Genomic DNA, 60,948 nt, shown 5'->3' on the forward strand with positions numbered 1-60,948 from the left:
AGAAGGCCCCAGCTAAGCCTTACAGTGCTTGGACATGCTGCCCTGCAAATAGGTCCTGATGATAGGACATCATTTGCATTAGGGCATTTTGATTTGTACAGCTCTTCATCACAAGAAGTTGAAGATGGCAGAAAAGACCACTGACCATTACAGACTACAGACTTTAAATACACCATCCCCTGATCTAAAACGAACATGAGGGCAAGGAAAAACTCAAAACCTCAACATGAATAAAATGAAGAAACCTTGAGAGAGTGACTGCACATAAGGTAACCAAGCTTCCAAGGGGACCAGGCTGCAATGGATATTGCAATACACAGACATCGTCATACATAAGCTTTAGACCAGGGGTCGGCAACCTATGACGCGCGTGCCAGCAGTGGCACGCAAGGGGTTAACCAGTGGCACGCGAGCGCACGGCAAAATAACAATGATTATTTTTCTAAAATGCTTATTTTTACCTGAAATTTAGACATTTTCAGTTGCACGCCGTGTTTAGGGTAGCGCCCCTTCTCCTCTGCTTCGTGTGTGAGTGTGTGTTTGTGCGGCACCTTGCAGAGGAGAGATCCGTGTTTTAACCAAGCCAACGAAACACACACAACGAATCATGACGGCTCCTCTAGCAAAAACATCTTGTTCTTTCCAGCCAGCGTGGACAGACGAATGGGGCTTTGTGCAAAAAATGACCGTGCTGTTTGTGCATTATGCCTCGAGTGTTGTTCATATAAAAACGGTACATTTTATTATATACTCTGTTTTTACCCGCATCTGTCACCAGAATATCCCAAAAACAAAAACTAAGAGAAAAAAAAATATGCTTGTTTAAAACAGGAAGCAACAAACCTTTACCATATGGTAGTCTTATATGATAGTTTATTAACTCACAAAGACTTAAACCGGCTTTAAAATAAAGAAGCCCTGTACCAAAAGACTAGTTTTGAGTCAAAAAATGTTTGTATTCAAATTTGAAAAATTAGTCGATTTTCTTTTTAAATTGGTCGGCGTTTTTAAGAGGGAAAATGCAGTAGTGTAACGCTTAAAGTGGTAGTGTTGGTATGAAGCCAATTATAAAAGCAGCTATAGTAAGCATCTGCAAAGACACTCAGGTGCTATTTGTTTTTTTTGGGTGTTTTTTCGTATTGCCTTGCAGTATGTAGCGCGTCTGTGGCTTTTATTTTAATAAAATATCAACGGGGTGAGTTTCTTCAATCTTCTCTGGTTGATTAATGGGCGTCTGGCTTTGGCGACATCCAGTGGTTATATTTAAAACTGTAAATCACTGTTTGAGGCGATATAAGTTTTTTGTGAGATTATGGCAGAGGAGGCCAACCAGGTGAGTAGCAAGACACATCTGAGCCCAATCTCCAAACACCCAAGACTTTAAATTGACTGCTCGGACAGCACACAACATGGGGTCATTCATTACGGTTTCAGGTGGACCCAAATGCAGGGAAGCAAGAGCAGAGATTGAGATGCTCGAAAAGAAAGGATGATGTTAAATAACGAAACACAGGAACAAACAAAAAACAACTAATAGTCAAAAACCACAATAAAACTGTCTCAACCCAAATCCTGATTACCCCTTCATTGTTTTCAGTTTCATCAAGGTTGCCACTGCTATGTGATGTTTGTTTTTTGTTTCTAGGGTTTTATTGTTGTTTTTGACCATTTTTTGTTACTTTGTACCTGTGTGTTTGTTATTAAAACTCATCCCTTTTTCAAATACACCAGCCTCTGCTCATGGTTCCCTGCATTTCGGTGTACCCCAAATTGTAACATTTCTGTTTTGCATTGTCTCGTGGCGCACATTAAATTATATGGCAGGCCACATTTGGCCTGCAGGCCATGACAGAAGAAAATGGGTGGTGCTGGCATCTGACCTTAGTTAGTCGCAATAGCAAAAAAAATTATTATTCCAAACGGCAGTAAAAGCTATTGTTATTCTACTCAACAGCATGTCAGGAAAAGGGATTAAATATGATCGGGTGAATTTGAATACTGTCTAGAACGAAATCTTACCAGTTAAATTTCAACACGTGTTTTTAAAATATTATATCTTGGGGATTTAATGATTTCAGTGGTGGAAAACTGGTTGTAAATTCACTCACGGGACAAGATAAGGAAGTCCTTGCTACATTCCCTTTTGAAAAGCTTTTCTGTGATTCGCAAAGAAACACCTTGTCGTGTGGACACCGACACCAAAGTCGTAAACCGTCGTCTGAAATGACGAGCAGAGCTTGTGTCTGTACTGCGTTCAAACCGAATGGGGTGCCAACAGCCGACCACATTGACAATGGCTCGGTCTTCCTGCTGCGGCGGTTGCCAAAACCACTTCAAACTCACCCGCCCCAAAACCCAACCCCACCCCTCACTTACACCACTCGAAGGCTCCCCGGAGTAGCATTGAGAGCTATTACGAGGCAGATAGCTTAACAACAGCTTGCAGGATTACAAGCCTCGTCCACTTGACTCTGAAAAACACAGGACTCATCCCAGCTGCTATCGTAAATAAGGTTTTGTTCCACTGGAAGATCATTTTTTTTCATTCTAAGAATATGTCTTTCAAAAACAAGATAAATATATAGTAAGACTCTAGAAAACAAGTCAGAAATAAAGTAAAATAATAGATTGAAGCAAAATTGCAAAACGAATAATTTATATTACCTGGGCCTTGGTAACCGCAGAAAATAAGAAAAACTTTATTCTCTTAATTGAGTCGACAAAATTATTTAAGCCAGGAGCAATTTTAGATTTAGAACTTTAGAGTTTCTGGCTAATTAAAAAAATAATTTCACCTAAAGTGATTAAGGATCATTTAACATTGTTCAGGACAGTCACATCCCATTTGTGAACATCACATTAGACTTTGTGGTTACCAGAAACACTATTACTAAGCTATGCCCAGTTTTACTAATTTATTTTTTACAAAGCACATACAAATTTACACATACAGAAGAGAAAGCATGGAACTTGTTAGAAAATGATGCATTCTATTTAACACTTTATAATTCCACCCCAACACTTTTACGGATTATGCTGTGTCGCCTGACATTGAGGGTTGCAAACCTGTCAATAACTTTTTAGCGTTGCACTTGGTCAAGCACATCTTTTTCAATTGCCAACAAAGCCAGGTCGCTGGACAATATTTTAACAGGCATGTCATCCAAGCCAGGTATGAAGCCATGGACTGAAAGACATTTCGCAGCGACAGCTGCTTATTGGAATTGTTGGGCAAACCTAAATAACTGGCTTCAAAGTTGGAAACATTGTAATATCCACGAGAATGTACACAGATGTGTCTTCAATGGCACCAGACTTCCTCTTGCTCTTCAGAATGTTATTTGCAACAAAACTTCTGCCAACTAAAATTCAATGCCGTAACGCACTTCCAGTGTTGACAACTGAGGCACGGACAAAAAAATGTCAGAAGTAGGACTGCATACATGAATAACATAAAGCAAGTTGTAATTCACACCAGAAAACCGCGTATGTGTTCCTAAATGTAAGGGAAATTATAGTTTGTTTATAATTTGAATGTGCCTTTGTATGATGTTATCCTCAAAAGTGGGTTAACGAAGCCAAATATTATATCCAGGTGCTGTTTGTATTCTTGCAGCAATTGTATCCTCTTGGGGTGTGCTAACTATTAATCAAGATGGCCTTCGTTTTTAGGGCCGAGAAGACCGCTTGAGAGGTTGCCTCCCGACACTCCGAGCCCACTTGAGAGCTTGCCTCCCTATATTTACAGAGACACATTGTGTTAAAAAGTTTCACTATCCTTATTGCTGATATATGATAATCGCGCGCCATCTAGCGACCACACTGCTTTTAAACATGAGATTTCTGTCTAAACCAATCAGATTTGTTTCCTGTGTTCCTATAAACTCATTTAAACCAATCAGATGTGTTTCAATCTTGTGTTTTCCAATAAATGAGCCTCAAGAAATGGGCAGAGCGTGATTCCTTCCTGGAAGCCCGCACCTTTGATGGAAGGGCTATCAAAAACCTAAATATTCGACTCAAGAGTGTGTTCTTTTCTTCATCCTACTACAATCTCATGTTTTAACCTTGACACCAAACACAAACTGTTTTATTAGCCAACAAGATAAGAATGCAGTATCATTATCATATAATAAGAAATAATAATAATCATTAGCAATATCATTTTTTTTTAAATAGTAAATGTTTTATAGATGATCCATCAAAATATGATGACAATGTGGTTAAGTGATGAGGAAAAAATACATAATTATTGAAATACATCTTAAATGTTTTTAACCTCGGCCCCTGATTATATGTTGCTTCTCCGTGATTGTATGTGTAAGGAACTCTCACTTTAACATGTTTTTTTTTTTCTCAGATAAAATTGCAGATGTCCATGCTGGTTCTGGGAGAATGACCACATCCAACAATTAAGCTAGGCTGATCATTGTTTTATTCGATTCAATGCAGTTAAAATGAGGACTAATATCTGTTGATGATAACAAAATCCGTATATGGACGGTGAAATAGTTATTCAAAATAACTACTGTATAACATACTCTCAACATTACACAGCGGAGGTATGCCGCTATGCTGCAAGTGACAGTAGCCGAGAGAAAGGGTAGCAGGCTAAAGCACCCCCAGAAACGAGCTAGTACCGCCCATTATGTAAGGTTTTTTCTAAACTGGTTTTGGGAATTAATTTTGAAACAGTTTCCAGAAACAGAGTGCCTAAAGATTGTTGAATGCAAAAACATAGTCTGTCGTTGCTCAAAGAGAAAGTAAAAAACACTGCCTTAGATGATTGCATATACACAGTACATGTGAAAAGAGTGTAGTAAGAAAAAAACTGGGAAGTAACATCCGCTGACTGAGTGGTACTGTCACAGTCTGGCTGTCAGGTTTGGTTTTCGCTCGCTCTCCCCCTTGCCTTTTTTTGGTCACTTCCTCTTTGGCTCTGATTTCAACTCACACTTGGTGTCACCTGCCCTCATTGCACCCCAATCAAGTTCCCTGCTCACTATTTGAGCACTCCTGTTTTTTGCTAGTTCGTTGCAATCTTTGTCTCATTCTAGCGTTGTCTCAGCCTTGTCTTGTCTTCAGTGTAGCGAAACCTTGCCTCCTTTCCCAACCACGAATTCTGCCTGGACTGTCGCTTTCCCCAATGGGTGTTTACCGGATCACCGACACCCTGTCTACCCCTGGACCATGACAACTGCCTCCGGTGATCAAGATACTGTTGCCTCGATTTTTTTTTTTGGGCTCACCTGTGTACCAAGCCATTGTAAATAACCCATTCTTGCCTTAATCTAGGGGGTCAGGAACCTGTTTTACTCAAAGAGCACCCGGAGCCACAACCCATTTTGACATCATTATATATATAATGCATGTATACATTATGTTATGTACAAAAAACTATTGCATTTATGAAAATGAAATCAACAAACTGTTGCAGAGAACACAGAATTTTGTTTCTGCTTGTAACAAAAAGCATTTTACACTTGGTTGATGCCTAATTTCAAACACAATATCCAGTGCCTATTTTTGTCCTTGTATTTAAGAAAAAAATATCCAAACTTACCCAACCCACTGAACAAAAAATACAAACAGCCTGCAGTCACCTGTCCTCTTATTTATGATATAAAAATCCAAATATTATCCACCAGGACTGAACAAACAATGCAAACCAAGAGTTTGCTGCCAGTTGTCCTTCTGAATTAAAAAAAAGGACTAATTCACAAAGGCATAGTGTTTGTTCTCAAAATGTCTCGCAACATTTGACTTCTTGTTGTTGGCTAATTTTTCACCACAGACCAAGCAGACTGGTAAACCAGTTTAATCAGCAGTGAAAGCAAAATAATATACCCACGTACCATTAAAGGTTCTGTTATCTTCAGAAATTTGGATGTATCCATCATTTACTTCCCAAGCAGGGGTAAAATAAATCACGCTTGTGGTGTGCTAGAAAAACGCCGGCCGCCAGACGTGGGGATGCTAAAAATTCAATTGTCCACATCGGCCGATGTGACGCTAATTTTGGGCGGTAAAAATATTAAAAACCTTTAATTTTAATGTTGAAAGTTTACCATAATCTTCAAATTCAGAATTATATTTCAAAATGAACAAACTAAAATACAATTAAATTTTTATAGAATATTCACTATTTTAAAAAGACAGGGGACCCACAACAGAAGGGTTAATCCATAATCCTTGCTTCTGCATTGTTCTTCAGAACCACCCGGATTGGGACAGGTACTTGTTTGTCCTACCATGGGGTTTTATTTAATTTCTACGTATGCTGTATTTTTAAGGAGTGCTGCATGCCTAAGGTTTGACTTAAAAAATGTTCATGGTGGAGGTAAAATTCAAGTAAAAGACTTATTTAAGCATCAAAGCCTGTCTTTCACTTTTGTTTGACATTTATTATCTCAACACAACTGAAAAGAAGTATGAAGATACTGTGGAAACGACATTTCCAGTGGGCTGAGACGTAACTCTGCTATGGTGATTTCCTGCCCCCTACTGAAAGGCAGAGCAAAATACTTCCTTTACATTTTAAAGCAGAAGCTGCGTTTATATGCATTCACGAACTGCATTTTTTTTTGTTAATCCCCTGTGCAAAGATTAGTTGAGCCATGTGCCTCACGCAGGAAGATTCAACCCCTGAACCTTTGCAACGTGGGTGAGAACACCTCGACGGGAACTCATTGAGCTTGCGTCCTGAGAGGCTCCTAATTATCAATTGTTGGTTATGTATTACAATAACCTGCCTGCCCCTTAATTAGAAACGCAGTAATCAGAGTGGGGTTAATTCCAACTCGGGATCAATTGGGCCCACTCTTTTTCGCTTCTCCCACGAGGGACTCAATCATCAAGCCCGGAAACCCACAATCCATTAGCCCTGCTTTGAAAATGTAGAGCGAAGAGTGTTATAAAGTGTTTGGTGCAGCTCATCAGGAAGTATCAAGACTCTGGGAATTATTTCAGTATGAAAAATCTCGTGTCCACACATGGAAGAAGCCAGAATTTTCTAGTTTTGCTTCCGGTATCTAGCAGTTGAAGTAGGTACACGGCCCCTTATGGCAAGTATAGGCGTCGTGAAGCAGTGTGGTTAGAGAAGCAAATATATGGATAAGTGCAGACTGTTAATTCTTTAAAGTTTTTTTCTTTCTAAAAGATGACCGAATCATTTTGTCATCGTCTGGACACGGAGGCATGATGTTTTGTGCGTTGCCGTGGTGACCGCATTTGTGTGTTCACGTTATTGGAAACATCGGGCGCTGAAAAGTTCTTGCAAAGTTCATGCATCAATCATACATAAGTTCAGTGTTCTTGCCATAAAATGTTTGTTTTCTTAAGCAATGTGACTTTTGTGTTAATGGAAAGTATTGTTTTGCAATTGGGGGTATCATAAAATCAAAAAGCAAAAAAAAAAAACACCAACATGAAAGTTCTGCTCGAAATACATCCTTTCACAAAAAGCCGTTTTACGCAAAAGTTTTTTTGCAATATTAAACAATGGTAAAAACTCGAAACGTAGTTTTTTCTAATGAAAGAAGAGGGTTGAAACTTTTGATATTTCTTAAGCTTATATAGAACTAAATTGTCTGTAGGCCTTTAAAAATTGGTCAAAATGGCAAAAAAAATAAGTTCTTCCTATTTAAGGGAAACCTCTGGTATTGAATGTGTTAACGTGTGGGATTGATGGACGTGGTAAAATTTGCCTGTTGAAAATGTGTCGGGATTCGAGCCTAAAACAAGAATTCTCGCCAGTGGCACATTTCTAAAACACTTTAATGATACTTATGAGAAGCAAACCCAATCAGAAAGTTGCCTTCATTCACCCTCGTTAAGAAATTGAATGCAAGAAAATTGGGCATTTGGCCAAATCAGGCCCTAACGCTCCCCTAAAATACAATGTTTTCTAATTTTCACAAATAAGCTTTACCGCCTTACTTGTGGCAACACACTGGAAATTATGTTGCTCTCAAATGCACAATTGTCCGATTCAAGTATGTCAAAATCCATATAATTTACTGAAAGTCAGTAGTCATAGTTACTGAATACTGAATACTGACACCTAAAAGTAGCATTTTACACTGAAAAACACTGTCTAGTGTAAAGTTGACTGTTTTTGGTTGTGTATTTCTCAGACTTCCATGCTATGAAATTAACCTGTTTTTATATTCCTAATATAAAAACAATCATCACACACATACACATAGTCACGTTTCAAAGATCAGTCTAATACCATTATTTGTAAATGCGTTTCTCAATTTTATTTCATTTTATTGTGAAGTCGCGCTTATGTGTGACTTGATTTCCTGTTTATGTGTGAAATTAATAAACCATGCCTTCTGACTGAATGTAGACAGCACACCCGGGGAACCTGGGAAGATGGCCGCTCGGCCCGCTGGCTCCATTTTGCGAGGGAGGTTAAAACTTCAATAAGTGTTTTTATCTGAATAATTCTGCCAACAGATAGTTTACATCTTGTATATCTATCACACTAGTTACAAATTACCGATTATACAGTACTCACTTCAAAGCCACCCCCCTAAAATGCTTTAAATTAGCCACATAATTGTCACAGTTGCACATTGCCCTCACCTGGGCCCGCCCGTTTGGCACCAGCTGCCACTTGTTGCCTGATTGGCTTCCCTCCTATTCAAAGTCAGTGCTCTCATTTACTCCTTGTCAGTCCATCAACGAGCCTCTGCACTTGCAAGACTTGTTTTTTGACCCTGTCCGGTATCCTGATTGTGTATCCAGTATCCAGTATCGATCCCGCTTGTCTCGTCCTGTCCGGTATCTTGCCCGTGTATCCATTATCAGGTATCAATCTCGTCTGTTCCGCCCTGTCAGGTATCTGCTCGTGTATCTTGTATCTGGTATCGATCCCATCTGTCCTGTCCGATTTCGATCTCGTCTGGCTCTGGCTTTCTGTTTTCCCGCGCCTGACTTCTCTGTCTCACTTCTACCGCCCAGCGATCGCAGAATCACTGGCGTTTGTGGCGCATGACTGCCCCATTCCCGTACAATAAAGCTTGTGTGAAAACGTTACGCGTCTGGGTCCTCCGTCTGTTCGGGTTCTGACAATAATAAAGGAAATAGAAGAAATTGTTAAAAAAAAAAAAAAAAAAAAAAACTGCGGAAGCAGTGAACCCTACTATTTCTTGGCTTGTCAAATCTTGACAAACAAACACATAGCTGAAACACTCCGTATCAATTTCATGGTACTGTCCAAGACGTTTTCCTTTTTTTCCTCTCGGAATGGTATATTGCAAACATAATTTTACAAATAAAAAGGCAAAAAAACAGCAGACCATGAGTATAAATTCTGTGCTCACGTTTGCCCCATGTGATGTTCCTGTAAAAGCCACTACCCCACTCCACATGCTGCCTACCATTTGCTACAGGTTGTACACCAATAATTCACAAATAAATAGGCCCCCTGATTTCAGTATTTTATTTATAGTTTTAAATAGATGCAATTACATACGGCAAATTCAACAACTCCTAAAAGAGAAATTCAGCATATCCATACTCTGCTTGAGACAGCATTCCTTTGTAATGTATCAGCCCAAAACCATATCCATTTCTGCCATTCAGTAATAGTTAGCAAATGATTGGCAGGATGGCAGGCATCTTGTATGAAGAGCTTTTTGGCTCATCTGAATGAAATCATGTTTGATAGAGACCAGTGATCAAACGGTAATAGCTTATTACTTATAAACAGGATTTAGATAATGAATCGATGAAAAAAAAATCATCTTTAGTCGGATTTAAAATATTCCACTCATTGGTTGGCGTATGTGCTTTTAACTCCAGTGAGATTTCAACAAAATAATACTCAAAACAGTCAGGGAACGGAACAGTTCAACATCATATGTGGAAATATAAAACCAGTAACAAGGGCTATGGTGGAATGCACTGCAAATACAGAGGCGTTACAGTTTCAGGTTTAGATGAACAGTTACCGAAGTCATCTCATTGCTCATTATTTACATTCTACCCGTTAGATCTCCCCAGCATTTTTTCACAACCTATAACATCCATGATCAGTGTTTTCCAAACATTTATGGGCTTCCAGTGTCTCAAATTTATATCATGAGTCCAGTCTTTTAAAAGCAGATGGCTCTAAGTGGGCTTCCAGCCATACTACCATTAGATCACCAGATCTTGTCCGATCTCAGAACCTGAACAGGGTCGGGACTGGTTAGTAATTGGATGGGTGCAGCGACCACAGCCTTCATGTGCAGGGTTTGCAGCTTCTCCCGAGCCTACGTGGGTTTCCCTCCGGGGACTCCGGTTTCCTCAACAAAAAAACCCATGCATGTAACGTTAATTGTCGGCCCAAATTGTCCCTATGGGTGAATGAGCAAGTGAGTTGTCTGTCCCTGTGTGCCCTGCGACTAGCTGGCAACCAGTTTGAGGTGTTGCCTGCCGACTACCCGAAGATAGTTGGGTTGAGCTCCAGCACCCCCGCACCCCTAGTCAGGATAAGTGGCGCCGAAAATGGATGGATGGATGTGTCCAAGTGGGACGCAACACTTTTCAAGAAAACACAGTCTTGTTAATTTTTGGGAGAGAACATTTCATCATTTTATCATTTTCCCAAGCAGTCAAAAGATTTTCCTCTAAGAGCAATTTTGGAACATTCCCTCAAAGCATGTATTAGTGTACCTTTCTCATTAATACACTTCTAACAGAAATCATACTTCTGCAGGACTATTTTGAAAAGACTTGATAGAGTTAAATAATGTAAATTGATTATTTTATTTTGGTTACATTTAATTCCAGCTTCTTTCATAAAATCACCTGACCTGGAATGAATCCCCCCCGGGCTTTTTATCCGAGATACAGGATATGTCCTTCCTCCGAGCCAGTTTGAGGTTATTATGTAAATTGTAGTTTATCCAGTGGCACATCTCATACCATCTGGAAGCTTTGCTGTGTATTTTAGATACACGGAAATAAAATTCAATTGTATTTTCATACTCTAGCTGATCATCTGACAGTCCATAATAACAGCACCATGAAAGCGTCAAGGAAACACACGTGAATTTTTGCCTCTGCATAGGTTTAAAAATAGAGCACAGTTTCGGCCCCGTTTTGGCAGCGACTCGTTTATAAAAATTAAGGGAGAGGAAAAATGCTACAAGTTAAGATGAAAGAGCTCCTATTCCTGTTTGATTTACTGACTTTGTTTCTGTAGAATAAATGCTCACCAGCACACAAACTTAAGGGAGCTAGCTCATGGGACCTGCACAGTGAAAAACAACTTTCCATTCTGCTCCTCCTGCCTGATGAATGGAAAACCGCTGGGATGGCAAGTGGGCGTCAGGAACGCAGTTGTGTGGCTCGCCTTCAAACAGAAGCTGCACATAACCCTTGAGTCATGTTTCTCACTTCGTGTAAAAAGCAAGAAAAATCCAAATGGTACTCATAAACTTTAGCTCAACCAAAACAATTGAAATGACCTGCTCTTCAATAGTTTGTAGGCAAATGCAGTAATCCCTTACTCCCTAGCGGTCTACTTTTCTTGAATTGTGTCCCGCAATTTGATTGGCTAAACAGTCGCTGCGCCCATTTTTCTGTCTGTGTCTGCCTGTGCGTCAATCACGTATAAGTTGTACACATACATAATACAGCTTGACAGACTTATCTTAAATACGCGCAAATGCTTCTCAATTTTGAGATTTTCTTAAAGCCTTCATGTCAACAAAACACTTTGCACCAACAAAAGCACCTGTGACCGGGCTAAAGGGCAGATTAAGATGCTTTCTTTATACAGCAAAGTTAGACTTTTTGATATGCTATAGCAAGCCAAAGGCATTTTTATCCACATTTTTGTGTTTCAATAATGTTTACATGATAGCGACAAAATATCTTCTAAAGTAAAGATAAGCTCGGGCCTAAGTAATCCAGAACTTCCCAGGCCTAGCGGGAATTAAAACGTCACCCATCAGGAGCCCAAACAATTAACTTGATTTGAGGGACCGAGCCTGAAGCAAACCCAAATTTTCCGATTTTATTTGTGAGGACTCTGGAGGAATGTGTTTCTGACGAGTGCGAGCACATTGATGGGAGGAGGAGGATGAAATACAAGAGGGGGACAAAAACACTTGCGGATCCTCCACAAAAAGAAACAGTACAATGACAGCCGGATAGTTGAAAAAAAAAGACAATCAGCGAGATATAATCCCAGCCCGAACCCTAACGTAATGAATGACATTTTAGGCCCGACCTGACCTGAATTTTGGGTCGGGTTCGGGCTTAAGATCTGACCTCCAGTCTGAACTAATAAAGCGAATAGTGTAGGGTGTCAATTAATGATCTTTTTAAAACACATCATTAATTTATTTTGAAAATTTTGTGGACAAATAAGAAAACAATGCACAAAACAGAATTATATACAATATGAAATAAAAAAATACTAGTGTTTGTCAAACAACAAACAAAATATAAACAGATGTATGGTCTACACCTGCAAATCTATACACTAATATTCCAAATGTTTCTCAAATCACAAAAATTGAATACAAATGAATGGTATACACCTATAAATGTATAAGATTCGTATAAAAAGTGCATTTTTTTTTTGTGGGACATGATATTTTGGAAAAATAAATAACATCAACAATCAAACAGTAACCACTATCAACATTGACAAGCAAACAGTAACCACTATCACATTTGCTCACTAATTCACTCACTCTTCCTTCTTCGAGAACTTTGCATTGCAATGCAAAAATGTGAGCATGTCAAAGGGGATCTCAGTGATGATACCTGCTTGCTGTCTCTCATCATATAGCTTGTCATTGTTTCCACTGAGATAAGAACATAAGCTATGGGTATTATTATGGCAGAATATACAAGGAAACAGCTCACACACACACAGTCACTAACAAGGAAATGCTAGCACATCAAGCAAGCGACCAGAGACTAACATTTCCTCACTTAATCACTGGGACTTTTCCGGAAAATTTAAACTAGATTCTGAATCTTTACACGTGAAAGTTGAGTTTTTTTTATATAGAGCACAATTAAACACTGCTTAAGATGATTTAACTGAAATAAAAAGTATCACACACACTCAACTGGGTCATCAATCAGTTAAAAATAAAACGCTAACACCGGCTAGCTACCAGAGACGAAGGTTACGTTTCTTAAAAAACGCAAATAACAAACAACTAAAAACAAATCCAGTGATTTCTTCTTCTACTGAGCTCCCTTCATCCTCGTCGGTGACTCCATGGTTTGGTTTTGATTGCTGCCTCACCATCGTGGTGCTCCCGTGCCGTATCACTTTTGCAAATCCTGCAAGTAATAAACTTATTTGTTTTGTGAAGTGTGGAGTGCTCCCACGTTTTCGCGGACCTCGGTCGAACAGTTTTCTCTGTGTCTGTCATGTTTTCTGAGTTAAATTTACCATAACCTTTAAAAATAGTGCCTTAGTCTGCACTCCACCTCGCTCTGCTATACTCGCCAACTTGCGCTGTGTGATGTCATTGGCTCCGTGACATGCTGAGTGACGCATAAATCGCGCGGCACAACAAACTTGATGAACAAATTAGTTGCAAACGCATTTAAAAATCGATTTTAATCGATGTCATTGATTAGTTGTTGCAGCCCCAAAATAGTGTGGAATAGAGCATTATAGCAGCAAGAATATTTTTAAATTGTAACATGACAGTACAGATGTTATTTGGAATTAAACAAAAAAGTACGGTATCTTCATTTAAAAAAAATACTTGAGCCTGTAAACAGGATTTGTTACCTGATTTCAATGTGTAATAGAGTACTTAATGGTTTATACTTTGTGGATTTTTGGAAGACACCCGCCATGAAAAATGTGTGAATATTGTTTGAATATATTGACAGATATGAGCTATTGATTCATGAAAAAAATGCCAATTCGGAGTCTCACAGACAGGGCAGGTTTGGCAGGACAAAGGGCCGACGCGGGGATCCATCCGTGTGCAAAACAATATCGCCATCATTGTGTTTTCATGTTGATTATCGTTATTAGCGACGCTCTCGAGAGCTTTCAGCGCGATGAATGATGAACACCAGAGTCGAGACGAGGGAGTGCCGCATGGTTGCGCCGCATCCGCAATTAGACATTTCATTAGCATCCATTAACATTTCATTTTATTGTGTGCATGGGAGCAACGGGCGGAGAGGTGAGGCCAGATGGTGCTTTTTACTATTGACCTGTGAATATCCCGGCATGAGCGCATCATCAGACTGGTTAAAGTGATTCCGGCCGAGAAGCGACGTGTTATCACCATTGGGTTTTATTGTTGTTTTTGCAATCGTTACCCTCGTTTTTTTTGTCGCTGCACCTTCTCATTACAGTTTTTATTGCATTTGATGAACAAATGGAGCAAATTGACATGCCATGGGAACTGCTCTGTCGAGGTAATCCTGATTTAATAATCACAGGCAGTCGGGTGAGGTTGTAGTTATGATCACTATCAAATCTGATTAAGGTAAACAGGTGGAAAGTACACAAAAATAAATGTGCTACCCAGAGGTGGGTGGTAACGGAGTAAATGTACATTTACTTGAGTAAGTTTTGGGAAATTTTGTACTTCTATGAGTATTTTTATATCCCTATACTTTTACTTTTGCTTGAGTACCTTTTTGAAGAATTTTTTTTTACTTTGACTTCAGGCAACACTGAAGTCGTTACTTTGTTACTTAATAAATCCACGTAGGTACAGGTCTGTCCGTCTCCGCTAAGGCACATTTATTATGATGGAGACCTCTGGCAGGCTCTACCATGTTTAACCAAGCAGCCTCGTCACATGATTCAACTCCAGCGGGGGAAAATTTTACGGATGAGACACATCGAAAATGTCGCTTAGCAATACCGATTATGAAAACACAGAAGAGGAGGAACACCTCTGGCCTCATATCAAAAGCATGTTCACGTTAAAAATGGGTGCCAAACACCAGCTCCAATATGAAATGTTTCCTTTGTTCGAGTTCATGGGCTAGCTTGCTGTTCTGTTTGCGGAGCCTTTTAAGATAAGTATTGGGGCTTTAAATTTGCTGCTTGGTGCTACATGTGCTTAATTCATTTATTTGAATAAACTATTTATATTTCATTGTTTATTAAAACACTTGAATTTACATCGATTTTTTTAATCTACTCTTAAAATCAAATTTAGTTTTTTTGTTTATTGGATGGACATTAATAATTTAATCTGATTGGTTGTTTTAAAAAATCAATAAATATGACATTGATCCTGTTTTTCAGTACTTGAGAATTTTTATCACCAAATATGTTTTTACTTTTACTCAAGTAAGTATTTGGATGACTAATTTTACTTCTACTTGAGTAACATTATTCTGAAGTAACAGTACTTTTACTCGAGTAAAGGTTTTGGCTACTCTACCCACTTCTGGTGCTAACCTTCTCTTCATAAAATGCATATGCTATATAAATGCATATCATTTCATTTCATTTCATTTCATTATTCGGGACCACTTATTTAGTTTCCACATGAAGTCCAAATACTGTTCCACCTTAACTGATGGTCATTTGGAAGTGTGCTTGAGCCTGGCAGCTACAGTCCAGACTACGCATCCATGGCTGATTCCATTCAGAGCAAGTCATCAGAATTAGGTAATGACAAAAAATGTACTGGGTTTTACTGCAAAATATAGGCTCATGCAGTAATGTGAGATACATCAACCTATTTGGTAAAAATCAACAATACTCATTAGGCTATATTTATGAATAATTATGTTTTTCTTTTTATAGTAGGTAGATCACTTTAAAAGTGCCCCTGCTCTACTGAATAGCAGCTTACAAACAAGGTCCGTCGCACCACAGCAGTCACTTAGACGAGGAGTGTAAAAATTAACAAGCGTTCTAGGACATACATTTTCGGTTATAACCCTTTTATTACCAGCAGGATTACTATAAGACATGAAATTACTGTGTTCTAGTTTGATAACGTGCTACACAAGCACGGCATTTTGTTTCCTCAGTGACCACAAAAAAAACAACCAAGTGGCCGGGCCGTTTGCCTCCGTGCTGCTCGTGCAACTAGAAATCAATGTCACGTATAACCAATTCTATTTAGAGAGTATCAAGTAGTCATTGTACTGTTTGGTGAGAAAAGTGTGCTGCGCTAAAGATAGACCAAAGAGAGGCAGACTCTAAGTTGTTTACGGGGATAAGACAAAGGAAAGTGTATAAACGCACACATTACAACATTTACATTTGAAATGTCCTAAATCCGAAGCAGCATGGCAGCTGAGTGGTCATCCCCCCAGTTCAGAGGTCCTGGATTGAAATCCAACTACCGGCCTCCCTTTAATTTTCATCCGGCACTCCTGTTTCCTCCCAAATTCCAAAGACATGCATGGCAGGTTGATCGGTAACTCCATATTGTCTTTATGGATGAATTATCGAGTGAATGTTTGAATGTCTCAGTTCGACCAGTTCAGGGTGTCTCCTGCCTACTACCCAAAGACAGCTGGGATTGGTTACAACAGCCCTGCGACCTTACTGGAGACGAGCGCTGCAGGAAATGGTCGGAACTCTTAAAATCCTGGCTTTGGGCATCACCTGAAAAGAAGTCCAAAAAGCAGGAAGAAAGAGACAAAAACGCAAAACAACAACAAAAATAGGTTGGTTTCAGGTGAACAGGGAACGCATCTCCGTCCCTATACATCAACTGATAATGACCATTTAATGGTGCGACAACATGGCCACATGGCGTATCCTCCATTGAAGAATTTGGCTAAAGGCTTCTCCCACTTGTGCTTCAACTGCAGTTCATGCATTTTAACTGCCCTGATGTCCACAGGTCCTTTTCGGGCGTATCACTGACACTTTGAAGACTCTCAGCTTGAGACGCCAGGCGGAGAATCTATTAAAACCCACTATCATTACAAAGGTAAACGCTGACATTACAGGCAGCCTGTTATTTTGACTGACTGCCTATTAGAGGGTGTAATGCACCGCGCAAATGTATACTTCAAGCCTCAGCGCTTCAGAAACGGGCAGGGGAGAAGCGGGAAGATCAATCTGCTGGTCTTTATTTAGCAAGGTCACCCGGGGACACGTCGCAGGTTCAGACACAACTTTGCTGTCGGCATAAGGCGCTACATCTGAGAAGCCAGCTCTATTAAGAGGCAGTTTACACAATATTGCTGCTGCTCATGGAAAGGATGCCTTGTAAATCCATTCTTATTGCTTTATCCGGCCACTGATTCCCGCTGCGGCAATTTATGAGCCTACCTCGCAACTCGGTTTCTTTAGTCATCCTAAAAGTATCCGCTGGTGTAGAACTTTGAATTGGCGTGACTCGACTTTCCAGATTGGAGTGACCTTCAGTTAAATTTAGTCCCCACACACAGTAGATAAATGCATTTTAAACAAAATTATAAACACACATAAATATCTACATATAAGTCACGTAAATTACATCAAATCTGAAATCAGTCATGATACTGTACATAAAAAAGTAATGAAAATCTGTGTCTCCATTTTCTATCTATTTTCTGCACCGCCTATCTTCTCTAGGGTCACAGGGGTTGCTGGAGCCCATCTCAGCTATTTTCAGGCAGTGGGTATCGTGGACTGGTTTCAAGCCAGTCAAGGGGCACACAGAGACAGACAACTCACTCATTCATTATACCTCATTGACCTGCTAATTAACCTGTGTGTTTTGGGAATGTGGGAGGAAACATGAATGCCCAGAAGAAAGCCACACAGGCACGAGGAGAACATGTAAACTCTGCACTGGAAGGCAGTTAGCTGAAATTGAACCCTTAACCCAGCACCATTGGGCTGCGTGCTAATCATCCATCCACTGTGCCGCCCTGGGTTAACCCTTAAAAAACTAATTCATAGAATAGGAATGTAAGCGACTCTAACAATTTGATCCTGATGACTTAATTTGCAAAATGCCGGTATCGCTATTGCTTACTTTGTAGAAAACAAGGAGCCTGATGTGCATTTATGGATTTTGGCAAAATTTTGACATTTTATAATGGGACTAGTTTTTAAATAAGAGGAAAATTCCTAATTCTTCACATTAGAAGTTAATTTGTCCGTATCTTTGAATCCTCCTGTGTTCCACTACCTAGTCTCGCCTTCCAGCAACCGTTCCCGGGTCACGCAGAGCTAGACAGGACCCTCAGAAGAAGGCCACCACCCTTAAGGAAGAACATTCAACTTTTTTCTGGTCCTAATTGGACATTGGTATTGCGACCATGCTGCTTGGGATTATACCAGTGGCCCAGTTGGCTGACTCCTGATGGAATACAATATAGTCAAGGCTTCTCTTGTTACCCTGGAGGGTGCAGGGATGTGTGTGCACGCAAGAGAGAAAATATACACTAGCATGGTGGGCAAGTTCAGCCCGGCTCCAAAGTGATTTGTCTCAGCCAAAAGGTTTTGCTGTCCTTCACAGACGAACGGTCCTTCATTTAAGTGTTGGAAAAAGAAGAGCAACGAAACAAAGTGTGGGAGTGTGAACCAAAATCCAACAGGGGGAGCATTTGGGGCAGTCTAATGAGAGTTCACGGTGTGCCTGAGGACACTGTAGGCAACTTTGCTGACCTCTTTACCACCCACCTGAACGGATATCAAGAGGTACCCCCGTAGACCCATTTATCTCTCTATAGGTGTATAAATGTGTTGAGGCCAGCAGAGTGGGCCGAAAAGAAATCCGATGAACAAGCACAAATCGGCTTCAGATGCTAAAATAAACAAGAAGATGCATCCGTAATGTAAAGGTGTGCATTTTTCCTGAGCGGATAGAACTGAAGTTTTGGTCTCTCATCCCGATGCAGACACTTGTTATGATGGCTCTCCGTCATGTGAAACTGGATTTTGAACGTCAACTGACATAAGGCAAATCTTTTGAAGGGTTTCCTTAGACAAAGAGAGTTCTGATAAGGTTTTTGTATGGACCTTTGAAATAAAAAGACAGTCTTTTAACAAAAAAAAAAAACAATGACTAAGCCCTGCAGTGCTAGACGAGTGTTTTTACCCTCTTTTAGCTGTGTGATCTGCGCACTACAGAATAGTAGCATAATGGGCAGTGCGTGCAAAAATGTGGGAGGACAGCATAATTGTCTTCACATTGACCACGATAATTCCAAGTGTCTCGTGCTTAGAGAGAAGGATGCCAAGGCTCCTGCGTGACAACAGCCAGCCTTCACAAGAAAGATCAGCTAATTGAGTAGCAGACCGGAAAGAATTCTGAATCTAGTCTCAAGGTCAGAACCATGTTCCCTTTGATTGCATTTACACTAAAAACTCAAACTCAAGAGAGTGCATATGGTAAAACGACCATCCTGTGCTGACACAAAGCAACTGTAACCCAGCACAAGGACTGAAAATGTCCTCATAGTGCAGAGGACGTTGGGGGGAAAGCACCACAAAGACGTGGGCAACCTTGGTCCCTTAGTAGATGATAATCAGTCTCTCAGAGAGGGGCTTTTATAATCGTCAGGCAAGCTGCAGTCCAAAGATGGACGATAGAAAATCATGGTGGAAACCTTTTACCAGTATGGTCAAGAGCGGATAATGGCCTTCACTGAGTGCATGGTGACCAACCTGTCTTTGTTCACGGTCAATCTTTAGAAGCACTTCAGCCAAGCCGCGTCAGGGCGTTGTTTGTTTAGAATAAAGCGTGGCCATGCTACCATTTACTGCTCAAGTCAAGCTCAATGAATTGCGTTCTAAGCAGAACGTTTTCATGGAAAGCATGCTAAGACCGACAAGTGTGTTGTTTGAAGAGAAGGTATGAGATTTTTTTTCCGGCAAATGGTACATAAGATGAGGGTGCTTTTAAAAGGCACTCGCCAAAGCATCAGACATCCATAAAGACACACTTAGAAACACGACAATATAGGGAAATGGCTTGACATTTCTAACTTTTCTCGTTGGCCTCCAAGACTGGAGTGTAAATGCGGACTCATACTTGACATAATTAAACACCCAGCAAAAAAAATTGCAAAAACAAAACGGGTGTCAGACTGTTGGAAATGTGTTGGGACAGTTGTTTGAGAAGGAAAATACCTTTCTCACTTGCAAGGCCAGTTAGTTTAAACCATTTGAGCCATTCGAAGAGTGCGCTACAGAGTTCCCTTTTGCACAAGCCCGAGAACAGCAGCGCTAATTGTCGTTAATTATTTTCTTTCATCCCGTTCGCTGCCAACATTTATATTAGCTTGATCTTGCAATGTTTGCAATTATATTTAGACGTGCACCTCATTAATGTTATGTTACAACAAAACGGGTTCAGAATCCCCTCCATTGAACATTACAGGCAAGTTTAATCATGAATGAACACCAACGCTCAATGAAGTGGCTCAGGTTCAATTAGAAGAGGATCATTTGATGAGTTTATTTTTGCCAAGGACGCAGACTAGCTTCCCTTGTAAACCCCCAGCAACCGTGCACAGTTGAGATGATCTCAAGCAGTGTGTAGCTAGGTGAAGTCGCTCTTGACTGTGTTCAGTTATTTATTTTACGAAGCTTCTCATTATCCACAACTTTACTTAAAGAACAAGTACGGTGCATCCCACAAAATTTGGCACCCAACAACATCAGATGTTGTTCTGCTTACAGAGATCCCAAAAAATACAAGTCATTAAAAAGTCACTATTACAACGTATCAAATTGCTTGCCATGATTTTGTTTTCAGGGGCCATTTCCAAAAAGGAGTTGTTTATATAAGTGTGTTTAAGTCTTGCATAAGTAACCTGTATGGCTTTGTACTACAAAATAAACATTTCATAAAATAATATGCTTTATAAAGATAAATAAAGTGAAGTTTAACCTACTTGTGGAAGATAGGCTTCAAGAGCTAGGCTACATCCTCCTCCGTGGTAGAAAGTGAGCGAAAAAAAGCGATCCAACAGTTTTCCAACCACATTAACCTTTCTTATTCCACTTTAATTTCAAAAGAAATGGCCCGCCTCTTCTTTACACTTTACACCAACCATATTGAATGGATGCACGAGATATTAAACAATAAAAATGTAAAAGTTCTAAAGATACGCGCTAAAGATACAGTACACATAGTATGTTTACACACGAACTACGAAGTAGAAGCCGGATTTCTTCTTCGGGGTGGATGCTGGGTGACCTCTCTCAGTGCAAACAAATTACTCAATGGGTGACCTCTCACAGCACTACAGTACTCTCCTCGACTCGAAATATGGTGATCACAATACAAAATGGAAATTAAGGCAAAGTCCGGATATTCTTCGACATCCCTAAAAATATTTTCTTATCTACCGTTTCCCCTAAATCGAATAGTCGTAAGTAGGGGAGCGTCTATATTGCCAACTGCATTGTTGTCCATCCATCCATCAGTTACGCCGCCTATCCTCAGTAGGGTCGCGGGAGTGCTTGAGCCCATTCCAGCAGTGGGCAGGGGACACCCTGAACTGGTTGCCAGCCAGTCGCAGGGAAAGACAGCTCACTCGCTCATTGATACCTCAGGACAATTTGGACCGGCCAATGAACCTGACACGCATGTTTGTCGAATGTGGGAGGAAACCCATGCAGGCACGGGAAGAACATGCAAACTCCACATGGGGAGGTTGCAGTAGCAGGACCTGAACCCTGAACTTCTGCACCGTGGGGCTGCGCGCTAACCACCCAGCCGTCATGCCGCTGCATGATTGTTTTAGAAGTAAATTAGCTCGAGAACACCGTCACACTTACCATTTTTTTCATTTATTCATTTGGCTCCATGCAAATAAATAGTGCATTGTGAAACTTGAAAAATGTAGTTTGTAACAATTACAGAAAGTGTGTAATAATTACTTAAAGAAATGTAGGCAGGTGGATATATAGGGGCAACCCATTGAAATATTTAGTAGATCCTCCTTTTGAAGAAATAACATCCTCTAAACACTTCCTTTAGCTTCTAATTAGGGTCTGGATTCTGGTTGAAGGTATTTTTGACAATTCTTCTTTACAAAACCTCTTCAGTTGAGTTGGGTGTGATGGTTTCCGAGTCAAGACAGCCTGCTTAAATCACACCATAGATTTATGATTAAATTCAATTCTGGGGACTTAGATGACCATTCCAGGATGATATACTTGTTCCTCAGCATGGATGCCTTAGTAGAACTTGAGCATTGTTTTGGTAATTGTCTGGTTAAAGTATCCAGTCCCGGCGCAACTTCAGCCTTGTCACTTTTTCTTGAACATTGTTTATAAGTATCTGCACAGAGCCTAAAGTATGATGAACTACCACCAAATCTGCAGGGTAACAAGTGTCCTGAAATGCTGTGTTTGTCTTCTGCAATGTTTACCTTGTTATGTCCAAATAACATTTTTTTGTTTCAACAGTCCAAAGCACCTTATTGTAATACTAAATTTTATATTTCAAACTTGTATGAATACTATTGATAAGAAGTCGATTAAATGGCCACTTGACTTATTTGCATTTAACCTTCATGTCTTTCAAGTTAAGTGATGTGACAGGGCAAATTCTTAAATCTTTCCGTGATTGTTTTGGTGGCTGTTTTCCTGATCTGAGGCGAAGCAGAGGCTAAACTCTGGGCATGTTTGTCCCTTGCCGCAGGCTTGCAAGTGCGCAGGCAAAAGCAGAAGTGTAGCAAGTGGCCATTGTTTCGAATGAGCGCGGACAACAAGCCCAACACAAAGTCGGCTATGCAAAAACATCCATCAAACTCGCAGAGACCAAGCCACCACATCAAAATCCCTGTGGACTTGGTTCACAGTTTACTGCCTTTTTCAGTGTGTTTCTCTTGCACACAAATGTACTTAAATAGCCCTTTTTCTGCTTACACTCAATTTCTTGACAAAATGCTAATGTAGTTTTGATTCATTTTGCAGGGGTTTTGTTGCATAGATAGAATATGTCCTTGCACAGGTTCGAACCGCTAATGGAGTTCTATTTCAGTCGCTTGCATTGTCCCAATTATGGATGTATTCTTTCAAATGGTTCTACTTGTCTGAATGGGGCAGTGACTATCTGGCTCGGTAAAGGAAATATCTTGTGTCCAATCACAAAAACCCAGCACTGCTTCCTCTCATTCTTCTAAGCCAGGCTGAGAGCGATTTTTTGTTTGATTATTCATAAGGGGCTAAACTTTTGATATCAATTTTTTAAATAGCAACTTCTGATGTTAATTCTATGTTGATAGTCTGGTATTTCCAGTTTAATTGTTGGACGTATGGTTAAATAGACTTGGTCCACAAAAAAAAAAAAAGAATAAAAAACATCACAATGACCCAGCACTGGTGAGCTAGTTTCACGACCGGTCCACGGGCTACTCAGCTGTCCTTAGGAGGCTACCAGGTGCCCATGGGCATCATGTTGACAATCTTTGATCTAGGCCAGAGGTGGGCACTCCGGTCCTCAAGGGCCGCATGTCCTGCATGATTTTGGAGGTTTTTGTCCTCTAATACAGATGACTCCAAGCAATAATATAGTTAAAATCCTCCAGCCAAGTTGCTAACAAGCTGATGTATGTATCAACTAAGTTGAAAAAGAAACTTCCAAAAACTTGCAGAACATGCAACCTTGGGAGACCGGAGTGCCCACTTCTGATCTAGGCAGAAGAACTACAATGCGCCATCATGATCCAAATACCAAGTGTATGCATAGAGGTGGATGCAACAAAGAGCGTTCTTAACTGAGGGTCACTGACATGTTTTAGAACAGTGGTCGGCAATCACAGGACATCAGACCAGTAGCAGGCTGTATGTTGTTCAGTATCTTTTTTTACATCCAAAATTTGTTGTACCTACAAAAAAAACTCAAAGTTTGGGTGTGCGATAAACATGAGGTTTTCACCAGTAAACTTCCACATTTGAGTAAATCATTCGACAAATATTGCTGACCACCTTTGCTCATAAATGGATGGAATTGGAGTTGAACCCAGATAGTTACGGAGAGATTGTTGAATTCTACCTTCTACACCACATAGAATGTTTATGACAATGGAAGACATATAGTTTTTAGCTCATCAGACTTTTTTTACTCACAAGGCCCGCTGCACGACCTTGTAATGGAGCATTATGGGAAAGAGTTTAGCCAAAAATATGTTGATATCGTAGCACCCCGAATGAAAGTAGTTTGATAATGAAATAAGTACTACTACATTTTCGTTTGTCATCGAGATCCCAAGTGGTCAACTAATTATACAGTGGATTTGGGCACATCATATTTAAGGTGCTGTGCTGTCACTATCAAACTTCCCCCTACTATGCACTTTTCTCTCACCTAATGTGTTGAGTGTTCCGGAACAGCGTTGCTAAAAGTAAGTAAGATGTGGGAAAAATATTAGAAAAGCTCCTTTAACTCAATTTCATAGAGAAAATATTTTACATTGAACTTTTTAAGGACATCTCAAACAATGCACCCCACCTTCATTGGTATTGTTACTAATGTTATTATGTAGCCGGGCAGTGAGAATACGGTAAAAGATTGAACCAGCCCGTGATACAGAAAAGGTTGCGGACCACTGTTTTCGAGTACACTTGAAGCCTCTGCCACCAACCCAGATGCTCACTCGTGAGTCCTAAACTGCAATTTCAATGCAGAACTTTTCAACTCCAAGCAGATGTGCTGACTGCATTGAGCTGCCACACCTAATAAGTCAACCCCACAGAAAGAGTTGATGGCGCCAGTTGCCATGGTAACTAGAAATGGTCTGATGCTGCTTACTAGTTTTTCATCACAGTCAGGTCATTGATGTGGACAAAGGAGAACATTTGCGTTCCAATGAATTCCGTCCGATTGCGTGACGAGAGAGAGAGAGAGAGACCCTGAATTTGGTTTGCTACATAGACACAGCGTGAGCTAGAGCAGCACATAATCCTGCATGTCAGCGCCGCTTTACGTCAAGCCGCCTCCTATGCTGTCAGTTGCCGGGCCGCACAGCGAGCACATCGAGACCCTTTTTTTGAAATTGGCAAGCAAGCATGCAGTAGACTCTGCGGGGAGGGTTCGAGTGCCCTCCCTACCCTGCATGAGACATGTTCCTCGCCAGATTATCCCGCCTAAAACTCACCTCTGACAAGCTTCTGGTAGGCAAACACGCCTCCTCCTCTTTCAAATCTGAATGCTTGATGATTAATTCAGCAACTACCACAATAAAAAAAAACAGCAGGGACACACAAGCACAAAAAAAAACGAAGGAAAAACATCTTTAAATGCCACCTTGAAAGATTCAATACAACAACAAAAAGAAATAAAGGCTAAAAAGAGTGGGGTAGGAGGGAAATGGGGTTACGCAGCGATTAAATACATCATCAGCTCTCTCTGCTGGTGTAGAGTTGAAGTACTGTACCTCTTTTACACATTTTTAAAGGGATATTGTGTAATGGTTGACCACTCGATGTCGCTGTAATGGGTAGTGCAACCAAAAACAAGTGCTACAAAGCACAAGGAGGAACACAAAGGAAAGTTACACTGACCAAATGGCACAATTTTTCTCATCATTTTTTCCCCCCAGCCTTTCACAAGGTTTTTGAGGGTACCCTTAGCAGCAAGATGATTTTCTCTAGGTGAGCCTCATCCATCCAATCATTTTCTGCACCGCTTACCCTCACTAGGGCCTTGTGGGTATTGGAGTCCATCCCAGCTATCTTCAGACAGAGGGCAGGGGACACCTTGAACTGGTTGCCAGCCAATCACAGCGGAAGACACAAATTACACGCTCATTCAAACCTAGGAAATATTTGGACTTGCCAATAAACCTGACATACATGTTTCCTTGAGGGAGGTTTGGACGACCTGGGGAAATTAACCAAGCTGACCGATGAGGCCCAAAAGATTTTCCTGATTGTCAAGTCACATTTATTCATTTAATTGCCCTTAATCACAAAATGTCTCAAAAGACTGAACCGGTTACAATTACACCAACCCTGATCTTAAACCAAACATGGCAAGAAAAACTCAAAGAAAATAAGAAACCTTGAGAAGGGACCTTACAAGTGGTAATCCCCCTTCCAGGATGATTGAACTAACTCTACCATGGGAAGATGTATGCAGTGAAACCCATGGAAAGGAAAGCCACCAAGTATCATGAACTGGTCCAAAAGTGCAGGGACAAGAGATGGCAGGCCTGGCTATTCCCAGTGGAGGTTGAGTGCAGGGGCTTCCCAGCGCAGTCTGTATGGGACACATTGACAGCTTTGGGAATACAAGGAAGTAAGAGGATGGCAGCTGAGAGAGCTGATGGCTGGCTCTGGAATAGGAGGCAGGAGCTTAGCTGAAGACCGGGAGAAGATGGGCAGTGACTGGCCATCACCGCCGGCCCGTCAACTCGAGGGCGTTGTGGTTTAGGGTTGAAATGACCAGTGACAGTTGGGCACCACCTGGTGACATCGTCTCCTGGTTCATGGCTACAATCACTTTTTGAGTGATTGTAAAGATAGCTTAGTTATGAGTGCATGTAATAGTCCATTGGGTCACTAGTGGATCCGCAACGCTTCGTGTCTACATTTCATCCTCTGTGTCATGTGCAAAGCGCGGATGCTAAATGCAAACAAAATACTCAATGGGAGCGCCACTACCTTTACCTTCTAGTAAAGACAGTAAAGAAAAAACTTCCCCGATGTCAAAGCACCCCCCAAAACCGGGCCAAAACTTGACTAGTTTGGGTTTTCCATACAAAGTTACTCACACCATCACAGGTGAATCAACAAAGAACAAAACAACGGGCTGTTCCAATTTCAAGCAATATTGTGGTAACAATTGCTATCATAATTGCAGACTCAAAGGCGAAAGACTGGCTACCAGCACTTGCTATGGTGTCTATGGTGTGTTTGAGGACCTCTTACAAAACTTTAATTTAAAAAAAAAAACATAATTTTCTTATTAAATCAATGTATCCTAATTGATAATTTAGTTGTACTGTCAGATATTTACTACAACAGGTTTTGTGATGTTTTATTTAAATGCTGAATTATCCTTTTATTTATTGATTTCTAACTCAATTCTTTAACATAGGTTACACACTGCTTTGAAAAAACATAATCAGACTGGTGAGCACTTGCGCTCGAATCCTTTCCAGGTACTGGCCTTCCTGTTTGGAGTTTGCATGTCCTCCCCGTACCTGCATAGGTTTTCTCCAGCCAGGTCAATTGGCGATTGTCCTTAGGAATACGTGCATGAATTATTGGCTGTCCATAAGTGTGCCCTGCAATCAGCCTGCAACCCAGTCACGGTATCCCCAAAGGAAGCTGGAATGGGCACCAGGACCCTGAGGAGAATGAGTAGTTCGGAAGCTGAATGAATAAATAATGAACTGTTTTAAAGTTTACTTTATTGTATATCTCTGTGTATTGTAGGTGTTGACTATCTGTGTCTCGCCACGTGATAAACTTTCAGGACCGGATCAAGTATTTGGATGGAGAAAAATAGGCTGAAGATAAGCAGTTTAGTTGAGGACATTGATTACAAAGTTACAAAATAAAATAAAACCGAGTGCACTCTATACTAATTTTTCAGAAGAGCCAAAAGGCATCGAAGAAATGTTTCAGACATTTCTTATTGGAAAACGGAGTGGATTTGACAAGATGGAAACTGAAACTCAAACAGGAAAGAAAGGAATTCAGATATTCAGACAGACCTTTGTTAAGACTGGACCTAAGTGGCTTATGCAGGTGTTCTGATAACGTATGGCAGTCTCAAGGACACTTGAGAACATGACTGGGAAAGTACCCATTTACCAAGAGAACAAAAGAAGTGAATACTTTATTCAAATATGTGGTTAAGCAAGAGGTGCATTTATAAACAACTAAATAGATAATGTGATTGTCAAAATAATGATGTGCTGATTAAATTAATTAACTAATATAGTTGAAAACTCATACGGTAGTGACACAATAGTCTGAAAGTATGTACTAAACATAAGACCGAAATAACATTTCTCTCGGTAAACATAAAACAGTAACACAAGATATAAATAGACCAAAAAGAAAACAGAATAATTATGTAAAACAGAAACCATAAAAAGGCACTAACAGGACATTTGGCCATTTTAAAACGACAATTCATCTCTAAAAACACACTCAACATGGTGTTTCGCTCCAATCACCCATCTGCGAAAATTCCTGCTTATTCTTCCAGCCTCCCATCCTGTGAAAACGCACGTTTACATTGTTAGGACACTTCACTATAAAACAATTTTCTCAGCCGTGCTCAAGGAAGCAATACAATTTGTGTTTATTAAGTCGAGTTCATTTGAAAATTGTAATTATAAAGAAGCACTTACAGGTCAAACATCTTCAATATAACTGAAAAAAAAAACATTCTGACAACAAAACTCTTTCTTTGTATATTTAAAAGTTCCTACTACAAGTCTGGTCTTTGAATGGACTACAAACCCACTGCAGAGCATGACTGGTTGCTTTGCCAGGGAGAGGTGCGGTTTTAGTCAACAGACTATTATTGGGTCAAAGTAACTTTGATTTTAGAAGAAAATAAATCACATACCATCACAGGTACACTATACAGCAATCGCTCTTTTTTTTGCGCAGTGGGGCGGGGGAGAATTAATGGTTCCAAAAAGTGTTCAAAATTCGTTAAATAGAAACCTTTTTTTTATATATTTATAAAATACTCTATAATACATTGAAACCAAAGAACAAACCTGATTTACAGGATTAAGTAATTGTTTGACAAATAAGAGTACTGTACTTTGTCAATGTTTTTATTTATTTTACAAATTACTTCCATTCTGTCAAATTATTATTTTTTTCAAAAAATCTTTGCGCTATTGATTCTGAACGCAATTCACTTTCAGTTGATATTTTGTCACAATCATATGTACATTATTGGAAAACAAAAAAGTAGCGTGAAAGGAATATTGCAAACAACAAATAAAACTACAGAACTTAAACATATTTTTTTCCTGAAAAAACTAATTGTAATTCTAAAAATAATATTGCTACTAAATTGCACAACCATTAACTTCAACACAATTGCTTGACCGACTTGCGCCATTGTAAAGCTTTCTAGTGAACCTGATTCTAGTAAAATTCTCAATTTGGCCCAAAAAAGTGAATTACGTCTTTATGTTATTAGTGTGACGATATGTTATTATATTATTGCCATTTTAGTTTGGCTGGGAATATCAAAAAATAAGATTTATTCTGAATATTTAAAAACTATCCAGTTTACTTCTGACTGTATTTTTTGTCCATCATGTGGACCTTTTTGGGAACAGAAATGTGGCGTGAAAAACGTTAAAACTTGAGATTGTATTAGGATGAAGAAAAGAACACACTCTGTGTCGGAGATTTAGGCATTTGATAGCCCTTCCATCGGAAGCGCGCTTTTCCAAGATCACATCAGCAAGGAATCACGCCCCACCCATTGCAGGAGACTCATTTATTGGAAAACACAAGAATGAAACAACACATCCAAGATCGATTGGTTTGGACAGGAATGACATGTTTAAATGCGGTGTACAATGTTGGTCGCTAGATGGCATACGCGTATATTAAATGAGTAATAAGGATAGTGAAACTTTGTAACACAATGTGAGTCAGCAAATGTTGGAGACAAGCTCTTGAGCAGGCTTACCGCCACTAAAAACAAATGCCATTTTGATTAAAAGTTAGCAGCTCTGTAAGAAGAAAGGAATGTAGGAAGGGAGGCTTTCCGGCACTAAAAACAAAGGCCATCTTAATTAATAGTTAGCAGGCCCCAAGAGGATACAATTGTTGCAAGAATACAAACAGCACCTGGATATACTCTCTGGCTTTGTTAAGCCACTTTTGAGGATAACATAGATTGGTAAAAAACATACTTATTAAGTATGCGATAAAAATATAAACATAAAAGATATAGGAGCGCGAAAGTGTAAGTGCATAAGGGTATAGACAAATGTAAGAGTATAAGCATCAAAATATATGAGAGCATAAAAAATGCTTTTACCTTTCTTTAGAACGTCAAGAATTCCAACTTTGTCGGTGATGGAAAGCATTTTCTTCTGCTTTTAGGGCCCGGTCGCAGGGGCTTTTGTTTGGCCAGTGCGGTTTGTAATATGATGGCTTTGACAGTCACTCGAAATTGAAGGTTTGTGCGTACATAATGTAGGTTTCTAAGCTGTTTGCAAACAACTTAGACCGCAAAGTTATTGGCGCAAAGGGAGACGCAGGAAGAAAGGGGCGGGATGATTGTTTAGTCAATCACAATGCACGATGAGAATCCACAAAGTAGCAAAATTGCGGAAATTAAACCATGGTACAGCGAGGTATTGCCCCTTGTCCTTTTTTAGTTGTCCTTTTTGGCTCTAAAAATCCTACTTTATTGCGTTTGTTCATAAAAGACAAATATATATTTGGCCACATGCTACTTCCCTTATGGCTCTCATTCCTCATCTCACACAAACGCAGTTTTTCCTAGCCCCGTAACCTGCATTAGCCACCTTTTCTCGCTCAGCTTTTCCATCAAACTGACACATGCTCTGTCTATCTCCTGTCAGGTTGTCCCCCTCAAATTGCGTCACAGCGGGAAAGTTTGAGGTGACGCTGACACTGGTGTTAGCAAACTGGATCAGGAATGCAAAATGTGTGAATGCAGGGGCAAGCTGCTCGGGCTTGATGGACGTTTTCCAAGTCGCTTGTCCTCAGTGGGGTCACCAGTGAGCTGGAGCCAACCCCAGTTGATTGCGGGTAAAGACCGGGAACATTGTGGCTGACTGGCTACTCAATCACAACAAACTACTGCTTATACAACATCAGTCTTATTTCTCCCTCTTCTGTCTTTTATATGAGGTATAACTATTGTGTAAAACACATGTGTCAAACAGGCGGCCTGCGGGCCAGATCAGGCCCGCTAAGGGATTGAATCCGGCCCGCGGGACAAAACTCAGAGAAGCGCAAGAGAAAAACAAGCTGCAGGTTGAAATATGTCAACTTGATGTTGCCAAAGCCAGGTGCCTCTCACAAAGACACTGTACTTGTATTTATTTCTCTCTCTCTCTCTCTCTCTCTCTCTCTCTTGCTCTCTCTCTCTCTTTCTTCTCCACCCTTTTCTCCCACTCTGTCTCTGTCTCTTTCACTCTCTGTGTATCTCTTTTTCTCTTCCTTTGTTGCTCTTTGTCTCTTTCTCTCTGTGTGTCTTTTAACCTCTTTTGCTCTCTTTTTCTCTATTTTCTCTCCTTCTGTCTTTTTATTTCTCTTTGGATTTCTTTCTTCCTCTCCCTTTCTTTTCACCCTCTCTCACGATTTTTTATATTTTGTTTTCACGCTCTCTCCCTCTCTTTCTTTGTCCCGCCCTCTTTCCTTTTCCCTCCCTTGTCGTCGATAGCTTCGCGTGACAAATGATTTCCGGTAGATATCATGTTGATGGTTGATACTGGCTGAATAATAATAAATACAAATACAAATACTCTTTCTCTTATTTCTGTATCTTTTTTTTTCTTTTTAATCTACTAGTCTGGCCCCTGACAGAATGTTTGTTCTATCATGTGGCCCCCCGATTTAAAATGAGTTTGACACCCCTGGTCTAAAAGGCAGTGTTGGGAATAACACATTATAAAGGAAGGCATTCCTGGAACGCAGTTACTTATTTCTGTAAGGAGTACTGTTACGCGTTATTAATAAACTCTTGTTACTTAACTATTGTTACTCCGCCACTTTTTAAAAACAGATTGTCTTTCCATCATGAAGTCACATACCACCCTCCTTTTGCCAGCAACACAACAAATGAACAAGGCTGGGATGTTTATACATCTGCCTACAATATACAACTGAATAAAGTAATGGCGGCGCTGTTTCAACCACTGAATACGAAGTCACATCAATTTTTCCCTACTCATACTCTGATATTCACACTACCGTATATACTTGCATCCAGGCCATATTTCAAACTATAAATGAAAATACTGATGTGAGGGGATCAGTTTACATGCGCATATGTATTTGGTTGTGTCACGAATAGTCGGTAGCACATGGAGAGGGGACGTGGTTTATACAGGAGCATTGATTTCAATGGAGCAAACGTATAAAGGAGTGTTGAAAATTGGTCTTTTAATGAGTAAAATTATTTTTGCAATACACCATGCCTGGAAAAAAAAAAAAGAAATCACTTTGGACATTGCCCTGAAATCGAAAAAACTCAAGTGGTTAGAAGACAAGAGACAAAATGGATATGGAGTGTCTCAACTGTTAGTTTGCAAGTTCTCAAGAGTGCACAAGCGAAGAAATGTGAAGGTTTCACCGCTTCCACATGTTGGTGTACACGTTTTCCTCGTCTTCTTTTATTATCTAGCTATTTAGTTTTAGGGGCGCGGCTTCAATGTAATTATATATGGTAATTTGTAACTAGATAGTTACTTTCTGTGTTACGCACTACTTTTGGGTGTCAGTATTCTGGGGGGGCAACACAATTACATTTTAAATGAAGTAACTAGGGCGTAGCCCCACGCTACGGAGGTTAAGGGTTCAAGGGCCACAACCGCAGCTTCCCTGTGTGGAGTTTGCATGTTCTCCCCGTGCCTGCGTGGGTTTCCTCCGGGCACCCCGGTTTCCTCCCACATTCTCAAAAAAATGCATATCAGGTTAATGAGCCAGTCCAAGTTGTTTCTAGGTGTGAATGAGCAAGTGAGTTTAGGGTTACCTGCCCACTGTGCGAAGATAGCTGGGATGGGCCCCAGCACCCCCGCGAACCTACAGAGGATAAGGGGTGCAGATCATTGATGGATGCAGTAACTAGTAACTGTAACTGGTTACTTTTTCAGTCACAAGATTGATGATCAATTGGTTTATTTATAGACAGAAAAGATAACATGTAAGTGTGTAACCCACCACCACTCCCCCAAAAAGCCGCGAAATAGAGATTTGTCTTTTTGAAACAGCAGCAATGATATAAAAAAAAATCGGTTAAGCCTGCATTATCTTTTTCCCTGATGTCTTGCTGAGCTTTGGATTTGTGAATGTATCAGTAGATACAAAACACAAGATCAATATTTGTTTTTCCTCCCGGTTCTTTTGTCAAATTTGTTAACCCAATACGGCTCCATCTTAAAAAGTTTGCCCACCTCTGTTTTTTGTGTGAAAGGCCTTTAAGGCTACATTTTGTATGGTAAATTGCTTTAAATTATATTGATTTAATTCCGAATCTAATTCGCTGGTTACCGATTCGGCCACCAGGTAGTGCCAATAGTTTCCCACCTGAATTAATTTGACATAGCCTCATAAATGTGTCTCACATTTATCATGAAGGAAGCAATACTGCTTCCCAAACTGTTACAGTGTGTCCAGGATAAAAGCAGATCGGCATGGGGGGAAATATAAAGACTCTTTGAACTCAGTTGGTCATTGTTAACATATACTCAACAAAGAAAATATTCTACTTTTATCTTTGTAAAGACACTTTAAACAATGTACCCCAACTTTAATGCACAAACTCAAAGTGCCATTTAGAGCGGATGTGTGCTATAAAGATGACGACGCGTGAGCCTGACAAGCCCGTAACTTGTGTTTTTCTTTCTTTACTTAGGACTCTTTTTCTGGCACTTTTTGTCGCCTCACTTCCTTTCCCTTTTTCCCTTCAGTTATAGCCGTTCCCCACGGCTTTTTCAACGAATTGTCTTTCTGCACTCAGATCCCCTCCCTTCTGTTCCCTTTCCCCAAGACCCGGGAAACGTACGGAAGGTTTTGCCTCTGCTGAGGAAGCAACCGTTGTAAATCCTGGGGCTCAACTTGAAAAAGGAAAGCTCTGAAGACAGTGCCGCTTCAGCTCCAGCAAGAGGGATGACAGCTATACCTCATCTGGGAGAGCTTCACTCTCCGCTGCAGGTTCTTCCTCCTGAGGAGTGAATCTAATCCTGGCTGTCTTGCGTTCGCAAATTTGGAACTCTATGGAAAATATTGCAGAGTGTAATTTTCCGCGTAACTGCCAAATATTCAGGTCAGTTGATGGCTGATTTTTATTGGACGCAATTAAGCGGCAGGCATCACGGCAGCACAGTTCTGAGGTCATTTGATCGAACCTCCAGTGTGGAGTTTGCATGTTCTCCCCGTGCTTGCGTGGGTTTCCTCCGGGCACTCCCGTTTCCTCCCACATTCCAAAAACATGAATGTCAGGTTAATTGGCCAGTCCGAATTGTCCCTAGGTGTGAATGAGCGAGCAAATTGTCTAATTACTGTGTGCCCTGCAAATGGCTGGCAACCAGTTCAGGGTGTCCCCTGCCCACTGCCCGAAGATAGCTGCGATGGGCTACAGTACCCCCGCGATCCTACTGAGAATAAGCGGTGTAGATAATGGATGGATGGACAATTAAAGGTCATACAATAATGCATTTCCCATTGAGTCTAATTCTGTTTTTAGGGTGACCCTTCAGTTGCAGTCCTTGAACTTGTGAGTGCTTCCCAGTTCACATTTAGACTCGGAAGTCTACACACAGCCAGCTCATAAATAAATCATTACTTAGGTGAGCGTGCCGCCTGATTGAATAGGAAGGCTACAGTGGTTGTGTAGGACCATTCACTTCAGGTACGTCTCCTATATCTGAAATATTTAAGTAGCACGCTCCGCACGAAGAGAGAGCAGAAACGTCGCTTGGCTGCTTTTACTGCCGCTTCACCTGCATGATGTGAGTTTGCTTGTGTTTTTTTTTTTTTTTACTTTGTGTTTTATTGGTCTTTGCTAGACATAAGTGGCCATCTTGTTTGTCAACGGTATAGTTGTGAGGAATGCACAAGGATATAAGCAGTCTCCTATCCAAGGCCCATATGCATAGGCTTCAGTTCACCAGACTCTACTAGCATTAATACTGGATGGAAGAGTTGTGAATGGACTGATGGAAAAGTATCCTTATCCTGTTTTACGACTGAAAGTGATCAAATCTACTTATGCTCTCATAAAGTTAGCAAGCCACTTGTATGTTTCTTGGAAATATTAATCACGGGACATTATTACATTCAAGAAATATTTGGATTGAATTCAGGTTTTTGGATCATCAGAATAATGCATTTAAATGAATGGTGACAAGAGTAAACATACCTTTTCAGAATAACCCAATTGGAGGGGATCAATCTCGACCAAAGTCATCACGCAATTATACGTACTTAAGTTTTGACAATTAATTAAGGATTTCATTCCTGTCACTCACCAAATTCAACAAAATACCGGTCTTGTTTCTCCTCGTTTCAAAAATTGCTCCAGTGCTGCGTACCAAAAAATTACAATCACATTTGCGTGATACTACAAGACCAAAGTTCTTCACAGGAAAAATGGCGAAAGAAGAACTTAAGCAGGCGCATTACACATTAAACATGACAAAAAAGTTTCAGGTGTGTCAAAGACAAATGGGCAGAGGGCCAAAATAAAGAATTTGATGACAAGCCAAGGGCTGGATTGTCTGAATGTTGAAATGTTTTAAAATTATTTAAGTCGTCTAATAAACCTAATTTAGCCTACTAAAAACCTGACAAATGTAGTCCAATATGATTAGATAAATAGATATTTTTTTCTTTTGCCTTTGTCAGTGGTATTCATATTTTAACAGCCATAAAAAACTAATTTAGAATAGAATTAGAATTTACTTTTATTGTCATTCTTTGTAACAATGCACACAGAACGAAATGTCGATGCACCTGACCCGTACAGTTAAACTGTAGCGAGCCAATGCAGAGGCAGCCAAACAGGGCGCAGCCATTTTAGTCATTAGGTGACCAAACCCCCAAATTCCAGCCCTTAATGCTGAGCGCCAAGCAGGGAGGCAATGAGTACCAAAGTTGTAAGTCTTAGGTATGACTGGGCCGAGGCTTGAACCAGCGACCTCCCAGTCTCAGAGGGGGCGCCCTACCATCTAGGCTACCGAGCTTGAAATAAAAATGGAAATAATCTTGATATGAAATAGTCGAACACTGTACAATTCAAGATCTATCAGTAGGGTAGTTTTTTTCTGCAAAAGTAGGCAAAATTTAATTCAAAGAAGACAGTGATTACAGAAAACGTCTATACTTCATAAACTGCATTTTTTTTTTCCAATAATTAATAATGAGTATTTACACAGCCTACCATAGCCTAAATATTGATAAAAATTCTGATCTGAATCAAACTATTTCTACATGTAAACATACTGACTGTTTCTAAGTAGGATGGAGATATCTCGAGCATAGATATTAATGGGTGGGTGGATTGTAATACAAAAGTCTCTTGAGAACAACACAATGTTGGCAAAACCCGTACCCACAAGGTTTGCCTATCATGGGGCAACGAGACGATCATTAAAGCCAAAGTTCTTCTTGAAGTATTAAATAGGGGTAGATTCCCTTTGGTGAGCATGGTCACCACGCCCCGACTGCCCGACCGACTGATAAATGACCCCTTTCAGTGAGCGAGATGAAGGTCAGCGGTGTTTGCCGGCATGCGATTGTTTTCGCCGCTACAGATGATGAATCAACTTCTGATGGCATCGCTGTCATTCCTCCGCATCCGTCTCCTGCTCTGAGAGAATGTGAATACATCTTGCTCGGCACATTTTTCATTTCGGGCCTTGACACTCAGCAGCAAATAGAACGCGGCTCAAACAAGACGCTCCCATGACCTCCATTGCCCTCTCCTGGATCATCTCTTGAGCACCGTGTGCCATCAACACTGCCTCTCCCCACCACCACAGGATCATCTTTTGAGCGCCAAAGTGTAGCATCAGCAACGCTTGAGTAGCTTTGCTTTCTCTTTTTTCTTCTAGAAAAGGAATTCTCCAATTTTGGGTTTGGCCAAAGACCCATTACGATAGGTATTTATTTTGCAAACACATTTTGAAACCCTAATAAAAAAAGTGTCATTCAAGTAAAGTCACATTTAATTGTGTAACCCTTTATTTAGAAAACAAGTCTAAAAGGACTGCAAAGGCCACAATTACAACATCCCCTGATCTGAAACCTGCATGCAACTTAAAAACCTCACCATTAGGAAAGTAAGAAAACCCTGTGAAGGGGCCACCCAGGAGGTAATCCCTACGGATGAACAAGCCGCTATGGATGTTGCTAGAGCAACAATACATAAAACATAGTCAACATCAACAATAAACATAGGTAGTAACTACAATTATTTAAAAAGACAGCGGTGATGCAGCTTCACATCTCACCCAGCTGTTCAGTGCAGATGATTTGTCTCAAGTCCAGGATCTGGTCCACTGATGAATCATCCAGGTTTGTCTTTTCCCCTGACTCTGCCACCAGCCAGGCAGCCGGAAAGAACAGGAAAACAAAAGTATGAGGTCGGCATTGATCATAAGCTATAGAATATAATAATAATAATTATAATTTCCTTGTATTGTCATTCTGTGTAACAATGTACACAGAACGAAATGTCGATTGCACCTGACCCGTTGTAGCGAGCCGATGCAGCCGCAGCCATATGTGTGTCTCAATGCTAGATTTTAACACTTCCACGGTAGTTCTAGATCTTACCCTAGGGAGCAGAGCATTCTAGAGCACCGGATAGAGAACGCTCTCAAGCGTACGGATTTCTTCTTGGCTTTTGGAATCACAATTAGACAGTCCCAGCCTGATAACACAGAGGAATGTTTTGATTAAACAAGTGTATTTTTCTGATTGCCTTCTTACGCTTGACAAGTAGAAGCTGTGAAATTTATGCAAAATTGTCACTTGTATTTTCATGAGCCAAATTTGTGATAAAGGCATGCAAAGGTGTCTGCATGCAATTGTTTTTTTTAGTTAGTATTTTTAGGTTTATCAAAAGTAACTACTTTGTGACAATGGAGGTCACTGCATATGTTTGTAGATGCATACTCACAAACACTGCCATTTCATGCATTAGACTACCGCTTTTCTCCCTTTCAGAGCCCCTACCGATTTTTACAAAAATATCTACAGTTTTTTTGTTTTTTGTTGTTGTTTGTAAAAAGTATTGACTCAGAATTAGTGTTTTACTCTATAGCTGTTTTTTAAGTGAGACTTATGTCCTTATGTGTGAGTCAACCATTCCAATAATCGCATTAGATTTTCATCTTGTACAAGTTTGCAACTCCCGGTTTTAAGCAAGCACATATTGTTGTTTTTGTTGTTTGTTTTTATTTGATATTCTGGAGACAGATTGTGTTTTGTGCAGAAAAATAGATCTACCGCCTTTTATTGTCAAAAAGGTTGGCATGCATGTAAACGTGTGGCCAAAATCGTGTTGGTTTGGACAAACCCTGATGAAAAATAATCATCTCCTAGAAACTGATGGATGGGAAAGTTTTCGATATAATCACCAAGCTGCTAACGCTAACAATTTGTAGCCTAGGCAGCATATCGCATTTTGTGTTTATTGACACTTATTTTGTTCCATGTCAATAATGTTATGTTTTTTCCTCTCTATTAACCAGGTCATGAATACTTAAATAAAATGTTTCATGAGAGATTTCCAGAAATTGCTCCTATGTGTTGAGAAATAGTTGACTAAATCTGTACCCGATGCTGATTTCGGGACAAAGTTAAACGTCTGAGAAGGAAGCTGTCAATACTGATACTTCTGTTTTGACATAGAGATATGAGCTCAGTCTTATCATGGCGGCATTGGTTGTTGTTCATTTGTCAATAAGGATTAGGTGGTTAGATTGAAAGTATTAGGGGTACATGGGCTGCATGTTTAGGTTTTAAATTAGTTCGACATGTGTCTGGGTGTATAGAGCCCCCTTGCAAAGTTAGTTTCACTCAAAAAAATAAAGCCATATTTGAAAGACAGTTTATCGTGGTGCCAGTCTTTTCACATCCCCATCTAGTTTGGGCTGAACATTCCTTAATAGAGTCTTTAATATGTGTGAAATGGTGCATTGAATGTATTGCTGTATAAAATCCTTCCTGCAAATTCCAAGTGTAAGAAGCAGGATTAAGCATGCTAATAAAGGCGAAAATGCAAGCTGCTGTCACATCCGGGCGCTCTACGGTGGATTTGTGTTGATCAACTCGGGTCCTTCCTTTGCGGGTTCTTCTTTCCCTGGCATTGCATCCGCTTTTTCCCAAAAGTCCCCCGTGGGTCTGTTATCCCTCGCCAAAGAAACCTCTTCCAGAGCGCCCGTTACTGCATCTCAAAGGTTCATTTTGTCAAAATAATGACGGGCTTGTCGCACATTCAGCCAGCAATGTGGATGCTGAACATCTGCTGCCACTGAAAAAGACAGCCAAGCAAAGTTTTTGACTTCATGAATCCTGATTTGAATCTGGATTTTCTATTGCTTTGAAATATTTGCACATTTCCGACCAGCACTTACAACATTGGAGCAGACAATGTTCAAAAAAGAATGTTGAACACATGTCCAAGTTAGAACATTTAATCCCTTTAATTGGACGGGAGTTACCTCGCTTGTTCTTAAAGAACAGATTTTCTCTAGAAATTGAGTGAAAAACTTTCAAACAAAACTTCAGCTACCTCACCAAGAATACATTTTCAACCATGACTGACAAAAACAAAATAAAAACAATCTACTTGACTATTCCGTGAAATTTTGGGAGGCTGATAAAAAAAAAGCCCGATCCTTTTGACTGCAGGAATATCATAGCTTTTGTTTATTGGGATTATCTCCGTGTTTACCGTGACGTTCCTCCTGGGGTTTCTGATAGAGTCAATATAGAAACAGATCTAAAAGCCGCCGCGTGACATCAGTGAATTACTAGAAACAGTATGTGTTTGTGGGTCTGGCGCCACTTGGTGCAGCAGATTGCCCGAAGCAAAGGCTAAATCAAAAGGAGGTTTTGGGGTGTACACAAAAGGAACGTGTTGCAGAAGAGGCACGTCACTGGTAATAGGCACACGCGTATTTTTGAAAGGAGTTAAGTCAACAGTCCCCTGGCTAGACTTTGCAATGTCACCCTCGCTCTTCCTACACAAGACAAACAACAAAAAGAATGATGTTCTAAAGTTAGGTTTCCTTTGCCAGGTGAATTCCTAAATAAACTCATCAAAATTGGACACAGTTGTGTTTGACTGTCTGTATATTTGAAGGAAAAACAATGTAAAGCAGGGCCAGACCGATTTATTAGCTGCAGATTGTAGTCGATATCGCACTTTGGTTCATTTATTATGTCCATCGTTGGTCATGATTTTTGATGTACTCTATTTTCTGAGGTGACCTTTGCAAAAAGTGTCTACAAAATATCCTAGGAAGTATTAGAAATGTTATTTCTATGGGTCGATGCACTTTTTGAGGGTGCAGTTTGGAAAGTAATCACTGCTATGTAGGGGGGGCTTACTGCTACCCCAGATCTCGGCGCACTTTAGAAATAGGGCTATGTCTGCGCAAGTGTCTCTTCGGAGTAAGCACATTAGCATTAGGAGCGTAAGCTCAGAAAACGGCGCAAACATCCCCATGACATAAACCACATCCAAGTGTACTTTGTCGCCACTCCGACACCACGCCACCTCCTCCTACTGCTAATTTGCTGCAATCGAAAATAGGAAAACATGGAAATGACACTGATGGGGATTTGGAGCGCCTCCATTCGGCATGCCTCTACACCGCCCCATCCCTTGTTTATTTAGAGAGAGCCTGATATTGTCTAATGCACCACAAGATGCGGAGTGTGTACTCTACAGAGCAAAACTTTTACAGCCCCCCACCCTACCCCCGGAATATCAATTAACTGCAGTGGGGCCTGGTGAAAATGCTCGCCGCTCACCGCGTTGCTAATGGACTTTTAAATCGTTCGCTGAATTCCCCTCATTAATGGCATCCCTAGACACTGAAGCCATTTGATTTCAAAGGTCAACTCCCAAATGTCAACATAGGAGCGTTAAATAGAGGACACTTTTATGACGCTCGCAGAGCGGCGGCAGGAAAAAAAACGACAAATTGAAGGGACATCTATTGGCTGCACCCCCCACACATGTGTTGTTACTGTTTACTTATGTTTACTGAGGACTACACGTTAAAAACTTTTATTTTAAATGTTGTTGTTTTTTATTATTACAATTGCTTAATAAATAGGAGTGGCATGCAGTCAGGGAAAGGAGCCTGTAGCAATAAAATTAAACATAAATTAAATAGTTAGATTTAATAAGTACAAGTTCTTTCTCAATTAACTTCACAACTTTTGGGTGTTCTTTTTCAAATTCACTGAATTTTAACATTATATTATGAATATTATCAATTGGTATTTAAAGTAATACTGTGTTGAGCGTCTGCAGATGTAGGGGGAGGCCCAGAGTTTTCTTGCCTCATGTCAGAGGGTAATAGTGAGAATAAGAATCCTGATTTGATGCACACCTTCGCAACAAACAATAGAATTGGTGATAGTATTAGCAAGCTAAAAGTAAGTCGAGGCATTCAGTATTTTATTATTTTATTCAAAAGGAACAGTGTATAGACTGTCAAAGTTTATTTTCTATACTGCAGTATATACAGTAAAGAAAAATCATGCATTGTGATTTCTGGATCTTTCTTTTTGGTCAGTCTCTCTCACAGTGGACATGCACCTGAATGAAAAGTTCAGACCCTCCATGCATTCTGTCTGTCTGTCTGTCTGTCTGTCTGTCTGCCTATCTATCTATCTATCTATCTATCTATCTATCTATCTATCTATCTATCTATCTATCTATCTATCTATCTATCTATCTATCTATCTATCTATCTATCTATCTATCTATCTATCTATCTATCTATCTATCTATCTATCTATCTATCTATCTATCTATCTACCTACCTACCTACCTATCTATCTATCTATCTATCTATCTATCTATCTATCTATCTATCTATCTATCTATCTATCTATCTATCTATCTATCTATCTATCTATCTATCTATCTATCTATCTATCTATCTATTTTTCTACCTTGGTCATATCCCTCAAGAGGGGTGACCGACAGCAAGACAAACACATACAATAACAAAGAAAATAAAAAGGGAAAAAAATAGCAGAAAACACACCAACATTTTTGGACCATAGCCAACCCAAATGCCAAAACACACAAACGAGTTAGGCACCTCGGCACCTATGTTGGTCATGCTTCCGTCCCTCCAGATGAAACTGGACACAAGAAATTTGCCATGTCACTCGGGTCAGGTTGACATAACACACTGGACCACCCTAACACACTCTTTTGTTCAACAGCATGACCCGACAGCTTTCACTGGTTTACCCCTGCCGCATCATACAGGTGCCCTGCCCATCCCTTAGAACGTGTCCAAACATCCCACTATCCTTTTACAACACCTCTCCACTCATTCCTATCACCAACATATGATTTCTAAGTGGGAGAAATAGCAAAATAGCAGGGTGTTCAAATACTTATTTTCTTCACTGTATGTTGCATTTTTACTCTGCCAATCAAATGATGAGCAAGATATAGGTTCATTCATTTGTGAATCTAACTGTGCCCACCACACGTCACTGTTAAATACATAGCAAGGTATCAAATGTCAGAAATTGGCGCAAAAACCACGCAAAAAAATTCAGAGCAAGTCATATTGTCATTACACTCCTCTCTTATTATTAAACCGGCACGTTTTGCCCCATTTATAAATGTGCAAGGGACATGTGGTACAAAAGTTACTTGAAAGGGTTATAGCAGTGCGCTCACTCATGCTGAGCACAAGTTTAACATTTTGTGAGGTAAAAGGGACACGAGTACATAAGAGGCTTAAGCAGTAAGTTCAATTAGGAATGCAACCCTCTGTCAACGCAGAAAAAGCTTGAGAGAAAATTTGGGCCGACATGTCAGCATTTACCTCGCACCTCTACGGGCTAGTCATTAATAAAAGAACACTCCGTTCTTCTAACTGTTACATAATCAAAAAATGTCACCTTTTTTCTTTGCTCTTAAAAGAGTACCGCTAACAGCCGGCTAACCTACAAATGCACAAAATGTTGCATTATTATAAAAACATTGAGTTAACAATGAAGCTTGCCAGTGGTTGTTTATAATGTGGCATTAAACCTTAGATAAAACCCAGGGCTACAATGTTCCAATGTTGCTTTATTTCCTTGCTTGGGGCATGTAGCCATAGTTGCGATTTGGAGAGAAGGGGACAACATAACAAATTGGTAACACACCAAACCAGGGCAGGGCATCTAAACAAAAGCCTGGAGACCATTTTCAGATCAATATATGTGTTTTGGTGGCCTGGAGCACCGTCATGAAAAATAACACTTGAAATCACAGGCTGGGCTAGTTTTTATTAGAAGAAAAATGATGGATGGATTATTGGGAAGATGGATGGATATATGGGCAGATGGACAAACAGATAACAGACTCGGTGGGTGTAGTAGTTCAAGAATTGACTCACAGCAACCTAAAAGATTCAATAACCATTAACAAATTCATTTGTTCATTTAAGAGAACTGGTTTTCGACTGGTTGGACATCAGGATCAGCCATTCTACCCTAAAGACAACCTGTGACCCAAATCAAGAAAAACAATCCACTGCTCAAATGTATCCAATGAAAGGATCGTGCAGCTTAAAGCAAAGACAGTAAATAACATTTTTTTTAAGAAACAAAATGACCATCAAAACCAAAACAACTTCAAAGTACGGTATACACACACATATAAGTCTATATTGCACATAAGCAACCCCCTAAAACGGCTCTGAAATAGCAATACACAAAATAAATTTAAAATGATAATCTAGAGTGTACCTAAACCTCAAAAATCATTTATTTATGTAATTTATGTAATGTAAAGTTAACAAAGATTAATATACAGTGGTACCTCTACTTACAAATGCCTTTACATACAAAAGTTCCAAGTTACATAGTACCTGAATGAAAGCTCTAGTTAAATAGGCGTTTCAGGATACAAAGTCAAAAATATCATCTGATGCAAACACATGAATCCTGGCGTGCTCTTCGTGTCCCCTCTGTATGCTACCGCTATGAATAGTTATCTTTTACAATGGACCCCACGAGAGATATGCAGAAAAGTGAGAGGAGGATACTTTTCTGGCCATCGAAACAAAGCAAGAGATAGTAGAAATGTATGAAAACAAACATTGCTGTGCAGGAGGAGTTTCGAGATGACAAGAAGTAGGATGCAGCCATCATTCCAATAGGCTACACTAAAGACATTTTGGCTGTTCCACCAAGTCTTGGAATTTGTGAAAAGGAATCACCCAGAAAAAAGTGTTGACAGTTTGGGCTATCACTCATCAAGATGACGTCTGCCTTGATCATTTCCGATGTATTGCCATTAGACGGCAAATGCAGATGTCAATTGATCAGTTTTCAAGAAACGCGTGGCAAAAACACTGCTCACAACCAGAGAACAATAATTATTTGCTTTACTCTTTGTTTTTTACAATACATGCCTTTCGTTTTATGTTCATTGTGTTGTAATCCAATTTAAATATGAATTTGTTTCATGCTCTGATTTTATTTTATGATTTATTTATATGTATATGTATTTGTATGTATAGAGAAAAGGGGTTTCTTAATGCCTTAGCATAAACACATTAAGTACTTAAGTTGCCAGACGTTCAAAAACACATGTTCTAAAATGTATTATGTAGTACAGGCTGCAAGGGTGGGAAGTACTTGTGAAAATTGGTGTGATTCACAGATGCCTTATCTTTTATGTGTGATGTGGTTCATTTCTACTGAGAAAAAGACCTGCGATAAATGAACTTTCCCTAAACTGTTTTCATTATTTAATCGGCAACATTGAGGATGTTGTTTGGAAAACAGCATTATTTTTTTCAACATGCTTCAAATTGTTGCTAATTTAAAAAAACGTATTTAGCTCACCTTCACTCAAGAATGCAGTCCATGCACTGATCCTTTGAATTAATAGCATTGATAATTTGCTTGTAAAAGTCCGTGTTTTTTTTGTGTAGTTTAAGTAGCATATCCTTTGGAAATCACGACCAATTTCTAGATGTAAGCCTCCATTTTTGAGATAACAACATGAAAAAAATTCCGTATGGCTGTACTTTAATTGCTGTCAGCTTGATTATCCTACCTTTATTATTGATTGTTGCTGACGAAGTGTGCCAAATCTGATTTAATTGTCCTGGTTTCACTAACACCCCATGCCTGAAACAAGACACACAGTTCGATTAGTATTTGAAAAATAAATGTGAAATTTCAGCGATTTGAAGAAGACAATCCAAAAATGCGAAATAATTTTAACACTGAATAAACATAACCATTTAACTTGTTCAGTGCCATAGATGTGTTTTTTGTCACTTATGTTTTTTTCGCATTACAGGAAAAAAATTGCAAGAACACTGAACTTACTTTGCAAGAACTTTTCATCGTTCGATGTTTGCAGTGACGTGATTTAACGTCTTCGGTCATTTGGGTGCCGCCAACACACTCTCAATCTCTGGATAGAGGAAGCAAAGCAAAACAAAGAAGTTGAGGCTAGTTGATGTGTTGATAGATATGATCAATGTCATTCCTGCCATCAAGTGATGATTTTTCATACTGAAATCATTCTCAGGGGCTTGATACTTACAGATCAGCAGGGCCAAAGCCTTTCGATTTTTTCTTCTTCTTAGAAATAAAACAAAAACAAATATGTTTACATTTTGGCACTCAGGGACTTCTGAAAACGTATTTATACGTTGTGGCATTGAATTAAGTTATGTATTATAATTTATATCCCCATGATGACAGTCGAGGCTATGCCTCACCTGCATCCCCAGACCGCACGCGACTTCTTCCTATTAATTTGGGAGAAACAGACAAATTCTTGATACGGACCAAATATTACCCATAAACTGTGGAAATGTTATTCTTAGCACATCCTATTTCTTTCTTTATTTTTTATCAGTGAGTCCAGCATGTAAATGTTTGCATTACACATCTTTGCGCCGTTTCAAAAGAGGAGACATTTCCCAACCCTTGCGTTTAGCTTATTATCAGCAGAGGAAGGAGTCGAGCAGATTCAATTTAAGGAGATGTAGTGGATCGCGAAGGCGTTTCGGCATTCCGGAACAAATTTGATATGTGTCTGCAAGTCAGACAGCCCGGAACGGCGTTGTCAGGTTGGAGGAAAGTAGGTAATAGTTTTCTTTGCCATTCCAATTTCCTATCATTGCGCAGACATTCCGCTTCCTCTTATCGCTCCTGCAGTTCTGCCAGTAAGGCAACCCGGTTTTGTGAAATTAGTATATTTTTATCGATTTAATGAACCGTTTCGGCTCCACCTTCGATTTCTCCAATTGGCAATTAAACGTATTATACTTTGCAGAATATTAAACAGAAACAACAGCGTGTGTTATAATGTTTCTAAACGTGAAGCTCAGATACACGGATCACTGCTATATTGATGGTAATTTCAAGCTCACAAGTTTAGTTTCTATTCAGAAGGCGGAGACCTGTGTCGTTGGAAATACCCAAATTGTAATTGCCTTTGTTTTCTGTTTGGCAGTAACCTTGACGTTAAGAGTGGCAATGAACAGCTTGAAGCCTCTTTTTTAAAGATGTGTTTATTGCGCAGATCCCGGTGACTTACTGGCAACCAGTTTGGGTTGAGGATGCCTGCTGCCACGAGGTAACTGGAACAATGTAAATGTAAATTCATGATTAAAGATTTAAAGTGTTTATTGTAATATGCAATAAACGATTCCCTGCACAATGAAATTCTTACTTTGCTGTCCACACAGTTGCCAGCGTTATAAATCTAAGAAACTATATACATGTATACATAAAAGAATATTACGAATATTAAAAAGATAAAAATACAAGATATCCCAAGATGAGTTAAAGCAATTGTCACGACCGGAGCAAACGGTGGACCCAAATGCGTAACGTATCACACACTTTATTAAGGAATCGGGGGGATTAGGTAGAGAGAGAAAAAAACAGCCATCTGATGCCCACTGGACAGGTGGAACAGGATGCCCCTGCGCCCCGTGACAGGTGAAGAGGCAGACAGCCGGGGCCAGAAAGCAGAGCGTGATTGTGGATCAGAGAAAGTCGGGGAACCGGAGATGATCGGGAAGCCAGGAGCAGGGGACCGACAGCAGGAATCAGAGGAAGGAATCGGGCTGCAAGACGAGGTGGGCAGGCAGGTGGCAGGATGCAGGAACAGTTGTGAATCAAACCAGGAGCCAGAGTCAAAAGTGCTTGCCTTGCATGTGCTGAAGTTCTCTGACGGACTGACAAAGAGTGACCGGAGAGGAAGCACTTAAATAGGGACAGGGATCATTTGGACACGAGTGGCAGCTGGGGCTGAAGAAGTGAGTGCAGGTGAGGGTAATCAGAGGGCAACTGACAGGATCATGACAGAACTAAGATAAAACACAGTTGAAAGTGACTGTAGTGTAATAAAGTGTCTGTAGTGCGCTGAACGTGTCTGTGGTGTATTGCTCAATCAGCAGCCATTTAAGAGTCCGATGGCAGAGGGGTGATAATAAGAGTTCTTTAGATGGGTTGTCCTGCATTTCACAATCCTGTACCTCCGTCTTGAGGGCAGGAGTGTAAACAATACGTGTTGTGGGTGGGTGGGGTCCTTAATGGTGAAGGCAGCACTCCTGTGGACTGTGCGGTGGTATATGTTCTGCAGAGAGAGCAGTGGAGTCCTGGTGATCCTGCAGGCGTTTGCGGTCCCTGGCTGTGATACTGCCGTACCAAACAGTGATGGAGTAGGTCAAGATGCTCTCCACAATGCAGCTATAGAAGTTGCTGAAGATGGTCTGCATTTATATCGTGCTTTTCAAGTCAATGAAGACCTCCCAAAGCACTTTACAATGTGCTTCACACTTACCCATTAACACACACTCACATACTGACAGGAGCATCAGCCGTGCAGGCAACTACCTACTTATGGGGGGCATAAGGATTCAGTGTCCTGCCCACGGACACTTCGACATATAACAGAGGAGTCAGGAATCAAACCTGCGTCCCAAGACAAACGCTGCCCCAGTTGGCAAAGAAAAATCAATGATGGATGGATATTCCAGAACTTAAAGTTCGGTAATTGTTGATGATAGAAATGTACTTACCGTTTAGGCAAAATGAAGAAAAACAGCCTATGCTTTGTCTTTTGGATCACAATGTTCTCACAGTAGGACGCAGTGATGTATTTTTCCCTGTTGTCGGTGGGAACCGAGTGACGAAAACACGAGGTGGCGTGAGCAGGTGAGATGAACACACAACAAAAGGAGAGGAAAAAAACTGAACAAGAAGCAAGATTAGCGTCAGGAATTTGTGACAGGAGAGCAGAAGCACTTCTTGAAATGTATTATTCTCTTCGTTTCTGAGATCCTCACATCATTTTGTCTTTAGCTGCAATATTAATGAAATATCCATCAGCCGGCCCAGCCTTGCAAACACAATCTCTTATTACAACGATGCAACGCCGGCACTAAAATATCTTCGGCTATTTTTATTTGTCTTGCAGTTTGGACTGTTTCATCACCTGCAACTGTGGAATAATTTGATTCTTAGCTGCGGAACGACTCCTTATCTTTACTGCCTGCCTTTATCACTTTCTTTGAAAAGAATCGTTGTGATTGTTCTTTATTGAATATGATCTTTAAAAGAGACCTATAAAATTACTTCTCATAATCTAGGAAGTATCAAAAGAATACATCTGTGGGGCTGTTGTTTGGATAGATAAAGTTTAGGTTTTGTAAATATAAATGACTCTTGTCCGATCATCGTACACCATGGGTGTAACTCATTTGAGCTCAAGGGCCACATTGTAGAAAAAACATTCTCATGGGGTCGGACTAGTGGATAAGAGGGAAGAAAGAGAGGGGGACAGACAGACAGACAGAAAGAAAAAACGGAAGAGAGAAAACAGAATGAGATAATGAAAGAAAGATGAAAACCGAAAGAAAGTGAGGAGAGAGAAACACAGAAAGAGATTAAAATGTAGAGAGAAAGTTAGAGAGAAAAAAGAAAGAGGAAGCAAGAGAAAAAGGGGAAAACATAGAAAGCGATAAAAAGGTTAAAGGAAAAAGAAAGAGAAAGGAAGAGGGATGAAAGAAACAAAGAGAGAAAAAGATACATGAAGAGAAAAAAAGAAAAAGATGGAAAAAAATATAGAGAGAGACAAAGAGTGAGGAAAAGAGGAATTTATGAGAGAAAGAAATATAGAGAATGAAAGAAATACGTGAACCAAAAAAGAATGAAAGCGAAAAAGAGAAAGAAAAGAAAGAGAGAGAGACAGAAAGCAATAGAAAGAGATAGAAAAAGAAACAAATACACCCACTGTGTTTTTAGAGTGGCTTGTACTGACTTTGGTGACATAAAATCAACATAAATAAAAGTACAGCTCATCTTTCGTTTAATTTTGTCTTGTGCTTCTCTCAGAGTTGTCTCGCAGGCCGGATTCAATCTGTTGGAGGCCTGATCAATTCTCGAGAGCTTGTTCTCCGGTGACCCACATAGTACACTTATGCAAACAAAGTCCTACTAATGATAAATAAGCCGAGAAAAGACAAAAACTGCCAAGGAGGTACCAGCTAAATCTGAGGACAACCGCAAGGAACGGTTTGATTCTCGTCAAACAAAAGGTGATTTCTTTTTTCATTTATTTTTTTACAGTGAAGAACAAAAGATGGGAATTAGCAGGAGAGAACAAAGCCCTCGATCGTTGCTTTAATCACAGTCGAAGAGAGCCGTGAAAGTGACTGCAAAACAATTAGCTGCCTACTTGCAATTTAGCATAGCAAACGCTCTTCTCGCTCTTTATCATCCGTTTTCTCATCCTCATCGCATTCCACACCTAGCCATAACAAGCTACTTTCATGCCCGTACAGTACCACGTGAGTACAAATGCTTTGCACGATTTCTACTTTGAATCCGCCTGATAAAATGTTCTGTGAGAAGACACGGAAGATTTAGATGAAAAAGGGAATAACTGGAGGTGTAACTCCAAGAGCCAAGAAGAAATTCTCACATTCGAAAACGTTCTCCATCCAGGGTCCAGTGCAGTGGAATAATCTCCCTCCGGCAGTAAGATCTGCAGCCTCAATGGAAGTTTTTAAATCTCGATTTAAGACCCACTTCTATTCTATATTATGATTGATGCCGACCTCATAATTTTCTTTTTCTGTCCTTTCTGGCTGCAGGGTTGGTGGTGAGATGAGGGGGAAGGACACATCGGGATGAGTCAGCAGACCAGCACCTTGACCTCAAGTCAAGTCAAGTCATTTTTATTTGTAAACCCCTTATCACAAAGGGCTTCACAGGTTATTACACATGAGAAGTTTAGGTTATTCATATGCTATAGAGTAGAAGTAAATTTTAAGCTTTGATTTAAACTTTTCCACTGAGGTTGCAGATCGGATCTCAGGGGGAAGAGCATTCCACAACACCGGTGCCCGGATGGAGAACGCTCTCGAACCAGCGGAACACTTCTTGGCTCTTGGGAGTTTTAGAGAATAAGTCACGGCATTTAGATGGACCAATAACTAACATTTCGGAGTTAAGACGCAAGAAATTGAGTGACATCCACTCTTTTATCTCAGTGAGGCAGGCCTCCAAATTTGCACAGTTTAGTGTGGCAGATTCCTCCATCGGGAGATATAGTTGAGTGTCATCTGCCTAGCAATGGAAAGTGATATTATACTTGTGAATAATATCACCTAATGGAAGCATGTAAATGCTGAAAAGAAGGGGGCCAAGCACTGAACCCTGCAGAACACCGCAGGAAACATTAAAGGGCTCAGATGTCATTTCGCCATATTTAACACGTGCGTCCTATCTGAGAGGTAGGATCTGAACCATAAGAGGACGTTTCTTGAGTGACCAATCCATTTTTTCAACCATTCTAGTAAGATATTATGGTCCACTGTGTCAAAAGCAGCAATAAGGTCCAGCAGCAGCAAAAGTGATAGAGCTGTCTCGTTGATGTCATGGACCTTTTGGACAATTTTACATATAACGTTTGTTTTTTTTATTGTTATCTATTGTTACCCAATGCAACTTCTATTGCAGCCTGGTCATCCTGGAAGAGGGATTACCACTTGTGTGGCCCCTTCTCAAGGTTTTTTATTTTCCTCACGTTACGGTTTTGAGTTCTTCCTCACCCGCATGTTGGTTTTACATCAGGGGATGGTGCAATTGTGGCATGTGCAATCCTTTGAAACATTTTACGATTAAGGGCTGCACAAATAAATGGAACTTGACTTGAATCAAATCAACAAACAATCAAAAAAAATGTGCTGTAGAATCAGATTTTGTCTGCGGAGTAATTTTTGTGGCTCTGTAGAATTTATAAATCTAAATATAAATGGTTTGACTCTCCAAAAAGAGAAAACCAAAACATTTTGCCTCCTTGGCTCTTTGAGTGAAAACTGTTCTGAATAGATAGATAGATAGATAGATAGATAGATAGATAGATAGATAGATAGATAGATAGATAGATAGATAGATAGATAGATAGATAGATAGATAGATAGATAGATAGATAGATAGATAGATAGATAGATAGATAGATAGATAGATAGATAGATAGATAGATAGATAGATAGATAGATAGATAGATAGATAGATAGAAATTCACAATAGCCCTTTAGATGATTTCCATTTGGAACATTTACCTAAGAAAATAAAAAAAAGGCAAATAAACTGACCTGTCAAGCCGGAACGTTGACAATGTCACTTTATAAAGCTAAGGCTAGTTCAGTGTTGAACTGTGCCGCACACACGCTAACCACTGCGCCGCCGTGCTGCCCTTAATTCAAAGTAAAGTTATATAAAGCTTCTGATATAGACAGGGTTGGTTGGGGTTACATTAACTGGATTACTTTCAATTACTTTTGGATTACTCCAATACCAAATATGCTCATAAAAGACAAAAGAAACTAAATATGAATAAAATGACTAAATTTAGTGCAGGCTTGGGGAGTAACGGAATACATGAAACGGCAAAAATGATGTTGGCAAGCTGTTTGGATTTGTTTTCATTTTGTTTCTGTCGCATTCTATGTTAGTTTTGCCGGAGATCAAAGAGATCAAAGCCAGGAGAGAGAGCTTACCATGTGTTGTGAGTCATAATTTTATTCATATTTAGTTTCTTTTGTCTTTTATTAGCATATTTGGTATTGGAGTAATCCAAAAGTAATTAAAAGTAATCAAGTTAAAGTAACCCTACCCAACCCTGGAAAGATTAACCTATGAACACTTTCAGTAATTTGAAATTAAAATTGAATTTGCCTTCCCAACAAATTGTTAAGCTTTACACTAAACGTTTATAAATCTTGTGAAGTAGTTTCACTACACGTATTTTAAGTGGGATACGTGAAACATCAAAATCCTCCTAAGCAAAGCACTCGAACTTTTTTTGTATAACAAAGTCATTGTCTATAGACATTAGAATTTCCTTTTCAGTGTACATCAGCATGAAGGCCTTCAAAGGTTCATGAAACAGTGAGCTTCGTATCCTAGTTTTTACGTATTTTGAAGTGGGGAAGCTCCGCTCCCAAGGACCTGAGTACAGGAAAGGATCAACAGGAATTTATATGCTAGCCCAATGACATGATGTGAGAAGAACTGCTTTTTTTCTTCTTTTTCCTTTTCTTTCTTGTCTTTTGTTTTGTTTTTTTCCTAAGCTTTTTTTTTCCTTTTTTTCTAAAAAGGTTCCTCTTTTTCATATTTTTTTCCTTCCTTTTTCTTCCTTTTTCCCATTCGTCTTGTATTCTCTTGATTCTTCTAGCATTTTACTTCCTTTTTCTTCTTTCTTCTGCCGAGCTGAAAGAGCCTCTTCTCGAAAAAGTGACAGCATCCCCATCACTACGGGCTTATTTGAGGGATAGGGGCTACCCGGTAAAGGCAGTTAAGTGCGAAATTCTGCAAAAACCTAGCATAACTCACAACCGGAGACACACTGATGACAAGCAAAAAGTGCAAGATGAGTGAAATGAATGATAATAGTCCTTCTTTTAACACTTTTCATTTTCTTTTCCTGGCTTTTTTGGCTGCACCCTGCACCTTTCTGCCCCCCATCGTACTTAACGCATATCAATCGCGCCGTTCTGTGGTAATTTTGCCGCTATCGAAAATAAGAGTGGTGGTTGGCCAAACCAACTTATTATGTGGGAGGGGAGAATGCATTTACCTTGGATTACCCAGAAGATGGACACCAGTAGTCCACTAAATAAATGTAGTCTGGCTCATTAGTTTTGAAGCTGCTATACATTTAGTTTCATTCTCAGTTCATTAAATTTGACAAAATAAGTCTTTAAAAAAAAAAAAAAAAAAAAAAAAAAAGCAATAATTGGTTGATTTAAAACACAACTACATTTCTTCAATAAACAAACATTTCAACGAGAGGGAATCGGACTGAGACAGGTTTTCTGGAGTGTTTGAAAAAGTGGTCTGTATCTTGTTCAAAATGAAAAAAGCTAATGAAAGAAATGAGCAGAGATTTTCTCTTGCGTGTTCGAAGCATTTGACCCCAGTACCAAAATCAGCTGTTGGTGTTTTTTGGTTTATTTTTTGCTTTGTTGTTACAATTACCTTGAGACTAGTGGTCCTTTTACTTGAGTTATCTCTTGACTGAGAGTGAGGGACGGACTTTCATCACCGTGTTTTAGTTGGTCGAGAGAGAGGCGCTGGAAGAGAACTCATCTTTATAGACGACTTTCGACGCATGTGACATAAGCGTCTTATAGACGTGTTTCTGTGCACTTGGCATGAGCAGGGCTGGGCTTTAATTTTAGTCATTTATCGACCAACTCCCCAATTCCAACCCCAAATGCTGAGCGTCAAGCAGGGGGGCAATGGGTATGACTCATCAGATGCTCGAGCCTGGTATCTCACAGTCCCGGGGAGAGCACCCAACCCTAAGGCCACCGAGCTGACCAAGTGAGTCAGTCTTTATGCCTGCTTCTCAAAGCCTCGTGACATCACTGACCGCCGCAAGCATGTCATCTGAACCTGCAACATGACTTTCTTTCAAGGTGAGGTACTTTGTAGAAACAAAGTTCTTTGGATGCCGATTTCTAACACACCCTGATAAAATACACAAGCACAAATCACGAATCATTAAACAAAGACAAATCACCTTTATTTTGATTACAAGTTATCACTTTGGTGATTTGAATCTTTATTTTAAATCTATCCAGTCATTTTTTGAAAGTGGAACATTGATGTCTAGTGTCTGCAGCTGGAACGGGGGGTTCCTAGCGAGGGCATCAATCATTACTCTACAATACTAAGTATATAATCATGGGGTAGTACTGAGTATTTCATTACTTTTTTTTTTTTTGATGGCTTGCAAGTTTTGCAATTTGCAACTGTTTAAGATTGCACTGGATGTAGGGTAAATTTAATAATAAATGTGTGGTTTTTTTAATGTTATCAATTCAGATTTGCTCAGGGTGATGTGATTTTATATTCAACGATGTATGGTCTCACTTCACTTCTACTGATAAAACCCAATGTCCCAAATATATCCTGCTATCTTTAATGATTGATTTTCTTGTTAAGTTTCCTCAGGATAGCAAAACAGCATTTGTCCATCTGTGCTTGAGTTTAAATGAGCTGGGTTGTTCTCAAATATATCACATATATCCTGATGAAATTGTCTGAAAGAAGCTGGTTTAATTTCAAGTCATATCCTGTTGGCACGCTGTGTAAAGGTCACCATTGTTCATTGTGTTCAAACTCATGATCCACCTGTCTTCGATGATTGATTTTCAGGTCATATCCTGCTTCGAACTCTCACGACTGGAACTGCATAAAAAGGCGGAACAAGCGGTAACTAACATACATTCGGCCGGTGTCCTTCTTGCAAGAATCAAAATAAGGCTTACTCCGATCCGAACTCAGACTTAATTCTTTTTATTTCACATGTTGGCGGACTGAACCAAAGTAATAATGCTATGGTATTGGTGGAAAACTGTTTGAATGGATAACTGCATATTTGTCAAATCGTAAACAATGCGTAAAAATTGATGATGTTCTTTCAGCGTGGTCGGAAGTTTGTAGTGGGGTACCGCAGGGCTCATTACTAGGACCATTATTATTTCTGGTTTTTGTGAACGACCTACCTGAGGCCATTCAAGGTAGTGACATCTCAATTTTTGCCGATGATGCTAAACTGTCGGCTTTCCTACCAAAAACCCAGGTTACAGGAACAATTGATTCTCTCCAAAATTACATTAAATCAGTTTTTCTTTGGTCCAAAAAGTGGCAACTGCAACTGTCATCTCATAAATGCTTAGCACAGTCGTTTTTTCATGGTTCTGTTCCGCTGTATAACATTAATGATCATGATTTGCATGTTGTTACTGAACACAAGGATCTGGTTGTCACTCTTACTTCAAACCTAAAGTTTATCACGCATATCGCCAAAATTACCAACAAAGCCAATAACATAGCATCAAACATTTACAGACACTTTTACAACAAGAACCCAGCATTCTTAGTTCGAATGTTTTGCGTTTATGTTAGACCCGGGTTAGAATATAACAGCGTGTGGAACCCTTACTTACTCAAGGACATTAACCTACTGGAAGGAGTTCAACGACGGTATATGAAGCGGATACCTGGGATGCACAGCTTGTCATATCCGGAAAGACTACAAAGACTGAACTTGGACTTTGTGGAGCTCCGTAGAATTCGATTTGATTTAATTTTTGTGTTCAAAGTACTGCATGGAATGATCGATGTGCCTTTTGATCAATTTTTTGAGTTCTGTCGTGTTGTTTGTTTACGTGGTCACAGATATAAGTTACGGGTGCTTAGACCTACCAGCAACTTGCATGGAAACTTTACTTCTTTCAGGATACCAAAAATTTGGAATTTTTTGCCTGACCGGGTTATTAGTGTAAATACGGTGCAAACCTTTAAGCAAAGGTTGGCAGAAACAGATCTGTCAAATTTCCTTAGGGGAGAGGGCGTAAGGTGGCCATATTTGGCCATGCTCACTCTCAGCATTAGTTTTTTTCTTTGTGTCATGTTTTGATTAATGTATCCAACAATACCTTCAATAAACATTTATTATTATTATTATTATTATAGAGGTTTGGATCCCACTCTGGAAAAACGATCTCAATCAAATCAAATAAAAATGTGCACAAAATAATTGTTATTTTAGTCATCATTTTCTTATTTCGAAAAAGTTATAACCTAGTAAAAACCAGTCGGCAGATCCATTTTGCTCATGTCAAGTATAGTTTGTGTTATTTTACAAGAAAATCAATATTAAGAAAAAAATTATAAATTTTAAACTTATAGCTTTGGGCAACAATGATCACTCTACAATTCTAATTATCTGTTCATGATGTAGTGCAGGGTATTCAATTACTTATTTTTATTAATGGATTCCAACTTTTGCAATTTACAACTGTTTAATATTGCACTGCAAAAAATTATCTGAATCAAATAAATTTTAAAAATGTGCACAAAATAACAGTTATTTTCTTATTTTGCAAATAAGGTTACAACCTAGTAAAAACCAGTTGGCAGATCAATTTTACTCATTTCAAGTATATTTGTTGTTATTTTACAAGACAATCAGTGTTAAGAAAATGAGATATGATTTGAAAATTAAGTTAAAAATTAAGTTAAAATAGTATAATATAGTGAAATCCAAAATGACAGTAAAATTATAAACCAAAATGAATAATCTGTATTACGTAAAAAAAAAAAAAATCTACTGTCAATTAAACTGGTGCTGGGCATTAATTTTGAAATGATTTTGACGGACGGTGTGCCTCAAAATCTTAATGAAAAAAAGTATGCCTTGGCTCAAAAATAGGTTGAGAAACAATGATCTAGTTAATTAGAATTTAAAGCCCAGAGAAGCCTAAAGGTTCATTACGAAAGAAAAATAGAAGCACATTAAGTGAGAGTTCATTGTGTTTTCTAAGAATTGGGGGGCAGGATGAGCTGTCAGGCTCTATTTTGAAAGCGGCCTCATTGCCCTTCATTATGCATGCCATATTGAACCAAACCAATTGCTAATCAAGTACAATCCAATATACGTTGGGACGCGTTTCCCTCGAGAAACAAGAAGACAACTTGCGGAATGGAGGGTAAAAACACCCGCCGGTGCGGCACACACAAACGAAAAAAGATGAACTTGTCTGGAGCTGCTATCGCCTAGCAACAGAGGTATCTTTGCAAACAATTTCAAGACCAAGAACACGTCTTCATTTTCTTCAAAAGTAGCGCACGGTTCTGATCTGATTTGCCTTGCGAGTGGCAATTAGCAGGCAATTGGAAATTTGTCTACTTTAAAGTTGTCGTCTCTCAAAAAACATTACATCTTTGATTACAAATTTTAGTTTTCTTCTTTGTTTGTAAAAGGTTTTTAGCTTAAAACGAAAATAATGTTTTATCAGAAACATGATGCAGTCATCTACTATGTTCATTGTCAGTGCTTTTAATTTCAGATATTCATCTCAAACATACATTTATCCATATTTCTCAAGGGAGTGATTTCATGCTCGTTCCTGGGTTTATTTTTTAGTGTGGCCTGAAAATAGAAAAAGTAAGTAAAAGCCTGTTTCAAATACAGCCCAAATGCATACCCAAACCCCCAAAGAAGGAAAAAGGAAGAGTTTATTAGTACTTGAGGAATTAGATGACTGAGGCATTAGATGACTGTCATTAACGCCAGGAGATAGCAGCAGCATTTCAAGGTGCGAAAACCACCTTGAAGCCACTTTGTGATTATATATATATATATATATATATATATATATATATATATTATATTTGAATGAAGCATGTACAGGAATCCATTGTTTTTCACATTTGTTCCATTCCCAAAAATATCCTCAAAGTAGAAAACTTTAATTATTTCATTAAATCCTCTATTATACATTAAAACCGAAGAACAAAAATTATTTATAGGCTCAAACATTTGTTTAACAAAGTCAGTAACACAGAGCATCCTTCTAGGCCTTTTGTGCAGGTTATTTTGTTGGTCTGAAGTGTTTTGTTAAAATCCTAGTTTTTAGAGAAGCTTGAAATTGTAAGACTTTCACGTAGGTTCGCCCAGCTGTCTTACGTACATGGACTACTTAGACCGCAACATAATTGGCGCACCGGAGACACAGACAGAAAAGGGGCAAGGGGACTATTCAGCAATCAGAATGCAGAACACAATGCATGATGAAAATCCACAAAATAGCTAAACCTTGACAAGTAATCCACAATACAGTGAGGGATTGCTGTACTTCTTGATACAGTCACTTTATGTCTCAATATGTTCATTTTTTGTATCATTATGCAATCTCTTTATTGTTCCAAGTAATTTATCAAGTGCTATCAATGAATGTATTGCGATCTGCTCCGGATTTTATCAGTGGATGCGTCCGGGAGGGATTGATTAGGGGAAATGTACTCGGGTTTTGTCCATTTCATGGCCCGGAAATTCCTCAAGTTTTGTTCTTTTTTGGTACATGGTCACATACTTTTTTCTGTACTCACAGGCCGAAAATATATTTTGGTTTTGTTTTATTGCCATCAAAACCTCAACAGTAATGCTCCATTCCAGCACCGGTTTTTATTCGTCTAAATCCCCTGACCAAGATGTGGATTTGAGCCTATGGAGGAGAAAACCTCTCGTCCTTTAAGTTACAATATTACGTGTACATCTTTCAATGCTGGACTCTTGAATTTAATCAAAGAATGTTAAATTATTTTTGAAAAAAGTATCTGTTAAAAATGGCAATTTATATGCAGGTGTAACCCACCTGGAAAAGGGGGGTTAACAAAAGCATTTTATCAATTTTTACAATATTTTTATTATTATTTTGCGTTTTAGTGAAATATTAGTTTATTTTGGAAACCATAGGTTTTATTTTGGAAAATTAGATATTGTGCTTGCGATAAATCACTTGCGCTGAACACCATAAGGGAGATATCGCAATCACACTCCTCACATCTTCATGAGAGATTGAAAACAGAACCCTTAGGAAGCCATATGATGCACTTTCCAATCAGGAAAGACTCTATAGCTTGGTCAGGTTTTTGAAGTCCCCTAAAACTGAGCAGCTCCAGTTCCACAAGGTAGACCTGTGAGCTCCAGTCATCTTCCCTGGAACGCTTGAAGTCAGCATTGATGGCGGGCTACCCATTTGAAGGCTAGAACCCTACCACCGTTCACTGCCCGTGATTTCAGGGTAATCATTTTCTTTTATGGATTTCCCTTGAATCTGACTTTGACTTTGACTGTGGCTAGACTATTTTTTTCCCTTTGAGAGATCACTCAACTTTTCTTGATTCAATTTGACACAATATTCTATAAATATGTTGTGTGTTGATGTTAATGTTCAAAGGTGTTTACTAAAGTTCTATTTTTCAGTTTCGGCGTTTGGTTAAAGTTTCTCCAAGCTTCCCGAAGAACCTAGAGGTCTACATACCCTGAAGTGGGTTATAGTGGGTAGCATCTGACTAAAATCATAATATAGCCAATATCTGAGTTATGGAAAGCTATCTCAACGCACACAGATATCCGATTATGGTTGCTGTCTTACTGTAATTAGTTTGACTGCAAACAACTGTGGATTTGTAGTACTCATATGAATGAGCCACACTATCTACCTTATCTTCTCTGTTCCTTTATTTTCTTGGGTTTTTTACCTCACTGTGAATGTGTGAAACTGGAGTGTCATGCCCAATTTAGTTGTCACAATATGTTAACCCATTTTGTAACAATGACAATAAAGGTATATTCTATTCTATCTAGCTAATTACCTGAATAACCCTCGTGTATCTGTAGTTTTCCCTGGAACAGTTCCATTTCGTTTCCTGTCGGCACAGGAAAGATTCCAGTTTTATTCATAAATATACATATGTTGAAACTCCATGCCTCTGGAAAGCAAAATATGATGTCATACACAAGCAAATGTAAACAATTCATTTGGATTGTTCCAAAAAAATCGTACTCACTGTTAGTCTTTTAAAGGGAAAACAAGGTTAGGCAAGTTTATTTCATGACCGAGATGAAAATGCCCCAAAGAGTTGAAAGCAGCACACAGGTGCAGTGTTTTGTAACAAGTTCTCTGTCTTCCAGGTGCTAATTAGCAGCCATTGTTGTGCTAATCACAAAGCCCACTCACCGACGCGGGTCATTATCTCAACATCGGAGGGGGTCGCGTTGGACGGTTTAGGCCGACCGGCTGGGGAAAAAGATTTGATGGCTATTACGATAGAGTTCAAAGCCTTACCGCGCCAAGCGAACAGATTGGATCTTTTTCAATCAATTTGCATATAGACGGCTTTTAATATCAATTATGAGATGCAATTGCGCAATTTGTTCCATCTCGGCTAATTGCGCCTCGAAGGCTCCAAAACCATCTTTGAGGCAAAACCTCGCGTGAGCAACGCATAATGGAGGCCGAGTTCAAAACGGGGGCGGGAAACGTCATTTCTACATCCTGGTTGTTGACGAAAAACGTGCTTTAATCCCCTCGTTCCAAGCTGCTTGATTCAGAGACTTGTTCTAAATTTTCTTGGAGAACAGGGTGAGATATACTTTTTGTTACTGGTTAGTATAACCTACCTCAGAGTATGTATACCTCTAGGTTATTCAAGGAGCTTGGAGAAACAATTAACTAAATGACAAAATTGAATACAGAACTTTAGTTAAAACCTTTTAACATTTACACACAAAATATTTAAAGAACACTGTGTCAAATTAAATAAAGAAAACCTTTTCTCTCAAACGGAAAACATCAGTTGAGAACTAGTCACAGTCAAGTTCAAAGACAGAGTCAAGGGATTCCCATAAAGGAAAATTACTACCCCAAGATCACGGTTGGTTAACATGGTGAGCTATCCTCCAAATGGGAAGCTCTTCATCAATGTTGACTTCTAGGGTTCTAGGGCAGATAACTGGACCTCCTAGGCGTATCTTGTAGAACTGGTGCTGCTCAGTTTTATGGGGCTCAAAAACCTGACCAAGCTATGGGTTCTTTCCTGTTTGGAAAGTGCATCATATGGCTTCCTAGGGGTTCGGTAGACTTATTTTTTCTTGTTTTTAATTTCTCATGGAGATTGGAGGAATGTGATAGTGATATCTCCCTCTACAAAATAAAATGTCCAGTTTCCAAAATATGAGTATATTTCAATAAAACGCAAAGTCTGAAACCTATAAGCTACAGTTG

At 39.6% G+C, this 60,948-nt stretch overlaps 1 long non-coding RNA gene across 2 annotated transcripts; it reads right to left on the reverse strand.

The window, feature by feature from the left end:
- Window positions 1-38,771: 38,771 nt before the first annotated feature.
- Window positions 38,772-59,791, reverse strand: LOC148356549 (uncharacterized). Of its 2 annotated transcripts, XR_015852127.1 has the most exons (7): window positions 59,732-59,791; window positions 59,537-59,590; window positions 47,875-47,961; window positions 45,381-45,418; window positions 45,161-45,248; window positions 44,883-44,956; window positions 38,772-39,095 (listed from the first exon to the last, which is right to left on the reverse strand). It is a non-coding gene; the product is annotated as an uncharacterized LOC148356549 (long non-coding RNA). The 2 variants fall into 2 exon arrangements; XR_015852128.1 differs by lacking the exon at window positions 45,381-45,418.
- Window positions 59,792-60,948: the final 1,157 nt, after the last annotated feature.

The sequence above is a fragment of the Urocampus carinirostris genome, chromosome 11 (assembly GCF_059441175.1).
Source record: "Urocampus carinirostris isolate Australia breed hairy pipefish chromosome 11, RoL_Ucar_1.0, whole genome shotgun sequence".
Taxonomy (NCBI): Eukaryota; Metazoa; Chordata; class Actinopteri; order Syngnathiformes; family Syngnathidae; genus Urocampus; species Urocampus carinirostris.